We start from the raw sequence: 69,043 nt of genomic DNA, 5'->3' as shown, positions 1-69,043 counted from the left end.
GCGTCTTTCTCCCCAACTCCCGGTCTGTCCGACACTCCGGTGCTGCTGCGGCTTGTATTTACCGTAATGACCGCTATGGCCGCGCCGGCGCGTTTACGCTGCGTCGTCCTCGGGAGTTTAGAGGAATGTGTGTGTTTATATGAATTGGGAGACAATTCAAAGCGGCGCTTCATATTTATGTGGACAATCTGCGTGTAAGTTGTGTTTACCATCAGACCCGGGGTAATGATGCTGTTGTAACGATGTTATTACAGGACCATTGTGTCTGTAATAAAGATTTGATTGATTGATTAATAAGCAACAGCCGTTACGGATTCTTTGGCCAGCAGGGGGCGCCAGGAGCGCCCATATATATTACTACTACTTCAATATTACTACTAATTCTCTAATAGATTATGGAAATTATATTAGAATATTGAAGTAGTTTATAAGCCGGATAATTAAGAGTAGATGAATGAATTGAAGTGTTTTATTTTGGACATTTACTCGTTTTTCTGAACCTTTTTCACATCGTGTGGAAAAATAAAACGGCTTTCAATTGTATTCTTCATCCACTGTTGTTTTCTTGCTTAGAGCTCTGAGCTTTTTATGTTGTACATTAGCATTGTTGTTGTTTAGCATTTGCATTTATCATCTACATACGAAAGTACGCTCTAATGTAACCTACTGTATTTGACTTTTTTCTAGTCATGTGACAAGTCAGTAAATCAGCTAAGATGCTTGTCATGTGTTTGCAGGTTACTTGTTCTGTTTATGTTGACTCCGCCGACGAGCCTTTTTATTTTATTATGGCTGTGGTTATTATGACAGATTTTGTATCTTTTTGCTGTCCTTGCCTCTGAACCAGCAGATGGCAGCATCAGCTTGCTTCAATAGAGACCTGACTGAAGCAAACGCCCAGGATATTGATGCTGTTTCATTCAAGCGCTTTAATTTTCTTTTTTTATCAAACTCGTTATAAGAAGCAAGTATTTATGGGGCATCTTCATTTCAGAGCCATCCCATATGGAACACCGTGTTGTTTGTGTGGCAATAAATAGAGGGCATTTGAAATCCAGGCATTTGGCTCGTTGTTATCGGACTGGCAAAAAGGCCGCAGCTCAGCATGGTGCCGCCACAACGTTGTCCCTCGCATCTCTGGGCTGATTGTACCGCCCGCCAGCAAGAATGAACTTTGGCATGAAAACGTCACCTGCTGATTGTTTTCCACATCAACTCGTTAGATCTAGTCTCATTGTACCTATGACGTGTCCACGGCAACCGTTGTTATACACAATAAAGACGCTCGTGCAGTTGGGGTGCCATCGTACCGACCGCTAACAAAGGGCGTGATCATGGATCATGGATCATGGATCAGCAGACGTATTAGCAGAGTCAGCTGGAATTACTCAGAGGTGTGATGTCATTAATGGTGTCGCTCGTCATTGTAAATGTGCTAAATGAGCGCCGTCGGGCCTTTGAACCAAACATGTCACCGTCAAGAGCAGTTAAGCTTTTGGCGCTCACTGACCTGACGCCTTCCCATTGGCCGACTGCCCAGTGATATCCTGATTACGGGCCGCTCAACAAAAGGAGTGATGGTTACCAGTCACTTCCTTTTCGTGCACACACGCAAACATTTTAACAGAGACTACCATAAACTGCCATAACTCATCGAGTTCAGTCGTTCTGCTCCCTTTCCATCTTTAATCTCTACATTCTGAGGATAACGCTTTTGTTCCATGCTGACTTTGGAAGTCATCGTCCTTTTCCTTAATTTTTATCTTCTGTAGTGCCATCTATTTGGGTACCGCGCCAGGCACACATTAACGTCTTAGTAATAACAATGTAATAATCATTTCAACATGGAATATTTACTCTTACACTGATCCTTAATCTATAATACTGTTCTTAAGTCCAATTTAAAATGCAAGACAGTTACTTGACAGTTACGTGTGAATCTTTATGTCTTTGCATTGTTTTATAAGTCTAAGTTATATTAAGCAACATATGTAAAACAGTACAAATACAATGTAAGGTGCTGATTTACTCCTGATCTGTTTTAAACAACATATATAAAGTAAAATTACTCTGATTAACACATTAAATTTGACTTATCTTCTTACATAAGCAGACCCTTGCTTGCCCTTTTTTTCTACCCATCTTCGGGATCAGCTCTTGTTTGTCTTTTTTTTAATATATATAGTTTTTGCTGCCTGCAATAAAACCGGGGGACGGGGAGGGATGAAAAGGGAAGAAGGATGGAGAATCCGGAACATCAACAATCTCCGAGCTGAACAGCAAATCAAATGGAGCCCAGCTGCTGGCACTACCTGCTCACATTCTCCATTTTTCTAGGTAACATTCAGCGTTGTGGAGTTTAGCTCTCGAGAGGCATCATGTTGAAATCATTGCAGCTCATGTTCTGTTTTTGAATCATCATCCTCATATCGGATTCGCCCGTTCCTGCAAAGAGAAAGAGATTGTTTATTCAGAGAGGCAGGAAACGGTGCTTAAGGGCTTCGAGGGAAAACGGTCTTCACATTGAAATTTAGAGTCAGGAAACATGCAAAACAAAAAAAACGAAGCAATGTTGAAACATGGGCGTCAAATGATTATATTAAATTAGAACTTACTTGATGTCTTACTGTCGCCGGTGTAAGTCACATTAAAGAAGCTGAACCTTTTTAACCAGCAGACCTTTAAAGTTAACTTGTGATTTCCACCATATCACCGCGCAGCAATAATAAAACGTCTGCATAATTGCCATAGTCTGCAATTAAAATAATGCATGTAAGTGTTTGCCCTTGGCTTCAGGATATAAAAAAGAGGCTTACAAGGGATGGCAGGGGTTGAAAGGGGCTAAAGGTAACCCAACATAGAATTAGTTTAAAATAGATTTAAAGAAGGAAATTCAAATTAAGATCAGAGCAGCAGAAAACAAGCTTTTGATTATAAGTTCTACTTCCAGACATCTTGTTGGCTGCAGTTTATGTAGTTGGTAAAATGGAGAAAATTCTTTATTTTTCGAGATTTAAAAAAAACAACACCCATTCTTCCTGTACCCCGCCCACACACACAAACACACACACACACACACACACATAAACACACTCATGCACTCCGTAACCCCGTGCCGTGACCTGTGCAACAAGTACTCTCATCCAAAGGCTCGTAAAAATCTGCTGCTGCTGGAAACAACACAACCTGGATTTACTAGACTGCAAATAGTGTGTGCGTGTGTGCGTGTGTGTGTGTGTGTGTAGGTGTGTGTGTGTGTTTAAAACCACACAGGGTTGAAGCCAGGCCACAGAGACACAGCAAGTCTGGGAGAGCAGCTTGATTGACCACAATGTCGTGAGGAGTACGTCTCACACGCACTCAAACAGGACGCTTTAACCCTGCCTCAGATTTTATAACGTGTGCAGCTGTTCCATCCATATTTAAACCCACCAATGGGAGATTGGGGAGGTTTTGCCATCACCCATGCCTATTTGTGCATTCGTGGAGATTTTGATTAGATTATGCGTCCGGGTAGTTCTGGTTCAAGGAAATGTTGACGTATGTTGTGGCTCATTTCTAATTTGCTCAGACTCACAGGCTCGACGGAACATCCCAATCTGAGCTGCGGTTGACTGTCAGCCATAGATGCACATCTTCATCCCACTATTGATGACCTCAGCCCACAGCGCTCTCCTTTAACTCTTTGGGGAAGTGAAGAACTTTGTACGTTTTAAACTTTTCAATGCCTGCCATGTGGTGCACCCTGATTTCTGCAAGGTGTTTCTGCACTTTAAATAATATATAACTATTGGAGATAATATTAGATTTGGAAAAAGTTATCAAATTGATCTCTATCGTCATATATTACATAACCTGTCTACTACTACTGTACTTTCGGCTTGTCCCATCACCGTCCTCCTCAACACCAGCCACTCTCATGTCCTCCCTCACTACGTCCATGTATCTTCTCCTGGGTCGCCCTCTAGCTCTGTTCCCTGGCAGTTCCATCCTCAGCATCCTTCTACCGATATCGTCCCTGTCTCTCATCTGGACATGTCCGAATCATCAAAGTCTGTCCTCTCTGACCTTATCTCCAAAACGTCCAACCTTTACTGTCCCTTTTATTGCCTCATTTCTAATCCTATCCAACCTGGTCATTCTAAATCTAAAGGCATCTTCACCATCAGTACCTTTACCTCCACTTCTGGCTCCGCCTCCTGTCTAACCTGTCTATCTTTTTTAAACTGCAAGATAGATGAACAAGTATTCTGTTTAAAAATAGAAAGGAAAAAAAGCAGCAACAGATAAAGGTAAAAACAAGACAACAGTATAACAGTTTAATATAAACTACGGAAACAAGCTGTATAAAATGGCTGACGTACAGAGAGCACAGACCAGCCTCTGGTCCTGGAGTCGTAATTTTATTCCGCTTTGTGTTGAGGAAAACAGAGATCAGCTTCGATGGTTTCCAATCACTACACTCCTGTGGAATCTGGTTCCCCAGTGGGTAGCCAGCTGGTGAGTCTTGGAAAGCTGACGTGTTAAACAGGAGAATAAGCTGACTTGATGTTCACGATATGCGATGAACTGCAACAGTCAGGTTTGCCTTGCTAAAATGTCTTTATTTTACAAATGTATCTTCTTTGTTTGTATTATTTGTTGCTGGTCTGAAGCCAAAGAAGAAAGTTTTACTTCATCTTGTGGACAACAAAGGGAGGGGTTCAACTTTAACTATCTGGCACTGGAAACACCCGTGTGTGTGTGTGCGTGTGTGTGTGTGTGTGTGTGTGTGTGTGTGTGTGTAGGAACCATATATAAAGAACATTAAAAACACATGTCTGGAGCCTGATTAAAAAAGAAAAAAACTACTTTTTAAACGCACGGTAATTTGGTCTGATCTTGACGCGCAGCCAGACAGAATGACTTCCTGGATGAAGAGATTTTTGACCCTTTGAGAAACGACCTTTTAATGCATTTAATATCAGGAGCAGAAACCCTGAAGGGCTTCGATATAAAGTTCATTATTGGCGTTACTGAACTGAAACACTTTAAAATGGTTCATTTGTTGATTTAAATGAAAGAAAGTAAGTGCCATACTGCAATAAATCAAGACGTACATAACAGAGTAGAAGAACAAGAATCATTCATAAAAATAAAAAAAACCCAGCAGCTGCTTCTACAATAAGAACACATGATGATGGATGTTATTCCATCAGTACCAGTCCCATCTTGCAGTTTCTGGTGAAGGCTGATTATTATACTGTATACCCAAAATGAGCATCTCTGAGGAACTACTGAACATAAAAAAGAGGAAAAGATCAATGTCCCAGAATCTTAAACAATTCCCCAAATCCTTATATGAATCTGCACTAAAATGTAATCCCCTCTTGGATAATAGGATCAATCTTTGGCTCATGCAAATCCATCCATTAGTATTTGTGCACTCATGCTAGAAAATAGACAAACAATGCAAACCAATCACATAAAAATATGATCATCATCCCGACAAGTATTTATTGTGACTATTTATTTATTTATTATGGGTATAAATACAAACCATTTTAAGTGGAATGATTTTCCATACCTCGTCGTCAGACACAGGCTGATCTCGGCTTTCCTTCGCTGTTGGGACTAAAATGACGACAGAGTTTCATCTCTGAGCGTACAACACCCTGTGAAAGCGTGTTATTGATACGTCATTGATTTGGCATTGTTCTGCCTCGTTCACGCTACAATGCCAGGCCGGTGTTTTGAGATGGATGGACTCTGCAGAGAGTGCATTCGAAAACAAGCTGACTTTTCTCGGTGTGAAACCCTCTGGCTTAGAGCGGACATGACAGAAAAAGAGGGTCGTAAAAAAAAAAGCGACAGCGGTGACCATCTGCTTCAGGTCAAACTCCCACAGCGAGCGATGATCAGTGTGTGTGTGTGTGTGTGTGTGCATCCCCTGCAGTGAAAGGTGATGACTGCAGCTGTGTGTTTGACCTCGAGACAGCAGGAGGTCTCCCCCCATCTTGATCCCCTTCCTTTACCATTTTTCCTTTATTCCTTCCTCTTGCTCCTTTTCTTTATCTTTGTCTTCCTCCTCTCCTTTTTTTCATTCTTCCAATCAGTCCATCCATTCTCACTCAAAAACACATCTACACGTTGGGTTTTACACACGATAAGTCACACAACAAAAGCAAAACCTTAGAGGGGGAGCCATTGTTGCTCCACATCCTCCATTACTTTGCATCAATTAGCACATCACCTAGAAGACTTGTGTGTGTGTGTGTGTGTGCTTGTGTGTGGAGGAGGGGAAGTCAAGAACCATTGTGTGTAGTTGACAAAATAACAGAGATGTACCATTCTGCCTTACAAAGTATTTACAAAAATGCCAACCTAAATAGGCTTAAAAAGGTTTTTGTGGCTTCTGTTTGTATTTATTTTTGTTTGTAACAAACTGTAAACATTGAGTTATATTTAAAGACCTTGTTGTTTCGTGGAAAGTGAAGGGAACATCACATATATCATAGATGAGCTGTCAGGGTGACTTTGGTAGTTTTATGGTGAATACTACTCGTTTCCTTAGTTTTACTGCAGCAAACTAATGTTAAACGTATCGAGAGTAAAGTTGCTCATAATTTCCAGATGCACTGGGTGATGGTGAAGTCACCTGCAAAATCGAATCTATGAAATTCTCTGCTTGAGTAACATGAGGAGGACAAACAGCCTCATGTCCAACCTTGGCTCTAAAACACAAATACCATCTGTAGTATCTGATGTTGTTTGACTGAGCCAAACTGCAGTCAGTGCAGTTACTGCACTCTGTCAGTGTATTTTTGTAGCTCCTTCAAAATAAAACTTCCAATATCTCTGGAAAAATGTGGCAGTAGAATGACAAGACTTAGTAATGAAATACATTTACTCAAGTACTCAAAATGATGTACTTCTGCTCTTCTACTGCAAAAAGTTTGCAATTATTTTGTTAGTTTTAGTTGCGAGTTCATTTGTCTGTGTCGGTTCTCAGTCGTCCATGCAGGTTGACGTAAAAAAAAAGATTGTCTGTGTCGGTTCTCAGTCGTCCTTGTAGGTTGACGTAAAAAAAAAAAAGTGCAACAAATATCAAATCAAATAAATAATAATAATAATCATCATTTGGACTTGCTTAAGGATGGTTGAATATGTTTCGTTCCATTCTAACTTACTGGTAGAGAGTCCAGATACTTTATACTGCTGTTGGAGCAGAAAACAAGAAATGACAGAAACCACCAAGGCAACTTACCGAGACCTGTTTTCTTGGTGGTTTTGGTCATTTAACTCAATTGTGGGTTTAGTTTTTTTTTTTTTTTTCAGTGTTCAGTTTGCACTTTTACTTGAGTAATAGATTGGAATATTTCCTCCAGCGCAGATGCTTAGTCGCATTACAACAAGTTAAATTAATTTTAACACTTGGATTCATTTCCAGAGGGCCTTAAACTTGCGTGACCTAATGCTGACTCTGCTTTGATGCAAATCTATGAACTCTAGCTGGGGCTCTGTTGTAATATTAGCCTTGTAGATGCTCACAGCTGGAGTCAGAGCGGTCTTACGTCAATCGTTTATCATTTCAGACGTGATATTCTTCTGCCTCCCTTGAGAGTTTCATGCTGTTATTCTAACTGTAGTTTACATTCCACAACAAGCAGAAAAAAAAAAGCTGCGGCCGTGGATCGTCTCTGTGATATTATCAACAGCCTGGAGAAAGCCCAGGGTAAGACGTTTTTCATCTTTGAGGGGCCCAACGTTAAACGGATTCTGCCCAGAATCTAGCAGCATGTTCACATATACCGAGCAGCGGTGAGTGCGCTTTGGACCCCCCCACCCCCCCACCCACCCGGCCTTTTGGGAAAGCAGATCATATCTTCATTCTTCTGCTCCAAGAATACAAAGACTCCAACAGGACAAACCGGTCTGACATACTGTCCATTGACTGTCCCGCCACCGTCACTCTTCCGTTCAGTTCTGGCTTTGCTGCCTTCCTTTCTCACATTTATGTCAATGTACTTTTTGAAGCATTGTTTAGCAAATGGGTGAGACTTCTGTCCAAGGTTTCTGCCTGTTAAAGGGAAGTTTTTCCTTGCCTCCGTTGCCAAAGTGCTTGCTCTCGTGGGTCTAGTTGGGTTCTGCCTTTCCCGGCAGGTTTTTCCCTGCTAATCCTGTAAAGTGCCTTGAGATGACTTTCTGTTGTGATCTGGCGCTATATAAATAAAACTGAATTGAATTGAATTGAATTATGGGAATCTGTTGAAGACAATTACCTCCATGCTGTTTAAAAATCTCTTGCCATTGTCTGATCGGCCTCGCTATAGGTCGCTAACATCAACAACGGTGATCTGAACAAGTTGGAATGGAAAACTCTGGATATTGAACTGACGATCCTCACAGAGTAATATTAATGCTCTCATCAGAACCTCTCTGGTTTGGCTGCTATCTCTCCTGCTAGTCAGTCTCTGTTTCCCCTGCTGCCATCTGGAAGACAGGGTCAGAATGTGAACCTGTGTGCTGCAGGACATTTAAGACCCGGACTGAAATCATGACACACATCTGACAAGGAGACCTTTCAGGTTGCTGGTGCACTTTCCCCCCATGCCCCCTTTTACTACACATTGCAAATTCATGTTACTCCTATTCTACTGTGGTCAAACAATCGCTGCTCTGTGCAGTATCTGAAAGTACATTTTTAAATAATTTGTACAGTGCGAAATCCCCCCCCCCCCCCCCCCATCCCTTGACACTTTCCAAAGGAGCATGTCTGGACCATATTCCCCACAAGGGTGGGGGCCGCCCCTCTTTTGACCGGTTGAGTCATTGTCTGAATTTAAATGCCCAATTCCAGCATACAGTTCAAACAATGAAAAATACTTTCACGTGACTTTTTGACTGCTCTGTAAGCGTCCAGCAGTGAGTCTTTGAAAGCTGATCGATATCAAAAGTGTGACCACCTCAATGCTGACCTTGACCCACGCCATAGTAACTTTGGCTGCATTGAATTAAAGCTGCTCCGCCCAACGGTGCGTGATTTACTGCATGGATTTTAGACCACAGACTCTGGCGTGGTGTTTCTGTCTAAGTAGTTGAGATGTCAGTCAGTGAGCTTCCTGCTCTCTGCCTCTGGACCGAACACACACTCGGTCCAAATAAATCGTTCTTTCATCGCTCTGTGTGTGTGTGTGTGAGTGTGAGTGTGAGTGTAGGCGTGCATGTGAGTGTAGGCGTGCGTGTGCGTGTGTGTATTAGTAGTCCAGTACTGTAGGCTCTCTGTGTTGCACTGACAGACACAAACCAGCTGCCTGCATTCCTCTCTCTCTCTCTCTCTCTCCTAACTTCTTAAGGTCGACTCCCCTCCCCCTCTCAGATGACTGCCCCACACATATTTCTATAATGCTTCATATATACCAACCCTCTCACACACACACACACAGAGAGAGAAACCAGAGAGGAGTCGGCTCGCAATGACGACGGAACAGAGTTGGTCTTTTTTGGATGTGAACCTTTCACGCTCATCTGTTTGAAGCTGACGTGTTCCACGCCCGTCGCTCATCGTGTGTTGCCATGCATTTGAAATATGAGGTGACAGACATCCCATAATCCTCCTCAACCAATCAGGCGCATTTCCCCACTAGGCTAGCTTTCAGGCCGATTTCTGCTTTTCGCCGTTGTCGTTGCTATGGCAACATGACAACTTGCTCTGCGGATGCTTGTCTCACCTTGATCACAAAGGTCTTTCCATTATCCCTGACTTTTTTGTTTGTTTGTTTTTGTTGGGGAATAGTTTTTATTTTGGCACTAAATCTTTCAAATCAGATTTTTTTATTCTGGCGGGGGCGGGGGTGAACACAACTTTGATGTTCCTTCTTGATTGATGTGAGCTGATATTCTTCATCATATTAGAATTCATTTGAGGTTTGAAGGCACTTCCTTGTGACAATCCTCACCTGACAACGTATAATATAATATATATATAATATATAATAGAATGCAGACCCGACATCCTGCTGGTATCTGTGAATGTGTTCTATTCAGCTGCTAAATGATTCAACATGCTCATCAGCTAGTAGTTAACTTTGTCTGTTGTTTGGTACAAGGCCATTCGACTTCATCGGTGCATTTTTTTTAATAGTCGAAAACAAGGCAATGCAGATGTCTGATGTCTGATGCCAGTGTACCTAAAAGCAATCGTCACTTTAGAGTTTAACCTTCATAACATGCTCCTTGTCTGTGAAAACTTGCTCTGTGAGTTTTCTAATTACAAAATGGTATGATTATTCGACTTGATTGCAATTCAAGTAAGAAAAACAGGATTTTACTCACAGTGATTTTCTCCGCGATCGAGATCAAAATCCTTTCAAATTCCCCACCAAACGATTTGACTTAGGTTGCAGGTCTTTTATCATAAGCATTTGATACCTCAGAGTTACAAATGTTCAATAAATTGATGATCATTACATCTGAAACAATACTTGATATGTGGTCGCTCTTATAGGGCTAACAGCCCATGATTCCTTTTTGATTAATCTTTTTAAGCATGGGCTAGAAATATTGTTGTTGAGCCTTTTCCCGCTGTTCAGGGTTTTCCATTTGGACCCAAAAGCAGACCGAGGGACCAGGTTGCGGTTTTAAAAGTGAGTTTATTATCTTCGGTAAAAGCGTGAGAGGGTGATGATGGCTGACTGCTTGGCTTGATGGATCCTTGAACAGGGCTGGGTCTCGGCTATACGGCTTGGATTTCCAGAGAGCTGTGCGTGGCGATGCTTGGGTGGCGAGGGGTGGAGTTGACGGGCTGGTGTTGAGTTCCTGAGCGCAGTGAGACCACACGTTAGCGTACGGAGTAAGTTGGAAGGCGAAGACGAGGAACAACACCGGGTAAGCCAACGATTGCTAATGCTGAGGACGCTGAATGATCTGGCGAGGAATATTTGGGCAGCCGAAACTCTTATCCTGCAAGCTGAGGAGGAGGCTAACCACCACAATTTTCCTTTAACCATACACCATCGCTAAAATATCAAAATCCATTCATGGCGGTTCAAGCGATCCTACTAATAGTCAGACAGGTGGAGATTCAGTGCTGCCTCCTTGGCAGGCGTGCTACTACTACTACTACTACTACTACTACTACTGTACTTTTGGCTTGTCCCGTGAGGTGGTCGCCACAGCAAATCAACTTTTTCCACTTCACCCTGTCCTTTTGGCAGGGGTGCGAACCGCTCAAATCTTCCGACCTCACACCCTAGAGTTTGGTGGGACAGCCTGCAGCAGACAAATCTCATAAAACAACTCATGCCTGAGGCTCACTGTTTTTATAGCGCTGCAGAGAGGAATAGGCCCTGAGGATATTTTGTTGACTTTCCAGTGAAGTATCTGCGGCGCTCCTGCAGACTTTGCACATAAATCCACAGTCGGTACCAAGCAAGAAGAAAAAAAAACAACTTCACCTGACGTTGTGAATCATTTTCATGGTTTCATGACTTTTAGCAGAGATGCTTTTGAACATTATCAGCAGTCATTTTCTCTGTGTTATTGATGAATGAATCAATCAATGCAGTCTCTACTCTTTCCAAATACAGGCAACACAAAAATGTCTAAAAACCTTTATAATGAAGCCACACATAAATAAGGATTATGGCCTAAACATAAAATGACACGGTGCATTATTGAGTTCAGGCTTCAAAAGCACTTAAATGCTGGCAAGACCAACTCGGTCAGCCAACATGTCCTGAAAACATGTCCTCCCTCAAATCCAAAAACCTCCTCCGACCCAACAAAATGGCTTATGTTTTTCCACCTCTACTCCACATCTCAATAGTTGTTCAGCATTGGGTTTCACACGGTAGCTCAAATGCTTTGCATGGTGGTCACGCTTCTACTAAGCAAGCACGGCCTTAGCCATCAAAGTCTCCCTCTGTTTTGTTTATTTCACTTCGGTCTACTGTAAATCTATTTGCTGTTTGCCTAACACATTTTTCCTCTTCAGCAGATGTCCAGCTGCAGCAGACCACAGTCCAAACAGTGACTGACTGTCTGGAGACCCTGCTGAACTGCCCACAGCTGCTTGACCACGGCAGACACTACATATACATGCGCACGCACACAAACAAACAGCAGTTTAACGGTGGACTGCGTCCATTTGACCTGGTGCGGCTACTAACTGCTGCGTCATACGCCACAGGGACGAGGAGCATGGGAGTGTGAGTGAGAAAGATCAGAGTCCTTCCAAACCCTTTTAAATGACATCATCTTTCCACCATCCTCACCCCCCCCCCCAAATCATTTCTATATTTTCTGATTCCATGGTTACAAATTGAGTTTAGGTTGAATTTGCATGTGGGATTTGTGGTGCGATGTGGGTTGTCAAGATATTACTTGACAGTTGTTAAATATATTTTCAGAAAACCTTTTTTTTTTACCTTTCAAAATTCACTTAACTAGATGATAAATGCAATAAACAGGCAGGGGGGGCTTAATGATCCTGAATCAACAAGTCTTGATATTTAAGTGCATTTTTGACAATTTCAAAAACATCTCAGGACGAGATAAGGGTATTTCATGCATGCATTTTATGTTGACCAAATATGGAAGATGCTTTTTTTTTTCTCAGCATGATACTTCAATTCAATTCAATTCAATTTTATTTCTATAGCGCCAGATCACAACAGAAAGTCATCTCAAGGCACTTTACAGGAGTAGCAGGGAAAGACCTGCAGGGAAAGGCAGAACCCAACTAGACCCACAAGAGCAAGCACTTTGGCAACGGATGCAACGAAAAACTTCCCTGCAGAAACCTTGGACAGAACCTAACGCTCATAGTGGGTCGAGAAGAAGAGAGAGAGAGAGACATCGGTAGAAAGCCAGAGAGAGACAGCGACAGTGACAAAGACAGGTAGGAGGAGAGTCAAAGACAAAGAGATGGATCAAGAGTGACAGAGAGCAGGCGCAGACAAAAACATCATGTAACACTTGTCTCAGGATGTTTCTGGTGAAGTCTAGTTATTGCCAGAGTTACTTCCTGCAAGAACATCCGGACATGTGGGATCATCGCCATGTGTTCTTCAGTCATTATCAGTTGAGGAAGAGGCTTTTTTTTGTCCGTCATTAGTGAAATATTGAGAATCCTCAGTAAATCCTGATTGCTAACAGTAAAGTGAAACTGTTTATGTCTTTACATGTCTTCACGGGGCACATTCTGTTGGACAGCTTTAACAGATTAACTTTTTTGGACTTTTAAACATTAAACTATTTGTGCACCCCCTCCCAAACAATTTGTGCTCTGTTGGAATGCATCATTCTGCCACGATGAGGTAGTAGCTATTTCTGAGAGCAGTTAAGTACTTTCCTGTTTGTCTTTTGTTACCTCCGCTGAGAAGTTTATGTTTGTTGGTTTGTTTGTCTGTCTGCCTGCTATCAGATTTCAAAGATTTCTATGAAACTCCGTGGGAATGTTCCACATGTGGCGGGAAAGAATCCATTAAAATCTGAAGTGGATCCAGATAAATTCAGTAGAATTTCCACTCTTTTTAGAAAGTATAAATCAGATTTTGTTTTTTTACATTATTGTCAGTTATCCATGAATTATTTGAGGGATTGCCATGAAACTGGAATGTGCCAAAAATTGAACCGGTGGATTTTGGGGACGACATAGAACTACGGGATGATTCATAAAGATGAACTACTTGACGGATTTTCTACTTTTTTTAGTTGCACAGTGATATGCTTTTCTATTATTTGCTCATGCCGTTCCACATTGGCACAGCCTATTTTGACACCATAATAAATATGGAGTTTTGATACTATATACAGAATTCTTCAGAAGTTTTGGTATTTGGTAACACTGTATTTGGGGAAATAAAACATGTTCCAAAGAATAGAATGGAAAACATGTATAAATACAGTTCTGAGCAATGTCAGGAGTTGTGCATTTCTTTACTGCTCCAGTGGGATGTTCATTCATCAGAGTCCTGACAGCCACAAGACCTCACCCAACCATTTGTTTATTAGCCTTTGCTTCTATCCATCCAGTATTAAACTTGGTTCTGCAGAGATTGAGACTTGTACTATACTTTCAGTGTACTAACAACATTAATAGCTTTAAAGCCTAGATTTTTGCACAGCTAACAACTCGACTAACAAGTTGTACAGCTTCTCTGAGGATCGCTGTGACTCAGATTGATAATCTGAGAATAATGCAAGGCTCCCAGCGATAGTCCTTAGTCAATAGTCTGTGTGTGCAATTCAGATCATATTCTTGAGATAACGATCTTTTCTTTGCACACACTAAAACAGAGGGAGAAGATTTCACCCTCGTGGCAATCATCACCAGACAATGTAATGTTATTTACATGCAAAAAGGTGGATACTTTGATTGTTTCTGGTGGAAACATGCAGGAATGGTAGAACCATCCCACACACACACACACACACACACACACACACACACACACACACACGGGGGAGGATAACATGCAACAATCTTCCCTACCTGAAGATGCAAACAATGAAAGTTGTGGACATTCAAAGCAGATTTTTCTCACAGACACGTGTTAATCCATTTAATAATATCCTGTCCAGGGCTTTTCGGGAACCTAATACTTAAATACTTTTTATTGATTTGTCCCTCGAACGCTTATCCCAGAATGCACTGGGTGAGAGATGGGCAACACCCTGATCTGGAAACATTCAGACAGAGAAACAACCATTCACACTGAAATTGACATATACCAAATAAAATGACCTGATATTTTATTTTGCATTATCAGCTATGGTAGCTAAAGAGGTTTATTTTTTATTTTTCTAACAACAGAAGGCAATTCAAATGACTTAATATTATATGAAATGCATGAGACACAGTAAGGCAGAATATTATAAGCTATCTTTTGATGTGCAGGTCAAATAACTACATGTAAAATAAAGGATTATAATTACGTGACATTCAGCCAGACACAGTGGAGAACATAAAGCTTTTGAACTTAATGTGAAGGAAATGAAAGAAAGAAAGTGAATATACAGAACTGGATATGGTGAGATAAACCTTTCACTAGTTTTGTTCATTCTCACGGATCAATTTTAGTCATAGTGGGCATTTGATTGACTGAAGACCTTATAAAGACTATTGTGTCGCCAAACAGCAAACAGGAGGACTCGGTGAATAATAGCAGTAAGCAGAGTGGAGAACTTAGTAGCTTAAGAGCCAGACAATGGCAGTAAAATGTGTATTTGACATTTTCATTGCTTCATTCCATAATTACACAATTTAGTCCTTCTTTTGCTGAACCTGGAAGACATTTTAGAACGGTGAGATTTCAGGGGCGTTTTAGTCATTATGCGATCAAATGTATACATTTTAGAGCTAGAAATAAGTTTGTGTGAAAGTTTCTGAATGAGTGCTGGCCTGCCTTCATCTACTATGCCTTCTGCTTTGTAGGTTTGCTTTCAGCTGGAAACTGCTTCTGACTTTACGCTTTGGTTCAGCGTGTCTTTCTCCTTTCATTCCCTCTCTTTCTCCCCCCCCCCTGCCTTCTTCGACCTTCTTGCTTTTTCCTGTCCCTTCCCCCACCCCACCCAACCCCCACCCTACCCCCACCTTCTTTTATCCCAGCCACGGTCGGTAGAAACACACCAAATGCAGGCAGGCAAAGGCCACCAGGAACTTTCTTACACCTCCCACCCTTGGTTGCCTTTGGGCAGATTGATCATGCTGTCGCACCAAATTACTGCCGAGCTGCCTGCTGTTGCTGTTTCTTCCCACAATGACACAGATCGGGCTCGGAACTGAATTTGATTGTTTGCAGTAAAAATCCTGTCAGCAGTAAACAGCAACAGGTACTTGTGGTGATGGCTGTGGCTGAGTGGTAAGATGCTGGAACCCATTTAGGTTTTTTTTTTTTTTCATGGTTTACTCACTGTGCTGCAATGTGTTTACATGTCCCCAAACATAGTGAGTGACTGTGTAGAGATTCCATGAGGAGATGGAGAACTTTGCAGCTGCTAAAAAACCTTAAACTTGATGGTCTTGACACCTTTTTTGTTTGTTTGTTTGTTTTTTGCTGCCACTTTTACACACAAACAGGAAGAAAAAGTTAATGGAATGGCGTGCTTTATCTTGCTATTTTACAACAATACGCAGAGATAGACACAGGGATGGTAAATCTCGTCTGTGCTTACAATGCAGGTAATCAGAGTCAATTAGCATTTATTTCAACATCATTAACATAAATGAGATGGGGGGGTACGGTTTAACAATTTTACGTTTATACTTGCTTTTTTTAATGCGCTTAATACCAACATTTTAGTTGTTTAGTCATCATGAAAAAGTACCCACGATAGTTTTTTTTTTGTTTGTTTTATCTGGTGCGTGTATGAACATGAATCATTCATTAAATAATAGAAAAACAAATGAAGAGGGAATGATTAAAATAGACTGTTGGTAAGGTTTTATTTTAATTCGTCTTTACCCCCCAAGAAAATGAGCATTTTATTCTAAACTCCGCGGCGTAATTGCTGCGCACGTTTTCCTTCCTTTAAGACTAAAAGCCAATCAAGATAGAATTCTGTAGGAAAACAAATGCTCGGATTGGCTGAGACGCCGCATCGGTTTCAAGGCACCCAGTAACTCTGTCGAGGGGTGGGGGGGTGTGCTGTGAATGGAAGGGGCGCCTGGAAACCGGTGGAATCTGCACGAAGTGAGTCGCGCGAGCCTCCGGACTTCCAATCGCTCATCATGAGAACTGAAGCTCCGGATAAAGCCGAGTCGGAAAATGATGCAAACAAAAATGGTTTTTGAAAAAGTTTGAACTATTAGCTTGTTTGTGTTCTAAACACGAAGCGCGCCGGGATCGTTTTCACTCGAAGAACACGGGACTTTGAGTGCTCTTTTTTTTCCCCCCCACCGGACTGGGAGTGAGCGCGGACCGCTCGGAGTCACTTTACAAAGACCGTCGAGAAGTCATGACGCGACGAAGGGTTTTTCTTTTTTGATTTTTTTTCTCCAGAGAAAACGCAGGAAAAGACCATTTTACTGTCGTTTCAACTCGAACTCCGAAGCGAAAGTCTTTTTGCGACACTTGAACCCGTTTTTCTTCGCTTTTTTTTCCAGCCCTTTTCAAGTCGCCCTACTCGGATCAAAGTTTTTTTTTTTCCCCCTTCCCTCCCCCCACCTCCTCCTCCTCCTCCTCCTCCTCCTCCTCCTTCCTCCCAACTATGGCGGCGGCCTCGTCCCCCCCTGCCTCCGCGCCGCTGCTGCTGCTGCCGCTGCTGCTGCTGTCCGCGCTCACTTCCGGCCAGCACTACAACAGCGAAAGCGGCATTTCCGTCCCGGAGCACGGCTTCTGCCAGCCCATCTCCATCCCGCTCTGCACCGACATCGCCTACAACCAGACCATCATGCCCAACCTGCTGGGCCACACCAACCAGGAGGACGCCGGGCTGGAGGTGCACCAGTTCTACCCGCTGGTGAAGGTCCAGTGCTCGGCGGACCTGAAGTTCTTCCTGTGCTCCATGTACGCCCCGGTGTGCACGGTGCTGGAGCAGGCCATCCCGCCGTGCCGGTCGCTGTGCGAGCGCGCCCGGCAGGGCTGCGAGGCCCTGATGAACAAATTCGGCTTCCAGTGGCCCGAGCGGCTCCGCTGCGAGGCCTTCCCCGTCCACGGCGCCGGGGAGATCTGCGTGGGCCAGAACACGTCCGAGCCCGGCGGGCCGGCCTCGTCGTCCTCCCCTTACGCGCCCGACCCCGTGACCCTCCCGCCCAACGCGGGCCGGCCCGACCAGCGGCCGCCGCAGCACAACCAGTACCAGCAGTTCTCCTGCCCGCTCCAGCTGGAGGTGCCCCCCTACCTGGGCTACCGGTTCCTGGGGGTCAAAGACTGCGGGGCCCCCTGCGAGCCCGCCAAGCCCACGGGCATCATGTACTTCCGGGAGGACGAGGTGAAGTTCGGCCGCCTCTGGGTGGGGATCTGGTCCATCCTGTGCTGCGTCAGCACCTTGTTCACCGTGCTCACCTACCTGGTGGACATGCGGCGCTTCCGCTACCCCGAGAGACCCATCATCTTCCTCTCCGGCTGCTACTTCATGGTGGCGGTCGCCTACGCCGCCGGGTTCTTCCTGGAGGACAAGGTGGTGTGCGTGGACAAGTTCAAGGAGGACGGTTACCGGACGGTGGCCCAGGGGACCAAGAAGGAGGGCTGCACCATCCTCTTCATGGTCTTGTACTTCTTCGGCATGGCCAGCTCCATCTGGTGGGTGATCCTGTCCCTGACGTGGTTCCTCTCGGCCGGGATGAAGTGGGGCCACGAGGCCATCGAAGCCAACTCCCAGTACTTCCACCTGGCGGCGTGGGCCGTCCCCGCCATCAAAACCATCACCATCCTCGCCATGGGCCAGGTGGACGGCGACGTCCTGACCGGCGTGTGCTTCGTCGGCGTCTTCAACGTGGACTCCCTCCGCGGCTTCGTCCTGGCGCCTCTCTTCGTCTACCTGTTCATCGGGACGTCCTTCCTCCTGGCCGGCTTCGTGTCCCTCTTCCGGATCCGCACCATCATGAAGCACGACGGCACCAAGACGGAGAAGCTGGAGAAGCTGATGGTGCGGATCGGCGTGTTCAGCGTGCTGTACACGGTGCCGGCCACCATCGTGATCGCCTGCTACTTCTACGAGCAGGCCTTCAGGGAGCACTGGGAGCGGACCTGGCACATGCAGACCTGCAAGCGCTTCGCCGTCCCGTGTCCCGTCCATAACTTCGCCCCCATGACCCCGGACTTCACGGTGTTCATGATCAAATACCTGATGACCATGATCGTCGGGATCACTTCGGGTTTCTGGGTCTGGTCCGGGAAAACGCTTCAGTCCTGGCGGCGGTTCTACAAGCGCCTCAGCAACGGCAACCACGGGGAGACGACGGTGTGAGGCTCGGAGGGGCGCGGCGTGGTGGATGTAATAACCAAGGTCAAGGAGGTCAAATAGCTTTCATTTTTTTTGTTGTTTTCATCTTATGAATTAGGCTTACTGGGACGCAAAACCAAACGTAAATCTAAAAGTCGCTGATTTTTTTACGAATATTTTTCACGTCATCATCTAAGATTTGGATCATGAACTGGTGTAAATAGGAATACTTTTCCCCTGGACCGATGAAGTGTCTTTTGAATATAGAACGACATCCATATTATTGATTTATATCCTTTTGATATTTCAAATTGAATGTACCTTCTTGTCTTTCGCTGGAGACTTTCTCGGTGGAAAAAAAAAAAGACTGGGACGGGTCGAGCAGCGTGAAGGTCAAAGGGGCGGTTCCCTCCGAACAGCCGCCGCGCTCTGATTGAATGAAAGCCTTTTATACCTGCGTTGGCTCAGACTCAGACTCGCTCAGAGGTCCGACGTGCCGAGCGGCTTCCCAGAAATCCCAACTTTTTAATTCATTATTTTATTTTTTAAAGGAAAAAAAAAAGGATTGTTCAATATAATTTTCTGTATTGAATGTTCACTCCGAAGGTGAATGAAGGTTACGTATTGGTTTGCACAGATCTCCTAAAGCTTCTAAATGACTGATTCACCACAGGATGACCTGGATCACACGCACAGAGACCACACACACACACACACACACGCATGAATGAAGATACAGCAGCTCATTGTTTGTCTCTGTGTGTGGTCTCTCAGCTGTCCGACACCCCATCCAGAAGACTTTTTTTTAAGCTTTTAAGACATTCAAAGCACCGTTTCAAGGATCAGATATAATCCAAAATGGTGGAAATATGGTTGCTCAGAATTTTTTTTTAATGTAATGGTGTCTTGGATTAAGATGATTTTTCACATTCATGTCTGTATTGTATCCTTTTATAACTGCATCAGCCTTACTCTCATATAATTTCACTTGAAGTGCTGAAACGGCCGTCGCGAGCAGACTGAATATTTGCGAGTTTTTAAGTCTCTTACTTTAGTGTCTGTTCTACCTTACGCCAGCCTTGAAAACGCGTTTGTGTTTTTCTACCTGCAAATGAGACTATAATGTTCAAATAATCCCACTCCTGGGGACAGAGGTCAACATTAGAGTTCTGTCCGGGACCGAATCCCTCAAGATATTCCTTTTTTTTATGAGAATAAAACGTTTCACTTAACGCCCACTCTGAGACGAGGACGTTTTTAATCATGACAGACTGAGGTAGTACCGGTACATGATTTACAGACTTGTTGTTGTTGTTGTTGTCCCTTGCAGCCTGCAGCGGTGAGGGCAAGACTCGGCATCGTCATCTTTATAGACCTGGTATTCTAGCTATTTTAATGTATGAAGCTGTGTCCTGAAACCACATATACTAATACTAGAAAACACACTTATGTACCGATCTCCATTTTTATGCTGTTTTAGCAGTTTGTACGAAAGAAATGTCATATTTTTCTTGTGGAATGTACTACATACCTCGAACCCTGCTTAAAGGATTGGGATAGGAAGCGGGGCGACGCCCCCGCTACACGAGACGCGTCTCTTTAGCCTGACGATGCGTTCGTCTTGTACGTTTTCAGAAAGAACATGAGTGTGGGGTGTGTTTTTTTTTTTAATATTTTTTTATATTGGAACATATGCAACCTACCAAGTAAACGCAGACTCTTTTCAAAGGCATATTGTATTTATGGGGATACTCATTTGTGTCTTTTATCTGTTTTTTTTAATGACAAGTCTGTTCTATGTGTACAGTTTAAATAAAAGCGATTCGGTTTGTAACAGTGTCCTCCTCTCCCCCCCCCACCAGGCCCCTCCCGGTGGTTTGTCCTCATTCCTGACCTCGGAAGCAGCAGTTGACTAAACAATCTCGGGAGCTTTACTTCAGACTGTTTTGCCAACATGGTATTTACTGCAGCAGAATTCAAAGCAAAGCCCCCCCCCCCCCCCCCCCCCTGCACAGAGCGTCCCCTTTTGACAGCTTAAACCAATTTAGAATCCTATTGCTTTCACTCACTGCCCAAACCTTGTGACGACGCAAAGACGCGTGACTCCGAGCGTGAAGCGAAGCGCTGCTCAGCGAAGACATTCGGCAAACAAAAGAACGATCTTCACCCTTCAGTGTCTGTCGTGAAAAATCTTAGGTTTTTCTGCATTAGCAATATACAAACGAGTAATCCTGGGTAACTCTGCGTTTAAATTTCACCCAGCTCTTAGGTTTGGGTTCGTAGATCCATGGAGAGACTTGTTTTAAAGTCTGCTCTGAGCAACATGAAGCAGTTTCAGGTTAAAAAGACGTCCTAATCATCAGCATTGTAACTGTAGCTGAAATAAATCTTCTTTAGACAATTTAATAGAATGTGTATATTTTATATTTCCCCGTCAAACACAGTCGTGTGGTTTAAGTATAAGCAAGCCAGCTTGAATTCAGTCAATACTTCAATTCTTTTCTTGCTCGTGTAAAAGTCACCCCACCCCAAATAAAACTTTTGTCGAGCATTCCGATGAATCAGTGTGTGATACTGCAGCGCCCTCTACAGGCTGGCCGAGCAGTTGTTTTGTTTTCAACTCTAAATTTAGGAAACCTCTTCTGGATGTTTGGAGTGGGAACATCACATCAGACACAAGTAAGATTTAAGATACCCCCCCCCAGAAATGATGTGGATTACTTCCCACTGGAGTGGAACAGCGCCAGGGTATTTTAGTTAATCCTTTACCTAAATAAAATTAATCTTATTTTGTTCCAAAGTAGCATTCCATGACAGTTTTAGTGTAAAAAGTAGAGTAATCAATGTTGGATATTGACCAATTTTGATTATTACTATGAAGCTTAGATTATTTAATTGTGATTACAGTAATCAGACTAAATAAATAAAAACTAAACACTGAAATTAGATTGAAATTGTTTAAGACTCAACATGCGATTATAAAATATTTGCATTCATTTTATGTACATGAATATGGCCTTTAACTGCATCTTGTTTTTTTCGCAAATGATTTTATGACTGCTATTGATCATCATTGTTATTCTTGTGACACTTGCATACACCTCTCCACCGTTGCTGGGCTCTACCTCCCTGAACTGCCACATGCAAACCCCACCGCTGCCAGCAGAAGCCGCAGCCACAGCCTGGATATCGGATACCTGACGTAAACGAGATGATTTGCAACCCGTCTGATCATTAGCCATGCATGAACTGAAGTAAACTGAGTGGATCCTGAGGTTTCACCGTGTGAAGTGTGTGTGTGTGTGTGTGGGGGGGGGGGGGCATGTTTGGAACTGGAGAAGAGATGCATGTATATTAGCAGCCCGTTTGGCAGTAAAGTACACGGTCCATAGTTGTGAGACACAGATCCAGTAGCAGTCATTTTTTTACATTGTTTTCTACACTACAGATCAGTTTGATCGTCTGTTAGTGAACAGCATTTCAGAACAAACCTCATAATATAATATTATAGCAGCCGATCTGTGAGACTGCAGATATTTCAACAACGTGTGGTTGAGCACTAACAAAAGGGCAACACTTTATGCAGCTCTAAAAATAGAACCGAGTGCGTAATCCGAAATGAGATCATGGGACACATTCAAAAATTCTCATTTATGGAGAGGCAAGGATTCATTATGGTTTAGGTGAAATATTTATTGAGCACCACAGGCATAAAACGTCCGACATGTCAAACGGGATCTTGCTGCACAACAAAGGAACATCCCGGCTCGACAGACAGGCAAGTGGGATTTCTTAAAAGCATAAACGGGGGGGGGGGGGGGGGAACAAACCAGTTGAAATTGGTAATTAAAGTTATTAATAATTGGTTTAGTTAACAAAACAGATGAGCAAAAACTAACAGAAGAGACAGGGTGCCGCTCAAATCAAAGAAATCATCAAAGCACGAAAAGGGGACTCGCCCAAGGCAGCAACCAAAAACAATTCTTTAAATTAAACGGTAAATATGAGGAAGAGCCAGCAACTCGGCTTTTAACGCCAACACATAACTCCGGTGACAAGTCTGTCGTTTAATCAACTAATTGGCATATTTGATCTTATTGATGGGATGTTTGTATTATTCTGAATGGTTATCGATAGACTAGTGTAAAAATATATTTTACAAGTCCATTTGTATAATGAGGACACGGGACACGGTGGACTCTAGTTGGTAACGTCTTTATCAGATGACCCGGAAGTCCCCTGCGACCCCTAGGTGCAAAGCATTGTGGGACACGTAGTCCGCTATAGCTACTACTACACCATTAACATTTTCTTTGGTAGACTATTGTCATATTATATATACCGTATTGGCCCGAATATAACACGATGTTTTTTGCATTGAAATTAGGCTGAAAAAGTCGGGTCGTGTTATATTCGGGGTCTAAACATTATACCCATTCTGAACGCTAGATGGCGCCAGATATCGTTACAACGAATGGTGAACTGAACTCCCCAGGCTAAAGCAAACGCTTATCATTATTTTATTGCGATGTTTTTCCTTATTCATATGTTGTGAGATGTGTCTGTGTGTGTGTGTGTGTGTGTGTGTGTGTGTGCGCGTGTCCAGCTGGGGTGTGTCCCGCTGGAGCGAGCGAGTGTGTGAGAGAGAAAGAGAGAGAGCGCAACTAGGAGACAGAGATATGCGAGCAATAGGAGGAAACGGAGTTTTGTTTAACAGTGCAAGTAAAATAAAGCAGCTTCAGTGATTCAGCACGTCTGGCCGGCGTCCATCTTGTGTTTCTGCGCTTCAGCCTTCGTCCCCAGCCTGGAAGTTAACCCCGGAGGCGCTGGAGAACAACGATCCCCCCCAGTTAGACTTCACTTTGACGGTTAATGCAGTTATTGCAATTTTGTTGTTTTATCACAGTAGATTGGTTTATTTACATTTTAAAAACCAGAAGCCATTCATTTACAAATGTGATTGCACTTTAGTTCACATATTTAAATGTTCAGATATTAAGATGTGAGACAGTTTTTGCATGATTTGAATGTGGCAAAATAACATGCTTTTTCTCTCGAATTTATTGTTACAATCATTTGTTTCAGATGTACTGTAATTATTTTCTGTATAAAAATTGAAATTGGTGTTCAAAAAGTATTTTCTCAAACTTGAGTCTTGAAAAAGAGGGGGTCGTATTATATCCGGGGTCGTGTTATATTCGGGCCAATACGGTATTTTATATTATCATATAAAAAAAGAAATAGATTCAGCCTATCATTATTTAGAAATGTATTAAGTCATGAAATTGTTTAGTAATAATTTACTCATGCTACAAAAACGACCCCTGTGATGAAAAAATACAATTCTTTCTTACCCTGCTTGACAAGAACAGCGTCCGTATACTTTGGTTTTAATACGAGGTTGAAGTGAGCGCGGCACTTATTCTTATTTCCTCGGTTGCGTGGCGAAGACACAAAAACGCCTCCACTGAGATGTCAGAATCCCTTCCGTTTGCTCCTCAGCGACATATCGGTATCCTTGAAAAACGTGACATAGAAATCACCATGGAGATCTGTCAGCTTCCTACTTTGCCACATGAATTCTCCTCCATTGTGGTCAGTTTGTCTGCGTTCGCTCTGTCGACATGGGGGTGAGCGGGACGGGGGGTGTCAATGAAAGGTCAATTTGCATACCAAAAACTCATAGAACTATAGGGCAACACAAGGAGGTCACAGTGGGTGACCACTCCCCTTAAAACACAGGCCACACAGCGGACACGGGAGGGTCCGTAACAAGACAGACAGGCCTAAAATTCTTCCCCTTCCTCATCCTCCTCAAACGAGTCGATCCCAACCTCTTCGTAATCCTTCTCCAGGGCAGCCATGTCTTCTCTGGCCTCAGAGAACTCCCCCTCCTCCATGCCCTCCCCGACATACCAGTGCACAAAGGCTCTCTTGGCGTACATGAGGTCAAACTTGTGGTCCAGACGGGCCCAGGCCTCAGCGATGGCCGTCGTGTTGCTCAGCATGCACACGGCCCGCTGCACCTTAGCCAGGTCTCCTCCAGGAACCACAGTCGGAGGCTGGTAGTTGATGCCCACCTTGAAGCCTGTGGGGCACCAGTCCACAAACTGGATGGTGCGCTTGGTTTTGATGGCTGCGATGGCGGAGTTAACATCTTTGGGCACCACATCGCCGCGATACAGCAGGCAGCAGGCCATGTATTTGCCGTGACGAGGGTCGCACTTCACCATCTGGTTGGCCGGCTCAAAGCAAGCGTTGGTGATGTCGGCGACAGACAGCTGCTCATGGTAGGCCTTCTCAGCGGAGATGACCGGAGCGTAGGTGGCCAGAGGGAAGTGGATGCGAGGGTAAGGCACCAAGTTGGTCTGGAACTCAGTCAGGTCAACATTCAGGGCTCCATCAAAGCGAAGGGAGGCTGTGATCGAAGACACAATCTGGCTTATGAGCCGGTTCAGGTTGGTGTATGACGGACGCTCGATGTCCAGGTTTCTGCGGCAGATGTCGTAAATGGCCTCGTTGTCCACCATGAAGGCACAGTCAGAGTGCTCCAGGGTGGTGTGGGTGGTCAGGATGGCGTTGTAAGGCTCCACAACCGCTGTGGAAACCTGGGGGGCCGGGTAGATGGCAAACTCAAGCTTTGACTTTTTACCGTAATCAACAGAGAGTCTCTCCATCAGCAGGGAGGTGAACCCTGAGCCAGTGCCTCCCCCGAAGGAGTGGAAGATGAGGAAGCCCTGCAGACCCGTGCACTGATCGGCCTGCAGATGACAAATCCTTAAGTTATTTCATCTTTATATTAGAAAGCTAAAATGAAATGGAAAAACAAAATGTTTTGTATGATTTCTATGCATGCTTGTGGTCTTGAACAGATTTCTAAATAACCATGACTACGAAAGAAATCAAGGAGGTGATGAATTCAAAGATCTGTGAAAGTGACATTTTTTGGACAGGTGACCCTTGTATCATGAGAAGCCATCGGATTTTGAGGGGGGGATTCAGATCCAAGCAAAGATTCATCAGTTTCCATCAGTTTAACAACAGAGAATGGAAACAGTTTTACATTTAATTTCCACAGACATGATGTACAGTTTCCTGCTCTTTAATAATCATCATAGCGCGTCTTCATTTGTCTTCATTTTGGAGTTACTTCTACTTTCCTAATGCTGCTCTTAATTTGTCCAATTATAAACTGTATACACACACAAACAAACTTTGCTTATCTATCATCGTATAAAGATAGTCATCTTTGACAATGCAGTCTTGGCAGATGTATAATTGCGCGCCCCCCCCCCCAATTACCCTTCTAGTTCCAACTTTAATATTTTTTGCACTCATTCTTTTAGAGTTTAAATGTTAAACCAAACCGAATGGCTCATCCTAAAGTGCCTTACCAGCTTGCGCATTCTGTCTAGGACAGAGTCGATGATCTCCTTCCCGATGGTGTAGTGTCCTCGGGCGTAGTTGTTGGCGGCGTCTTCTTTCCCTGAGATCAGCTGCTCAGGGTGGAACAGCTGGCGGTAGGTTCCTGTGCGCACCTCATCTGGGAAAGACGGCAACAACGATTGAGAAATCATGATTACATACATACTGTGTAGAAGTGCAAACAGTGGATAAGAAAAAATAGATAGTAAGAGTTATACTGGCTAACCAAGCCGACTCAGTTTCAGCTGCCACATGCCGATTAAAAAGGTGACTAGAATATCCTTTTATTGGCTCATGCCTGATATCTTAATAAAAACAACACACGAGAAGGTCCATACGACAAACACTACTGACCAATCACAGTGGGTTCCAGGTCAACAAAGATGCCTCTGGGGACGTACTTCCCAGCCCCCGTCTCGCTGAAGAAAGTGGTGAAGGAGTCGTCGTGGCCTCCGACAGGCTTCCGGTTGGGCATCTGGCCGTCCGGCTGGATGCCGTGTTCCAGACAGTAGAGCTCCCAGCAGGTGTTCCCCATCTGGACCCCGGCCTGGCCCACATGGACAGAGATGCACTCACGCTGGAAACGAAGAGCAGAAGATTCGGCTTATTATTTAACCGCTCGTTCTTTTAACATAGATGAGGATGGATGTTTCTGCACAGTCATGAATGTTAAAATGTTTCACCAGAATTTACTCATTAATTAACGCTACATAAGGAACGCTGAGGCGTGATTCATAAACTCTACCACTAGGTGGACTGTCCAAACGTTGGATGGGAGAAAAGGTTCAAGCTGAAAGAAGAGGCATCGATTTCCTGCAGCTGCCGCTGGATCTCATGTGACTGAGTGTAAGGGAGGCCCGGGGGGCTGAAATGCAAGTCCAGTTCAGAATCTTTGTTCTCCAAAAGGAGGTCCACTTCAGAAGCCAGACCAATTCCTGTCTCCGTACATTTCATCAAGCAAAAGAGAAAAAAGTGGCCGTCATGTCACCTGGGGTGTGGGAGCCTCTTTATTATTACCCAGCAACAAAGTCATGTTGAGATACCTTCTCCATTGGTGCCATGTGAGCAATGCTGTAAATGATGCAAGTACTTTATGGTTTATATACACATTATATATATATATATATATATTAAATCAATGATATGAAAAACTTATTTTTCGCATGTTTCCCAACCAGAAACATCACTTTCGTGTTTATTTACCATTGTCTTCAAACAGTGTTTAATACATTTCCCAAATCCATAGCACAGCACATTTCATCCTTACACTAAAGTAAAATGTAATATATATATATATATATTATACATTTAAAAAAGAAGTCCATTACAATTTACCACCGCTACGCCACTTGATAGATCTTAAATTTGCTCTGTTGATTTTACCATTTTATTAAAAAGCACGGTAACGCTTACTTTTATGTATACAACTGTGACAACTTTTGAAATACTATATACACCCTCCATCCTTCATGGCATGCTGCTACTTTTATCCTCCCCTTGAATGACCCCCTTCTCAATGACCAGCCTGACAAAGATGTTGGTGGGTGATGAATGGGGGGGGCAGTCACTGAAGGGGTTTCAAGAATTACCTCATATTATTTCACTTTGAAAATCTCTCTAAACCCTTGTTTATCAGCAAGAATCTTTATTCCAGATCCTTCATGTGAGGCTAACGATACCGCAGGGTTTGGGTTTCATGATTAGCACAGCTCTGCTCAGCAGCTATTTTGGGTTACTCATGCTAACCTGACACCTAGCCAGAAAGTGTCTGTAAACAGTGACGGACAGTTCCCAAAATAGTGGTCATTGCAGAGCCGCGTTTTGAACCCGATCTGCCAAAGATGTCCTTCTGAAATCAAGTTTGAGTATCATAAACGTAAAGGCTACACATATTTTTAGAATCAGGATGACATTGGAATACGATTGCTGCTTCCCAAAACCTGTCGGTGTTTTTGTATATGGAAGAAAATAAAGGGAGCACCCGAGGTTCCAAAAGATGGACACGCGAATGCAGATTAGTTCGTGAATCAAATAGCAAGCAGAAATACATTTTAGATCTCGTCAGAGAGCAGAGGACAGCGCGCAACATCGCACAAACAATTTGATAAAAGCCAGTTCAGGTCAACTGAGGTGGGGACAGAGATCCCTCAACACCTCATCATCAGACAGCTTTCTGCCTCTATAATTAGAACGAGACGCAATGCGCCAGAAAGACCAGATGAGAACGAACGATCTCGTCTGGATCCTAATTGGAATGCATTTTGTTATTTTAGCTTAAGCGCTAATTCAAAAGCAGACAGGAGTCACTCCGTCTTTCCATTTGGCATGTTTGAATGCTAAAAGGTTATTTATTGTACTTGTCAAAGATTTTTCCATCTGCGACAAGAACAATGGACTTATTTGTTCTCCAAACAGAAATGTATGACGCAGGATGAAAAGATCATGTATCGGTGTTTCCTGTGGTGATTTTACAGTCGATAGAAAATATATTTTAGAGCCACGATTATGCGGTCTGATGTTGAAGCTGAAGTTAAATGACTTGAACTCCATCATATTACAAGCATTGATTGTACAGACCATAAAAGCATGATGCAAAATGAGTGCATGCAAGTACACAAGGCTATCATTCAACGTCTAGAATTTGTACTGTGCTCACATGCTGTTTACACTGCACTATGCAAACATAATGAAGGGGTTGGGTAGGGCTGGTTCAGCCCTTTCACTTCCTGACACTGGAAAAGAAGAATAAAAAACACTTTCCAAAAGTAATTAAAATTTCATTCAGAAATAACACTCCCAATTACAGAGGCGACAGGTCATCACAGTTTTATTTGACTGCAGGGCTCAACCTTTTCCCATTTGACAATCACTGGCAAGTCGCCGTTCTGTCCACTCTGTGGAAGCAATCGATCGATGAGTGATTAAATCTGAAGACATCTACTACCTGAAATCAGAAGGTCACAGTTGTGACTATTTTCACTGCTGTCTGAATCTGACCTCAGAAAAGCAGACATGAACCAAATCTGAGCAGATGTGTGTGTCCTCTCGGCATAACTTCTTTTTTCCAGCTGCTCTAAAAAAAATTTTTATTAAACATATTGTAGTTACAACAAATTCCAAAACATTAAAAAAATAAATGTCTCTCCCTTGTGCTGAAAAAGGGGCCTAATGGCCGCTCATCCGGGGCAGCTCAGCTTTACAGGTCAAAGTCTATTTCTGGCACAGAGGGAGCAGCTCACATTTGCTCCGACACAACACACGAGGAGGAAGAACTTTAACATCTGAAGAAAGAGTGACCCTTTTTTTTTTAGAGAGAGATAATCCGACTCTGGCACTTTCTCCAAGGACAAAATGCACGGCTAGTTCTCTTACCATTGTGACGCCGTCAGAGGAAGTCTTCTAAAAGAATATCGGCTTCGGAGCGGCTCCTGAGTCCAGCTTCTCACAGCCGACGGCAACGTGGTCTGAGTGAGTCGGTAAAGTCAGCTGGTCCAAGAGGCGTGAGCTACATCCAACGCAAGCCACGCCTACCAAATGACGTCAGTGCGCACGGCGAGCCAGATGATCGCATGGAGTGTCGGCCAGAGTGCGCCTGTGGGCGAGGGGCGGGGTTCAAATCGGACGCATCCGCCACACAGACACGCGCGGCGCGCGCCACGGCCCAGCCCTTTGAACATGAAACAGCTGGACCGGATATGTGCTGCAGATATCTGTCATTCAGATTATCCACAGATACATTCTTCCTAGAGGCGAATGACGTCACTTTTGTTTTTGCCATGCATGTGCGTATGGGGTTTGTCATTACAGATATCTGTGATTCCAGTTTGAGATATCCGAAAATGAACACGCAGGTATCTAGAATTGAGGTGAATTAAAGATATCCTGAACTGGAATTACGACTAGTCAGAATCTAATTGTAGATATCTCAAACTGGAATTACAGATATCGCCAATTCAGTTGCAGATATCCATAATTCTCATTGTGGATATCTGCAATGACAAACCCCCCCCCCCCCAAAAAAATCTGCTTGCGTTGTCTCGTCTGTAGTACAATCTACTCAGAATACAACATTTCTGACGTGCATCTGTATTATAATCACATGACTCCTTTGCAAAAGCAGCGTGTGTGTGTGTGTGTGCGCAGGGACACACACGTCTGTGATTACATGTCGGTCACCGCTACAACATGCGACTAGGCCAAATCCAGCAGACCAACCCCAACCAGCCAGTTCACTTCACAACATGTCATTGGAAGCATCTGACAGTAGAGGTCGTAGTTGCTCCACCACGAGTCCCCGGAAAGAAGAAAAGCGCGTGAGAGGAGTGAAATCTTGTTGCATTTCAGAGCAGTGTCTTTCAAAGTGCTTTTTTTATATCATCAACAGTCCTTCTTATTGTGATGTGATGATACATTTCAATGTTTTAATCTCATATACCATATATGGTTTACCCAATGAACTTTCTTTCTTTCTTTCTCTTTTTTTACACTGGTATTATGATGACCCATTGGTGGGAAAAAAAACAATTGTGGGGCGTTGAGGGACCAACAATGGCAGTGGGACATTTCTTTATGACTTGGGCAACACCTACTCGGGAACGACAAGGTGTTTGCTTCCCCACTCGTTTTGTGAACCTGTCCTACAGACTTTGTTGACAAGAGATCACATTTGATCCATTTTATGCCATATAGCATTTATCAAGAACATTATGTCCTTCTTTGTTTTCTCTTCCTGTATTAAATACTCGCCAGGTATACGTGGTATACAACACCAACATGAGGAATGAGTAGTGGCTCAATTAACACACGTCATCATTTGTGCTACAGATAAAATAACTATTGTCAACCATTTGGTGATGACAAAAAAATAAAATACTTATAGATGGGCACATCAAGGAAGAAGTGCACAAGCAATTTATGAATGAGGAAAGCCATTGACGCGTCACACATGATGTAAAATGAACATGCCCACATTGTTTGAACTCTGGCATTGCAGGGGAATGCTGTGGGCATTTAAAGTGGTTTCAATGGATCTGCATACTAGAGCGCTGAGCGATGGCATTATGCCTCTTTATGTTAACCCTGCCAACTGTAAATGAGCGGCTACACAACTTTGCCACGGATTCTAAATGATTTCTGTGCTGTAAACTCTTGTATTTATGTTCTGGTTCTGTGGCAGACCTTTGTGTAAAGACTGGAAATATCTGTTTCCTCTAAATTGTCAGCAGGCGCCTCATGAGACGGTTCACGTGTATTTAGTTTGTCTCCGCTCCCTATAGGGGTGGAGACAAACTGAGGTTGCGCCCAGCTCAGATATATTGTAGTTTAGTTGTTTGTGTGAGAAAGTTGTACACGTGACAAACAATGCATTCAATGTTATAGTAAACCTGAATATTCTAGTTTGATGCGGTCTCTTGAGCTTTCTGAACAGATGCTATATTTCCCCCAATGTTCAGCATGCATTTAATACGAGTACCTGCACAAATCTTTAGAGGAAAGAAAGATAGCAATTGACATGAAGATGACGGTCATCTTCACCCTCAATAAAAATGTCGATGTCATCACATGTTGTACAGAAATGAAAATTAGAACAGTTGGTTGCTGCCAGTGAGAAATGCCTTTTATACTGAGTTTATCATGGAGTTCTGAGAAACTGAGAAACTGCAATAGGTTCTTTTCCCCTCTGGAGTTTGTCCTTTCAGAAATATGATGTGTACTACACACTTAATACAAAACACTCACACAATGAGCAGGGTGGTGACCTCCTTTTGCATTGTCAAAAGGATGGGCTGATCTTGGTTCCATCAGCAGGTTCTCTAATTTCCCCTCAGATCAAATCACTGTTCACAATAAGCTGCAGGTATAAAAAGGCAGAGTTAGGCAGTTGTATCCAGAATCCTGCACCTTCTTTCCGATACCTGAACTTTGGAGTAGAGGTTGAACTATGGTAAGATATGTTAATTTGACTTTTATTTTGTAAGCGTGGCAGATGCCTTCTTTTATTATCTACTAGACCATGACAGACTGGATGAATAGAAGAGTAGAATTATAATTTAGATACAGTACTTAAATACGTGTTGTGAAAAGTAAACATGTAACTGAACTGTGCAGCTGATTCCCTACAGCGCGAGTGTATCTCCATCCATGTGGGCCAAGCTGGGGCTCAGATTGGCAATGCATGCTGGGAGCTGTACTGTCTGGAACATGGGATCCAGCCAGATGGTCAGACGATCAATGCAAAGGATATTGGAAAAGGAGACGACTCCTTCAACACCTTCTTTAGCGAAACAAGGGCCGGGAAGCACGTTCCCAGAGCCATCTATGTCGATCTGGAGCCCACTGTCATCGGTCAGTAAGGAGCAAATTGTGAATGAAACTTTTACCTTATCAAGTTCTTTTTTTTTTTTTTTACTGTTGCCACATGATCCGGCATGGAGTGATATTTGGTTTCTGTAAATTGCAGACTCGTGGGATTGAAGATAGTTTTTAATGGTTGAATAGTGATTTAACTTTAATTCCTTTTGTTTGTCATTATTAACTTCTTGCAGATGAGGTGCGTACAGGAACTTACCGGCAGCTGTTCCACCCTGAGCAGCTGATTACAGGCAAAGAGGACGCTGCCAACAACTACGCCCGAGGACACTACACCATCGGGAAGGAGGTCATTGATCTGGTTCTTGACCGGACCCGTAAACTGGTCAGACATTTTGAAAGTGCTGATGATGCATTTTGTAGTCAGTGTATTGATTTTTTTTCCCCGTCTAGATTATGAAAATGCATTTTTTTGTACGTGCTGTTATAGGCCGATCAGTGCACGGGTCTGCAGGGCTTCCTCATCTTCCACTCCTTCGGGGGAGGCACTGGCTCAGGGTTCACCTCCCTGCTGATGGAGAGACTCTCTGTTGATTACGGTAAAAAGTCAAAGCTTGAGTTTGCCGTCTACCCGGCCCCCCAGGTTTCCACAGCGGTTGTGGAGCCTTACAACTCCATCCTGACCACCCACACCACCCTGGAGCACTCTGACTGTGCCTTCATGGTGGACAACGAGGCCATTTACGACATCTGCCGCAGAAACCTGGACATCGAGCGTCCGTCGTACACCAACCTGAACCGGCTCATAAGCCAGATTGTGTCTTCAATCACAGCCTCCCTTCGCTTTGATGGAGCCCTGAATGTTGACCTGACTGAGTTCCAGACCAACTTGGTGCCTTACCCTCGCATCCACTTCCCTCTGGCCACCTACGCTCCGGTCATCTCCGCTGAGAAGGCCTACCATGAGCAGCTGTCTGTCGCCGACATCACCAACGCTTGCTTTGAGCCGGCCAACCAGATGGTGAAGTGCGACCCTCGTCACGGCAAATACATGGCCTGCTGCCTGCTGTATCGCGGCGATGTGGTGCCCAAAGATGTTAACTCCGCCATCGCAGCCATCAAAACCAAGCGCACCATCCAGTTTGTGGACTGGTGCCCCACAGGCTTCAAGGTGGGCATCAACTACCAGCCTCCGACTGTGGTTCCTGGAGGAGACCTGGCTAAGGTGCAGCGGGCCGTGTGCATGCTGAGCAACACCACGGCCATCGCTGAGGCCTGGGCCCGTCTGGACCACAAGTTTGACCTCATGTACGCCAAGAGAGCCTTTGTGCACTGGTATGTCGGGGAGGGCATGGAGGAGGGAGAGTTCTCTGAGGCCAGAGAAGACATGGCTGCCCTGGAGAAGGATTACGAAGAGGTTGGCACCGACAGCGTCGGGGAAGAAGATGAAGGAGAGGAATATTGACCGTCCTACACGTAATGAAAAGTAAACTTGTACTTTACAACAATTGATGGTTTGTTTTAAAATTGTGGCTTTAGTTTTTTTGTCATGAAGACAATCTCTTAAATAATGCTGGTGAAAGACAATACAGGTAGTCGTCAACTTACAGTCTATGCGGCGTATGAGAGTTCGGCTTTACGACTGCACTCGTCTGTTGTTGTTGTTTTTATCTGTTTACGATGTGTTTTTACGACATACCGGAACGCGTACAGGAACTTACCGGCGTTCTCACCCACGATGTCTGCCCAGGGGAAATTATCTCTCCTCCTCTTTTACTGTATCGTGACGCAGCATAATATTACTTATGGTAATGGAACGACTTATGACCAAGTCGACTAACGGCAAAACCCTCAGAACCAATTGTGGTTGTAAGTCAAAGACTGCCTGTAAATACGATTTTAATTATCAAGGATTATGTAAGGAAAAAAAAACTGTATCTGGAAATAAGTTGTCCCATGAAGAACTTGGATGTGATCTACGTTTAAACAGAAGGTAGAGATATTCTGTGTAGACTGTAACATTCAGAATCCCTAATTATAAAAATTCATTGAACAGTCTTGTCAGAAAATACGACATTTTACAGAAACTAGATGTTTTCCTGAAACTAGATGATATGTAAGATGATACGTTTCTATTCACAACGAAGAGTCTCCGGTCCAACATTGTCCCTTGTTGGGACGTCTCTTCCTGCTGAACTATATGAGAAACCTAACCCTCTCTTCCGTGACCCTCCCCCCACTGTCCCCCTCCCTTGTGGAATGCAAATTGTGAAAAGGCTCCTGTGTCCCATTCAGCTGTGACTTTGTGTGAGTGGGCGAGATTGTTGGCGCAGCTCCTACCCGCAGAGCGGCCTAAAGCAACAATAGGACCCCGGCTATTCGTTCAACAGCCCTGTGATAGGAAGGTGGTTGAAAAGTCACATCGCAGATAAGCAAAAAGCTGGCCGTGACAGTTTTCTGTAGTTTTCTTCTTCTTCCACATTTCAGTGGTGAATTCTTTGTTATCGTTCTTTACTGATTATAATGAACTCTTTCATAATTCCATGCAAGTTTCCATAATGTCGTGTAATTTTTTTTGACTTTAACAAAATCCTTAAGGGCTCACTGCTCATTATTTAAAAATCAGATGTTTCATTCATGGAATGAACTTCAATAAAGGACATTACACATGTCAATATTGTGTCATTATCAAATCGGGGTCATTTGTCCGTCCGTCCGCCCGTCCGTGAGCAAGCCAACGCATTATAATATTTATTTTATTTGGATATAATAATAATCTAAAGGTTATAATATAATATAATTTAAAGGATATAAGAAAAACACACAACATACATAAACTCACAAAACAATTATGGTAGTTCATAACCAAATAAGTGGATCAGTCTACTACAACTCTAATTTCACAAAACTGAATAGAATTCAGATTAATCTGTCCGAAAAGGAGTGGGGAGAAGTAAACACTCATTTATTCCCACTCCTTTTGAAATGTTTATATTAATAACTTTCAAATTAAGCTTCCTGACCATTGTATTTCATTTGGATCTGATCCAGGATGGAGTCAGTAAAAAATAAGATTTTTTTATATTGAAAAGCCCATTTACAGATTCAAAAATGTGTTACAAATGCACAAAAACTCAGATTCAATTTTATTTTTCATGATTGTGTACGTATATAAATACCAAGAACAATTGTTAACCTTTTGATGATGATCCGGATCACCGTGTGGACGGTGTAAATCTAATCATGAGGGGAATGAGCTGCTCGGCGGAGGTCTGCTCTCTCTGAGCGCTTTCCTAGTTAAGTATTGTTGGTTGGTTTGTGTGACAAGCACAGTTCCTCTATTTTCATACAAAACCCTTTATGCTTTGTGTATAACTCAGAAATGCTCAAAGCAAATCCTCAAATGAGCACGAAGGATAATATAGAGGGAAAGCAATTCTCGGGGAATGTTTATTTTGCATCACTATGCATATAATCTCAACCTGAAAGACAAGGCGGAAATACGCAAGGCAAGATAACATAACGGAGTTTTTCTTTGTCTGAAATAAAAAAGCGCCCCTCCCTCCCGCTAATGCGCTGTGCCGCTACTTCCGGTACTCCCGCCCCGCCCCCTCCACATCCTAGCCTATATAATCCCCGACCCGCCCCCCCCCCCTCATTTCTGACTTGTGTCTGAAGCCTCTGCGTCGATCGAAGGAAAAGCAGACAAGATGGTGAGTAACGGCTCAGCCGGTGACGCAGCACGGAAATGTGATTCTCTGTCGTCCGGCGTTTTCTTCTCTCTGCTTCTCCTCGTTACGTGGATGAAATGGCTTGATTTAAAAAGCCTCTTTTTTTTGATAATTTGAAGGTTAATTATATGAAAAGTGCTGCGTGTTCATAGTTTAAAGCTGAATGCGTGGTTAAAGCGACGTTTAAAACTGGCGGAGGTCGCATAAATTACATAAACGCGCCTGTAAAATGTCGGGCAGGAGATGGATAAAATTAGATTGGGCTCTTTCTCATTTTCATATTGTTGCGTGTTTTTACAGATGGAGATAAATCAGAAAAACGCATGAATAGCTCAGCAGTACTGGAGGCTTAGGCGCGTGTGTGTGGGAGAATAATTTTAATCTTAACAATGAGGGAGTGATTGGGTTGTGGGGGGGGGGGGGGGGGGTGAAAAGAGGAGTGGTCCGATCTGGGCAGCCATTTTGCAGTTGTTGGGATTTTTGTTGGTCTGAGGGAGATGTGGAGGGAGGGGGGGGGGGGGGCTGGCCCGTTAACCACTCTGCAGCTGCGAGGGATGGGAGCGGGGGGAGGGGAGAGAGACAGAAGGGGGGGGGGGAGCGGGGGAGTTCATTGCAGCTTCTTGCCTCTGGCCACGAGGCGCCTCGGGTAAACGCCATCAAACTGGGTCTCAGGCGGAGACGCTTGGTTTCTGGCCCGGGGGGGGGGGGGGGTCGAGCAGGCTGGATCTCCTCTCCCAGAGCTGCCTAGAATACAAGTTCTTGCTTCCTCCAAGGCCCTGAGAGCTGCCGGCACGCCTTTGTTAGCTTCTCCCTCTCCAGCCTGAGTGCAGACGCCGATCCGGAGACTGTTAAAAGATATAAAGTAAAATCTATAAAAGGAACATGGTCGCCGGGGAGCTTCAGTGAGATGCAGTCGGAACCTCCCCGGTTGATAATGTGGGTACTGATCGGTATTGATGAATGGCATTTATACACAGCTGGAGTCGCATCAGGCGTAAATGAGAATGTACTTTGATTTGCGTAAGTGGAATAGCACGCCTGTGAGTTTAGCCCGGCCGGCCCGTGCCCCGCCCCTCCGGCCCATGCCCCGCCCCTCCGGCCCATGCCCCGCCCCTCCGCACAACGGCTCAGGAATTATTTTTTTTCCCACCGAGGCTAATGTTGGAAAATTATCCCGTCGGCTCAAATGACGAAGGCGAATCCTTGATGCGCTTCCTGAAGGGGCTCAAATCGCCCGTCCAGAACCGACCGCGCCGTTTCCTGGCGCTTCTCCCGTTGCTCCGCCTCCAGTGGGTTTTGTGAAGCGTTGCTGATGTTCCATTCACCGGTGGAAACGAACGCACGGGCAAAACCGTAACGTGTCTCTCTCTCCTCTCCGTTCCACAGCGCGAGTGTATTTCTATGCATGTTGGCCAGGCCGGCGCCCAAATGGGCAATGCATGCTGGGAGCTGTACTGCCTGGAGCATGGAATCCAGCCTGATGGGCAGATGCCCAGTGGCAAGACGATTGGAGGAGGGGACGACTCCTTCAACACCTTCTTCAGCGAGACCGGGGCGGGGAAGCACGTTCCCAGAGCCATCTTTGTCGACCTGGAGCCGACTGTCATCGGTCGGTGATGAGCGGCCGCGGAATGAAACGTTCACTTTATCGCGCTTAAAGCGCCGGAAATAGAAGAACGAGGCCTAACATCTTATGTTTGTTTCATAGATGAGGTGCGTACAGGAACGTACCGGCAGCTGTTCCACCCTGAGCAGCTCATTACAGGCAAAGAGGACGCTGCCAACAACTACGCCCGAGGACACTACACCATCGGGAAGGAGATCATCGATGTGGTTCTGGACCGGACCCGTAAACTGGTGAGGGATCGGTACATTCTGAGCAGATCCGGAAGCCTGTCTAGATTATGTACCTGGAATGGGACTGGAGTAATCAAAGCAACATTTCCTTCCAGGCCGATCAGTGCACGGGTCTGCAGGGCTTCCTCATCTTCCACTCCTTCGGGGGAGGCACTGGCTCAGGGTTCACCTCCCTGCTGATGGAGAGACTCTCTGTTGATTACGGTAAAAAGTCAAAGCTTGAGTTTGCCGTCTACCCGGCCCCCCAGGTTTCCACAGCGGTTGTGGAGCCTTACAACTCCATCCTGACCACCCACACCACCCTGGAGCACTCTGACTGTGCCTTCATGGTGGACAACGAGGCCATTTACGACATCTGCCGCAGAAACCTGGACATCGAGCGTCCGTCATACACCAACCTGAACCGGCTCATCGGCCAGATTGTGTCTTCAATCACGGCCTCCCTTCGCTTTGATGGAGCCCTGAATGTTGACCTGACTGAGTTCCAGACCAACTTGGTGCCTTACCCTCGCATCCACTTCCCTCTGGCCACCTACGCTCCGGTCATCTCCGCTGAGAAGGCCTACCATGAGCAGCTGTCTGTCGCCGACATCACCAACGCTTGCTTTGAGCCGGCCAACCAGATGGTGAAGTGCGACCCTCGTCACGGCAAATACATGGCCTGCTGCCTGCTGTATCGCGGCGATGTGGTGCCCAAAGATGTTAACTCCGCCATCGCAGCCATCAAAACCAAGCGCACCATCCAGTTTGTGGACTGGTGCCCCACAGGCTTCAAGGTGGGCATCAACTACCAGCCTCCGACTGTGGTTCCTGGAGGAGACCTGGCTAAGGTGCAGCGGGCCGTGTGCATGCTGAGCAACACCACGGCCATCGCTGAGGCCTGGGCCCGTCTGGACCACAAGTTTGACCTCATGTACGCCAAGAGAGCCTTTGTGCACTGGTATGTAGGGGAGGGCATGGAGGAGGGAGAGTTCTCTGAGGCCAGAGAAGACATGGCTGCCCTGGAGAAGGATTACGAAGAGGTTGGCACCGACAGCGTCGGGGAAGAAGATGAAGGAGAGGAATATTGACCGTCCTACACGTAATGAAAAGTAAACTTGTACTTTACAACAATTGATGGTTTGTTTTAAAATTGTGCCTTTAGTTTTTTTGTCGTGAAGACAATCTCTTAAATAATGCTGGTGAAAGACAATACAGGTAGTCGTCAACTTACAGTCTATGCGGCGTATGAGAGTTCGACTTTACGACTGCACTCGTCTGTTGTTGTTGTTTTTATCCGTTTACGATGTGTTTTTACGACATACCGGAACGCGTACAGGAACTTACCGGCGTTCTCACCCACGATGTCTGCCCAGGGGAAATTGTCTCTCCTCCTCTTTTACTGTATCGTGACGCAGCATAATATTACTTATGGTAATGGAACGACTTATGACCAAGTCGACTAACGGCAAAACCCTCAGAACCAATTGTGGTTGTAAGTCAAAGACTGCCTGTAAATACGATTTTAATTATCAAGGATTATGTAAGGAAAAAAAAACTGTATCTGGAAATAAGTTGTCCCATGAAGAACTTGGATGTGATCTACGGTTAAACAGAAGGTAGAGATATTCTGTGTAGACTGTAACATTCAGAATCCCTAATTATAAAAATTCATTGAACAGTCTTGTCAGAAAATACGACATTTTACAGAAACTAGATGTTTTCCTGAAACTAGATGATATCACTCTGTAAGATGATACGTTTCTATTCAAAGCGAAGAGTCTCCGGTCCAACATTGTCCCTTGTTGGGACGTCTCTTCCTGCTGAACTATATGAGAAACCTAACCCTCTCTTCCGTGACCCTCCCCCCACTGTCCCCCTCCCTTGTGGAATGCAAATTGTGAAAAGGCTCCTGTGTCCCATTCAGCTGTGACTTTGTGTGAGTGGGCGAGATTGTTGGTGCAGCTCCTACCCGCAGAGCGGCCTAAAGCAACAATAGGACCCCGGCTATTCGTTCAACAGCCCTGTGATAGGAAGGTGGTTGAAAAGTCACATCGCAGATAAGCAAAAAGCTGGCCGTGACAGTTTTCTGTAGTTTTCTTCTTCTTCCACATTTCAGTGGTGAATTCTTTGTTATCGTTCTTTACTGATTATAATGAACTCTTTCATAATTCCATGCAAGTTTCCATAATGTCGTGTAATTTTTTTTGACTTTAACAAAATCCTTAAGGCCTCACTGCTCATTATTTAAAAATCGGATGCTTCATTCATGGAATGAACTTCAATAAAGGACATTACACATGTCAATATTGTGTCATTATCAAATCGGGGTCATTTGTCCGTCCGTCCATCCGTCCGTGAGGCAGCCAACGCATTATAATATTTATTTTATTTGGATATAATAATAATCTAAAGGTAATAATATAATATAATTCAAAGGATATAAAAAAAACACACAACATACATAAACTCACAAAACAATTATGGTAGTTCATAACCAAATAAGTGGATCAGTCTACTACAACTCTAATTTCACAAAACTGAATAGAATTCAGATTAATCTGTCCGAAAAGGAGTGGGGAGAAGTAAACACTCATTTATTCCCACTCCTTTTGAAATGTTTATATTAATAACTTTCAAATTAAGCTTCCTGACCATTGTATTTCATTTGGATCGGATCCAGGATGGAGTCAGTAAAAAATAAGATTTTTTTATATTGAAAAGCCCATTTACAGATTCAAAAATGTGTTACTAATACACAAAAACTCAGATTCAATTTTATTTTTCATGATTGTGTACGTATATAAATACCAAGAACAATTATTAACCTTTTGATGATGATCCGGATCACCGTGTGGACGGTGTAAATCTAATCATGAGGGGAATGAGCTGCTCGGCGGAGGTCTGCTCTCTCTGAGCGCTTTCCTAGTTAAGTATTGTTGGTTGGTTTGTGTAAAGCACAGTTCCTCTATTTTCATACAAAACCCTTTGTGCTTTGTGTATAACTCAGAAATGCTCAAAGCAAATCCTCAAATGAGCACAAAGGAAAATATAGAGGGAAAGCAATTCTCGGGGAATGTTTATTTTGCATCACTATGCATATAATGTCAACCTGAAAGACAAGGCGGAAATGCGCAAGGCAAGATAACATAACGGAGTTTTTCTTTGTTTGAAATAAAAAAAAAGCGCCCCTCCCTCCCGCTAATGCGCTGTGCCGCTACTTCCGGTACTCCCGCCCCGCCCCCTCCACATCCTAGCCTATATAATCCCCGACCCGCCCTCCCTCCCTCATTTCTGACTTGTGTCTGAAGCCTCTGCGTCGATCGAAGGAAAAGCAGACAAGATGGTGAGTAACGGCTCAGCCGGTGACGCAGCACGGAAATGTGATTCTCTGTCGTCCGGCATTTTCTTCTCTCTGCTTCTCCTCGTTGCGTGGATGAAATGGCTTGATTTAAAAAGCCTCTTTTTTTTGATAATTTGAAGGTTAATTATATGAAAAGTGCTGCGTGTTCATAGTTTAAAGCTGAATGCGTGGTTAAAGCGACGTTTAAAACTGGGGGAGGTCGCATAAATTACATTCGCACGCCTGTAAAATGTCGGGCAGGAGATGGATAAAATTAAATTGGGCTCTTTCTCATTTTCATGTTGTTGCGTGTTTTTACAGATGGAGATAAATCAGAAAAACGCATGAATAGCTCAGCAGTACTGGAGGCTTAGGCGCGTGTGTGTGGGAGAATAATTTTAATCTTAACAATGAGGGAGTGATTGGGTTGTGGGGGGGGGGGGGGGGGTAAAAAGAGGAGTGGTCCGATCTGTGCAGCCATTTTGCAGTTGTTGGGATTTTTGTTGGTCTGAGGGAGATGTGGGGGGGGGGGGGGGGGGCTGGCCCGTTAACCGCTCTGCAGCTGCGAGGGATGGGAGCGGGGGGAGGGGAGAGAGACAGGAGGGGGGGGGGGGGAGCGGGGGAGTTCATTGCAGCTTCTTGCCTCTGGCCACGAAGCGCCTCGGGTAAGCGCCATCAAACCGGGTCTCAGGCGGGGACGCTTGGTTTCTGGCCCGGGGGGGGGGGGGGGGGGGGGGGCCGGATCTCCTCTCCCAGAGCTGCCTAGAATACAAGTTCTTGCTTCCTCCAAGGCCCTGAGAGCTGCCGGCACGCCTTTGTTAGCTTTTCCCTCTCCGGCCTGAGTGCAGACGCCGATCCAGAGACTGTTAAAAGATATAAAGTAAAATCTATAAAAGGAACATGGTCGCCGGGGAGCTTCAGTGAGATGCAGTCGGAACCTCCCCGGTTGATAATGTGGGTACTGATCGGTATTGATGAATGGCATTTATACACAGCTGGAGTCGCATCAGGCGTAAATGAGAATGTACTTTGATTTGCGTAAGTGGGATAGCGCGCCTGTGAGTTTAGCCCGGCTGGCCCGTGCCCCGCCCCTCCGGCCCATGCCCCGCCCCTCCGCACAACGGCTCAGGAATTATTTTTTTTCCCACCGAGGCTAATGTTGGAAAATTATCCCGTCGGCTCAAATGACGAAGGCAAATCCTTAATGCGCTTCCTGAAGGGGCTCAAATCGCCCGTCCGGAACCGACCGCACCGTTTCCTGGCGCTTCTCCCGTTGCTCCGCCTCCAGTGGGTTTTGTGAAACGTTGCTGATGTTCCGTTCACCGGTGGAAACGAACGCACGGGCAAAACCGTAACGTGTCTCTCTCTCCTCTCCGTTCCGCAGCGCGAGTGTATTTCTATGCATGTTGGCCAGGCCGGCGCCCAAATGGGCAATGCATGCTGGGAGCTGTACTGCCTGGAACATGGAATCCAGCCTGATGGGCAGATGCCCAGTGGCAAGACGATTGGAGGAGGAGACGACTCCTTCAACACTTTCTTCAGCGAGACCGGGGCGGGGAAGCACGTTCCCAGAGCCATCTTTGTCGACCTGGAGCCGACTGTCATCGGTCGGTGATGAGCGGCCGCGGAATGAAACGTTCACTTTATTGCGCTTAAAGCGCCGGAAATAGAAGAACGAGGCCTAACATCTTATGTTTGTTTCATAGATGAGGTGCGTACAGGAACGTACCGGCAGCTGTTCCACCCTGAGCAGCTCATTACAGGCAAAGAGGACGCTGCCAACAACTACGCCCGAGGACACTACACCATCGGGAAGGAGATCATCGATGTGGTTCTGGACCGGACCCGTAAACTGGTGAGGGATCGGTACATTCTGAGCAGATCCAGTGCTCGATTTGAAGCCTGTCTAGATTATGTACCTGGAATGGGACTGGAGTAATCAAAGCACCGTTTCCTTCCAGGCCGATCAGTGCACGGGTCTGCAGGGCTTCCTCATCTTCCACTCCTTCGGGGGAGGCACTGGCTCAGGGTTCACCTCCCTGCTGATGGAGAGACTCTCTGTTGATTACGGTAAAAAGTCAAAGCTTGAGTTTGCCGTCTACCCGGCCCCCCAGGTTTCCACAGCGGTTGTGGAGCCTTACAACTCCATCCTGACCACCCACACCACCCTGGAGCACTCTGACTGTGCCTTCATGGTGGACAACGAGGCCATTTACGACATCTGCCGCAGAAACCTGGACATCGAGCGTCCGTCGTACACCAACCTGAACCGGCTCATCGGCCAGATTGTGTCTTCGATCACAGCCTCCCTTCGCTTTGATGGAGCCCTGAATGTTGACCTGACTGAGTTCCAGACCAACTTGGTGCCTTACCCTCGCATCCACTTCCCTCTGGCCACCTACGCTCCGGTCATCTCCGCTGAGAAGGCCTACCATGAGCAGCTGTCTGTCGCCGACATCACCAACGCTTGCTTTGAGCCGGCCAACCAGATGGTGAAGTGCGACCCTCGTCACGGCAAATACATGGCCTGCTGCCTGCTGTATCGCGGCGATGTGGTGCCCAAAGATGTTAACTCCGCCATCGCAGCCATCAAAACCAAGCGCACCATCCAGTTTGTGGACTGGTGCCCCACAGGCTTCAAGGTGGGCATCAACTACCAGCCTCCGACTGTGGTTCCTGGAGGAGACCTGGCTAAGGTGCAGCGGGCCGTGTGCATGCTGAGCAACACCACGGCCATCGCTGAGGCCTGGGCCCGTCTGGACCACAAGTTTGACCTCATGTACGCCAAGAGAGCCTTTGTGCACTGGTATGTCGGGGAGGGCATGGAGGAGGGAGAGTTCTCTGAGGCCAGAGAAGACATGGCTGCCCTGGAGAAGGATTACGAAGAGGTTGGCACCGACAGCGTCGGGGAAGAAGATGAAGAGGGAGAGGAATACTAAAGGGTCAAAGGTCACTGAAGTTCTGCCATCCCTGGCTCGTTGAGAACGTTCAACGTTCCCAACATTCTTGTAACGTTTGGTGTTCAATCTGCCTTCATTAAAAAGTCAGCATGAACCTGTTCTGTGAATTTGTGATTATTACAATCTCTCCAGGATTACTAGTAATGTTGGGTAAACCACAAAATTCATAATGACTGTGAAACAGGAGTTGTGATGTAGCATGACACGGCCGCCGGACTCTATTGTTAATGATTGATTATTTATGGGATGGCTTTAAGCTCGGTGCCTACAATCAAGCATGTGCAGCAAAGGCCTCTGAAAGCTGGTGGGGTTCACCACGGACCGACTCCAGAGCTGTGGGCCTGCAGCTCTCTGTGTCCGGCTCCTCCTGCAGCGCCATTGCTAAGTGTTGGACTGCAGCAGGTGTCCCGCTGTGAGCAGGTAGGCTCAGACGGTGAACGCTGGGAGGTGCGTTTGTGCTTAATGGCCCCGGCACCATCCCTGAATGCAAGGCCAGAAGGCTCAGAAGCACGGATGAGTATGGCTAATGTTCTTATATCAGTGTAAGCCATGACTAGTAAGGGTCACAAAAGCAAAAATGTATAATAAAATACTTATTTTGTGTCAAAATTCTTGTCAGGTGGGGATACATTTTGCAGCATGTTAATTTATGGGTCCTTGAATGACCGATATCCTGTAAGTTGTAGAAAGCCAAAGACCACGTGACCCATAATTAAACTCTTCTCCACGTGCTCATTAGAATATTTAAAGTAGCAACAGAATGGCCTCCCCAAGGATCACTGATCTATTTTGTTGGGTGAGACCACACGACAAACAGGGGTGTTCTCGACGCTCACGGTGACGTCATCTCGTTTTCCCGATGGCCAGCGTGGAGTGGAGTGGAGTGGAGCGGACCGCACTGACTGCAGACATTTTGCGAAGTTGGAAAGTACTCGAGCAGAGTGGGGAGGAGTCCGTCACGGAGAAAAAGGGGGACTGGCGTGCGTTCCGTGGGCTCATAACTAATTCATACGGGCCCGAACCTGGACGGATTTAGCCGAAACATTTACGGTAAGTCTTTAATAATGGTAACGGTAAGCTTTAATTAATGCTGGCAAATTACTGCTAACCACAGCTAGCATCCGCAGCATAAAAAAAGATGTCCGACTTGACGATATTAAGAAATATCGCGTAAAGAAAATGCCAAATAACGCTATTAAAGCTGCAGCATTGAGCGTGTTTACGTAATGTCGGCGCCGCCTTCGCGGTCACGTGATGTTTCAGCAGGCCTCTGCCATCCTGTGATCAGACGCTGTGACGACATAAATGGCAATAATACTATACTGTACACGGAAAATATATTAGTTAAAAAAAGAAAAGAAAAATAAATCCACCTCATTTAATTTGTTCGCATTAAAAGTCGGTTTCACTCCGTTTTTCGACTTAAACGTAAGCTTTCATTCGAAAAAGTTCGTTTAATGTTTAAAACATTTTTTTTTTTAATAATCACGAGTTCACAAGATCAGTGTAAGAAACTGATTTGTGTTTGCGTGAATCGGTGTGAAAACGCTCTCAGACCATATTTCCCCCACATTATGCCCATAGATGGGAGGCTTTCATCACAGCATTGATTCTCGTCTATCTAAATAGCAATCCATGACTCATCGCTTCCCTGATTTCTGCTGACTCATCGGTAAAACTATCTCTCCTGAATGAATGAAGAGAAACAAGACTTAAATCCACCAGGACTTCTTTAACGTCAGTAACAATTACTTCATACATTTATTTCAGTCGCGCTTCTCTACAAGCTAAAGTGAATTCACATGAAACAACAGGGAAAAAATAAAATAAAAAATCAGCAGGACTTTAAGCTTTAAATTAATACACCCGGGTGGGTATTAATTTAAAGATGACAGATTTTGCCAGGACAACATACGTAAATAGTCGAAGTAGGTTGAGTCACAATAGGAGTGTAAGTTGTCAATTAACTTTTATACAATTTTATTTCAATTAAATAAACCTGTGTTTATCGGCTGTTTCAATATGAGAAAACAAAGGACAAACATTTCTTTGAGTTTATTTATGATTACTTATATATAGGTAGCTAAATAAAACAATTGCAATGACTCACTTCTTATATGGCCACTGATCTGCAAATGGAATTAGTAAAGTATTAATTATTAAAATGGAAACAGACTATTTTCTTTATACGGTTTTGAAATTTAGGAAATAACACCAGGTCATATTTACTGGATATATTCTTAACAGGGGGGCACTTTGATGAGGAGTGAGGAGGAGGAGCACCATGGTGGATTACTATGACATCCTGGGAGTGCCTGGGACAGCTTCTCTGGATGACATCAAGAAGGCGTGAGTATCTTCTATCGGTGTTTGGCTTTTCACAGCGCAGTGCGCATCTTTAGCTATGCATGCTTATTTATTTTATATTGGAGTGAGTGTTTTTGTGGCATGTGGTCAGGTACAGGAAGATGGCACTGAAATGGCACCCAGACAAAAATCAAGACAACAAGGAGGAGTCGGAGAGAAAGTTCAAAGACATATCCGAGGCCTATGAGGTCCTCTCGGACAGTAAGTCCGCCTGTTGTAGACTCCTCTGTGTGATGATGTCAGCCTCCTCAGAGAGGAATTCTCTCTTGAATCAACCTTTACTACATGGACGTTTGGTGTTTCAGGCTTTTTTTTTTTTGTTCCATCTAAATAGAAGCCTGTTCTTCTGTTGCAGAGAGTAAGCGTGACGAGTATGACAGCCGTGGAAATGACAGAATGCAAGATAGAGGTAAATAAAAAACCTTCTCTCAGATATTATATTGTGCATTTTTTCTTTTGCCCCTAATATGTTTTCTTCTCGCACTTTTTCTCCACCTGGTTCTGACGATTTTAACCCCACAGGTTTCCCCAGTCCAGACCTTTCATCAGATTTCCCAGGTTTCAGCTTCCGCAGCCCGATGGATGTGTTCAACGAGTTCTTTTTCAGTCAGATTCCCATTAATAACCTCTTAGGTAAGTTATACGCAGTACATGTGTGGGCTGTACTGTGCTGGTACCCCAACAGAGGACTCTCTCTTTTTTCCTCCAGGTAACTTCACCTCCTTTGAAAGCTCACCTTCTCACACCGGACCTGGCGCTTTCTTTTCGTTTCCTTCAGGAAGAGGTAAACCGTTTAAGCAGCATTCCGGTTAAGGAGTGACGAGGAGCAACATGGCAGATCATCCTGTGTGTTTTGTGGAAGACAAAAGGGTCACTTTTCTCTCTGTGAACGGAGTTTCTGAAATAATACATTGACACTGATTCCCCTCTTTCCTTGTCCTCCTTTCAGCTGACTTTACCTCCTTCTCCTCTTCCTTCGGGGGTCTGGATGGGATGAACAGCATGAGTGGAGGTTCAAACAAATTCACATCCGTGTCTACATCCACTCGCATCGTAAATGGGAAACGCACCATTACCAAAAAGTATGTCGTTCCGACCCCAGAAATATCGATTTGATTCTCTCCCTCCCTGAATTTTGAGTGCAGCTGCAGAATCTTCGCCGCCACATCGCTCATCAGATGGTGCCATTTTCCCTCTGAGTAACTGCACAATCTCACATTACTGTATTTAAATGTTGCATGGTGGTGCAGCGAGTAGCGCTGTTGCCTCACAGCAAGAAAGGTCAGAGGTTCAAATCTAACTTGGGGCCTTTCTGTGAGGAGTTTGCATGTTCTCCCCGTGCCTGCGCGGGAGAACTCCGGGTTCTCCGGCTTCCTCCCGCCACCAAAAACATGCAAATTAGGTGAATTGTTTACGCTAAATTGTCCGTAGATGAGCGTGTGTGAATTACTCTGTCTGTGTGTGGCGCCTGTGATGAACTGGCGCCTTGTCCGGGGTGTGCCCCGCCTCTCGCCCATAGACTGCTGGGATAGGCTCCAAGTAGATCATGAGACCCGACTTTCCAACATTTTGCGTGGTAAAAATGTTATTCTATTTGCATACATTTACACTGCACATGTGTGCGTATTAACCCACAACGCCGCAGCCAGTGCATTCCGATTGTCGCAACAGCGATGACTCGTCGCAAAAACACTTACTTTAAAATTTCCGAAAGCCCGTCGTCACTCCGAGTCGTCGTTAGGTGAGGACCATCTGTATCTGAATAATTTATTCATTTGACTACGCAAACGGACAGAAACATTTAAATATTGCCACGCATCTGTCATTCCTACAGGACAAAGGAAAACGGGCAGGAAAGAACAGAGATAGAGGAGGACGGGGTGTTACAGAAAGTCCTGATTAATGGTGAGACCCACACACTGGGGACATTTTATGCGATACTTGCCTTCCCCTTCACCAGCAAACCTTGAACAGTTCATTCCACGATTGGAATTACACAAACGAGATCCGTAGCTTTACCCGAATCCTGTAAATTCACCGACATTTTCAGCACAAGCAAGATTCATGCAATAGATCCACCTAGTCTGTGCGCATGGTGCCTCATGTTGCCTCATGGTGCTTCATGGTGCTTCATGGTGCTTCATGTTGCCTCATGGTGCTTCATGATGCCTCATGTTGCCTCATGTTGCCTCATGGTGCTTCATGATGCCTCATGTTGCCTCATGTTGCCTCATGGTGCTTCATGATGCCTCATGTTGCCTCATGTTGCCTCATGGTGCTTCATGGTGCTTCATGATGCCTCATGTTGCCTCATGGTGCCTCATGGTGCCTCATGGTGCTTCATGATGCCTCATGTTGCCTCGTGGTGCCTCATGGTGCCTCATGGTGCCTCATGGTGCCTCATGGTGCTTCATGTTGCCTCATGATGCCTCATGTTGCCTCATGTTGCCTCATGGTGCCTCATGGTGCCTCATGGTGCCTAATGGTGCTTCATGATGCCTCATGTTGCCTCATGGTGCCTCATGGTGCTTCATGATGCCTCATGTTGCCTCATGTTGCCTCATGGTGCCTCGTGGTGCCTCATGTTGCCTCATGGTGCTTCATGGTGCCTCGTGGTGCCTCATATTACCTCGTGTTGCCTCATGGTGCATCGTGGTGCCTCATGTTGCCTCATGGTGCCTCATGTTGCCTCATATTGCGTCGTGTTGCCTCATGGTTCCTCGTGTCGTGTCATTTCTAGGTGTGGAGGATGATTTGGCCCTCGCGCTGGAGCTGAGCCGAAGGGAGTCACAGTTCCATCGGACCCCACTTGAGTCCGGCACATGTGGCGTGACCTCTACGGGCACAAATCAATCGTTTGCCTTCTTCAACCACGAGCCTGAGGGAAGCAGCGACGGCAGCGATGATGGAGACGATGAAGACGATGAAGATCTACAGGCGGCTTTGGCGTTTAGTCTGTCAGAGGCCCAGCAGAGAGCGGCTGTGAATAACTTCTTCTCAGGTGCTGGGGACGGGGTCGGAGCCAAGAGCGATGCAAGTGGTGGCCGTCAGGGAAGGGATGTTCAGACTACAAACATGTCTGCAGCCGATAGTGGGAAGATAGTCGCTGGGGGGGGCGATGAGGAGAGGAAGCCTAAAGGAGACTCGGGGCCTGGAGGCCGAGGGGAAGCGGAGGGGAATGAAAGCTTCTCTCCTGAGTCATCCGCAACTTCCAGCAGCACGAAAAAGAAAAACAAGTGCGGCTGCGTAGTCGGCTAATGCAGTGTGTGTGTGTGTGTGTTTTGACTGCCTTATTCTTTACCACTGACCTCAGCATTGTGCCAACAAGCCTGACTGTAATGTGATGTGACTGGCTGACTAACGGTGTCCCAGCGAATCACAAAGCTTTCCTGCAGGGTGAACACGCCCTAAAAAGAAAAGCGTTTTAAAATTCATTGATCAATACAGATCAATACATTCAACGTAGGATATTTTACATATGAACATGTTATAGAAACACCGCAGAGAATAATGACGTAACACAAAGAACCAAAGGGGAGTTTCGCTCAGTGTCGACTGCAGGATAGTTTTTTTTTTTTTTTTGTTCCAAACCGCCAGATTAGGCTTGAAGGTGCCAGAGCTCCACTGCGCCCTCTAGTGGCGGTGAAAGCAGGCTTTAGAGTGGATTTTGGAGTCCTTATAAGGGCAGTGTTACTGAGTGTGTGTGTGTGTGTGTTTGGATCAGTGGAATGTGAAGCTCACGCTTTGCAAATGTAAATACCTCGTGAATACACACAAACCAGTGCTAATACTGCCGCAGGGCTGCAATAACACGGCCATGTTTACGCTGAAAGAGTTTCACTACAAATGTTTTCACTGCTGTACTCCGATGTTACTACCATGTGCCTATGTCAGCTAAGTAAATGTACTTTAGTCACCAAGCTGAATGCGTTTTTTGGGGGATTTATCATCCTTGCCTTTCAGCACCATCTTTGCAGATCATTGTCCAGAGGAGAATTGAGCTTGAATTGACTGGGGCCGGGTGCTGCCCCCCCCCCCCCCCCCCACTACCATTTGCCTCTGCTTTGTTTCTTCGTACACATGCTATTACTACAAGGCAACTTCTTAACCCCTCCATCAACAGCACTGCTTTTTAATTCTGACCTGAAATAAAATCCCATTAAGAACTGAACTCATTATTAAATGCATCCCAAACTGAGGAACCTGCCTTGCTTATGATTTTGCATCATGACGTTTGAGCATGTTTTTGTTTGAAGTTGAATCCCAAACACTATTAAAAAAAAAAAAGAAATTGATGAACTGTTCCATGTTAAGGGGGGGATGAGAAATAAAAGGCGAATACTGCAGTTTTTTATTCAGATATTTGTAACAAATATGAATTATTTTGCTTGTCCCTGATTTTGTTTTACTCCAGCATTATACTTGCCAACACAACTAGTATTAATGATTCATTTTATTAGTAAAAGATAAGCTACAATCATTCTCCCATTTTAATGAAGTATGAATTATATTCACACATCAGTATGTTCTCCAAATCAATGCGACCCCATGGACTGCTGCTGCTTTCCCCTCTGCCTGCATGCAAGCAGTGAAATGTTCGGCTAGTCAGTCAACAAACAAATATTTGATCATCTCTTCTGCTTTAATTAGACATTAATAAACGACATAAAGATCCTATTGTGGCATCAAAAGTGAAGAAATTGTTTCGTAAAATCTCAAGTTCATTGTAGTGTTATTGGGAGTTATTTTGTCCCACTCCGCTTCCTGTTGCAGACTCGGACATCGATGCCTTCACAAGCTAACCTGATTGGTTCTTGCTGCTGTGGCCCAACCTGCCCCAGGTAAAGAACCGGTGTGACCCCTGTAGCCCCCCCTGTCAGCCAACCCCTCTCTGACCCAAAAACCCAATCAGTTGAGATCATATGATAATGTCCCGCTGTTTTAAAACACGTGATGCTACAGTGTTTAGTTAAAGAGTGACATCCTTGTAAATCTGCTGTTTCAGGTCAAAGGTCATTTCCCCATGATGCACTTGTGTCTGCCTGGCTCCTACCTGTTGAGTGACACTTAAAAACGCGCCATTGCATTTAAGCATAAACCAAAACACAAAGGTTTTTTTTTTGTTTTGCTGCATCACATCACAATTTTATTCAGTTCACAAGTCAAAAATACATTTTTATAGGTATTTTCTATCTGTTTGCTACATGAAATAATCAATAATCAGGGTGAACTATTTACACAAATCACAAGACCGCACACTTAAAGATGATCAAACAACCCAGACAATGTACTTTGTGTGCAGGGACAGCGAGGGAGGGACTGCAGTGTGTACTTTGTACATCATCCGTTACCAAAGCACCGGCCCTGAAAGCAAACAATCATGTCAAGATAAAGCCGCGGCAGAAATCTACACACACTAGACGGTAGCGTACAACATACACAGAAACGCCACACAACCACTCAGTGGTAATGTCCGTGGAGGTTCTCAGTCGTCTCGTTCAAGGTCGATCGAAGACGTTTCAAGGCGTTCCGCTCCAACGAGTATCTAAAGTCTCGGCCCGTCTCTCAGGACTGAAGAAGCCTCTTGGATGGGAGGTGAAATGCCTTTGATGGAACTGGAACACTCAGTAGTAAATTACCTTGATCAATATCTGTGGGTGTTTGAATATTTTGGGTCACCATGTCCAGTAAAAAAAAAAAAGGTGGATGAAGAAAACATGGAGTCACGTAAACCCCAAAATAATGGCTCACTTAAAGTCTTTATTTTCCAGGAATCCAAAGTTAACCTGGACATTTCATTTGCGTTCACACGAGCGCAGGATAAGTTCCCGCTCTTTGGGGCTTCCATTTGTTGGCCTTGTTTAAATCGGCAGAAACCAGCGTTCAATTTCTACCATGATGTTGCAAAATGGAGCTTCTGCTCATATTTACACTGCAAAAAATGTTGAATGAACTTTAAATAAAACGAAGTTCCAAAATGCTTTAAAACTGCGTAGAATTGTGAAACACTGCATGCTGCAAACAAGAGCAGGCACTGCTCCGAGTGTATTTACAGCGATGGTTAGACGTACGCTAAACGACTGCATCATAAGGGAGGATTCATTTCTGTATGGCGCCGTAGGTCTTCGCTCACTGCGGCAGGGCTTTCAAGATGGCGTTCACCTCCTCTGCTACTGCCGTTAGCGCAAACTCAAACTGGTCCTAATCACAGAGAGAGAGAGAGGAAGATGAGTAAATGGTGTGAGAGGGAGAGATGGAGGTGGGACAGAAGGAAGAGGTGGACACTGACGGGCTTCCACCTCTAGACTGACGGTACCTTGGTGCGGACCAAGCCGGGCCGCTGGTCTCTGATGTGCTCCAGGGAGGCGGCGATGTCGATCTCCTTCACGCCTGACAACAAAGCAAACAGGATTACTGACGGCGGACTCACTGCTGTGTGTGTGTGTGTGTGTGTGTGTGTGTGTGAGAGGTTCTGATCCAGTTCTGACCTTAAAAAAAGTCTCAACTTTCAAATGGACAGCGAAAGAAAACATGAATTTATTGAAATGCTCTTTTCTTTAACCCATAAAGTGTTATTAATTCAGCAACTGAACCAAATAGAAAAAAAAATCCTTATTTATAAGGAAAGATTCACTTCATGCCTCTTAATTTAATTTATCTGTGTGTAATGTTAAACAAATACAACGACCCCTGCTTCCTCCTTCTGTCAATTCATTTATGATAGCTTCAAATGGCAAAATAAAATTATGGGGGAAAAAAAAGTTAGATATGATTTGATTGTGGATATGGACAGTTCACCTGTCAAAGGTAAACTGGTATCCTATGTGTGTGTGTGTGTGTGTGTCACCTTTGGCCATGCGGTTCAGCACCATGTCAATGAGGATGTACGTTCCAGTCCTGCTTGTGCCGTCACTATTAAAGAGGGACAACAGACTCTAAACGTTTTACCTGACTCTGCTACGAAAACACAAAACTGGTCACCATCTGGGTTCACTCATGGTGTTTGACAGAAATAGTTTTTTTGTTTTTTTTTACCTGCAGTGAACAATGATCGGACAGGAACGACCTCTGTAGCATTTATTCACCTTCCTGAAAAGCAGGAAAAGGGGGAAGCAGAGAAAGGAAGGAACACAGAACAGAAGACAGGCCCCCATTATAAATGATTCATCACAGATTGTGACTAAGCTCATCTGCAGAGTCTCTGACATAACCACAGGTCGTCATCGCTTTACAGTTCCATTTGTTTGTATTTCTATAGCGCCGGATCACAACAGAAAGTTATCTCAAGGCACTTCACAGGTGTAGCAGGGAAAGACAGAGCCCAACCAATCACAGCTGGCCCTCCGAGGGATCGGTCATAAGTCGGCCCATGTTCAAATACCGGAAGTATATCACGCTGTAAATGATACTATCAATGAGAGAGGTAATTTCCCCTCGGTAGAGTTCGCGAGTGAGACCGCAGAAGCTGTCGAACACTCGCTTTCCGGTATGTCGTTAAAAAACACGTCGTAAGTCGACTACTACCTGTAATGAGAAAATAAAGGCGTGCGACACAACTACTAGCGTGTCTCCAGATCAGGCTCGGCGTCTTATCGGTTGTGCGTTCATTAAAAGCAGTGAGAGGAAAGCAGAACGCGATGGAAAAAGAATGAAGACTGGAAAGACACATTTGACGGACGGTGAGAATGTCGTGACGGGAGGAGACAGAATCAGCGCAGCGCGGTGGGAAGACAGCGAGAGGGTGACGAGGACGACACAGAGTCGCTGTCCCTCCTGCAGTAGCCAGTCACACCTGCCAATGCTCATTTTTGTGACTATGCAACTGGAGCCAGAGTACTAGCTGCAAACCACAAAAATGACACTGGGAGATGTTAAAAATACAAACCTATGAAGCTGCACACTGGGAGAGAGAGAGAGAGAGAGAGAGAGAGAGAGAGAGAGAGAGAGCTAAGATGATGGAAGAGGTATGAAATGCACAGCATTGAGGTTTTATCTGATTTCACACCATGCATAATAACAGGGAAGCTCGGACAAAGCGAAAACAAAAATGTTGACGATTTAAGGCTTTTGATTGGTTGGTGTAGCAGTGAGTCATCACAACTCTGCCCACGCTGCACCACGTCTGCTCCTATTTGTGTTCCATGATGGACATGGTTCTTTTTGCCCCTCTTTAAACCAATGCCACACATGTGGAATACGTGTGAGGGCACATACGTGTGTTTTTTTTTTTACCTGCGGAAGTCGAGCAGCGGACGGGTGGAGGTGGGGATGCCGTCGGCCGGCCAGCTCAGCAGGTGAAACTGGGTCAAGGTTCTGGTTTCCTGCGTCTGGACGTTCTTCAGGTAGAAGCTACGCACCAGGAAGTCCTTGCACCAGATGTGCTCCGAAACCAGGTTCACCTGGGGGGGGGAGGAGACAGAGCGTTGACTGATGTGGACAAGAAAGGACGAACTGGAAGAAAACCTTTTATAAAAGCCAAAAAACAGACAATTCAACTTCGATTTAGGAGCTGCAAGAGAGCCCATATTTTACTTTGCACATATCCTGTACATGGACTGTTCAGCATATACAACACAGGTACTATATCTGTGTTCTGTGATAAATGTGAGGTAATGTGCAGTGACCTTGTTTGGACACTAGGGGAAGACAGATCCGTGGATCGTCATACAAAATGGAAAAATAATTTTAAATGGAATAATCAAGCTTTGGCATCTGTTTCAAGTCGGCTGTAAATGGTGATGCATTCACTGCCGGTCCGTGCAATGTTCACCGATGCTAGTGCACAATGGCTTTGTCGTTTCACACCAGCTCACAGTCAAAACAGAAAACTGGCGTTCAATGTGACGTAGCAGGAAGAGAAGTGGACCAAAGTTTTATTTTTACGTGGCTTTGAATTTACTTTCTAGTTTTTTTTTTTTTCTTTTGCATTCAATACATTTATATACTGTATTTAGAATTCTAAATGAATTAGCAATTTGAATTCATTAATATTTCATATATTCTGCATTTTTGCTGCAGGGCAGAAAGAGAGTGGCGTGAGTGATTGAGGTGGAAACGAACCTCATAGATGTGGTAGAGCGATGAACCCTCATCAGGCCAGTATCTCTCACTCTGCTTCTCTCCATCTTCCACCAGAGCTGTCATCATCACGATCACCGTGCAGCCGTTCTCCCACACCATCTGTGGATGAGAGAGAGAGACGCACGCCTGGTTGTTAGATCTTACATAAATTAGTCACATCAATTAAGCAGCAAGGCAGATATTATGCACTAATTAATGGTCAAATGACTTCCAGTCTTTTAATTTGCTGCTGAGAAGAAACGGGGGGAGAAGACAGAAACATCTGACCTGCCAGAAATCGGCGACAGTGTGAGCAAGAGGTCCTTGTGTGGCGATGTAAGCCGGTTGGCGAGGGTCGTGATCGACCTATGGGCGAGAATAAAAGGGACTCACGGATCAGAGCGAACCGCTAACAAGAGCAATCATTACTCTGCAAATGTTCTGAACTATCTGGGGGGGTACTTACAATGATGCTGGCATTGATGTAGTCTTGTTTGCATGCATTTGCTTCAGACTTCAGCTTCACCAGAGCATGATCGTCTGTAAAAGGAAAACGTCACACAATAGATGAAAGAAATCACCGTAGTCGCTACTTTCACCAGCAGCATAGCAAAATGCTCGATTAACCTCTGCTGTGTATGCGTTGACTAAAGTTTTCATGTTCCCGGTTCTCGTGGCGCCTCTGATTTTAAGATGCTTTAAGACAACGCAAATCATCTGAAGGCCAACCGAGGTTGAATACTTTCTTTACTTTGAACTTTCCCCTATATGTCTTTCTCTAGATTCCCATCTGTGCGATCCTTCAGTACAGTCGCTGCCCGAGTAAATGTACTTAGTTACATTCACCCACTGTCTATACAGGAGAGGAGAGCGGCGATCAAACAGGGCGATGCCCTGATCAACTAACAGGGGAGGGATCCAGCGTGCCGGTTCTTGTCCACGTTGCTCGGGCTCTGAGCCACGGCGATTGAACTGGGATCCGCCTGGTAGGAACACAAGGCCTCCCACTCCTTCTGGAGTCTGTCCTTATTGCGCAGGTGATCCTCCATGTACGCCTGGCGGAGGGATGAAAGGAGCACAAGCAGAGCGCAGGACGTCGCACATCATCATCATCATCACTCTGCTCAGACACCAAGAGGACTGCGCCCTCACCAGGATCATGTGGCCAGTCGAGATGTCCATGTTCGACTGGGCGGGCTCTTCGCTCCAGGATGGGGTGGAGCTGTGGGTGGAGGAGGGGCTGTGCTGGGGGCCGTCACTGAACTGGGAGGAGACGCTGCTGACGCGGGATGTGTCGGTGCCCCTTCGACCGCCGGCGCCGGGGGCCGCGGCGGACCCCGCCACGCTCCCGCCCCCGACGCAGTCCTGACGGCACAGCGAGGATTTGGACGCCATGTGCTGCCGACACAGCTCCTGGGTTGTAGAGAGGGAGTGATAGCAACAAGAGGACTTTTCATAATGGCAGATCCAGATTGATTCTTCTTCTGCATAGAATGTCTTTCTTCTTCGATAAATATTTTGAATGAATGTATTCTGTATTATTGTGTCAGTGATGTAATGGCGCCAAGTCTCCAACTGTAAAATGCCTTTTTTTGACCGTACACAATTGGGTTTCTTAAAAAATCACACTCCCTTATGAAATGGAGATAAACCTCAGGTGGATTTCTCACGCCACAGACCTGAATCTCCTCACCTGGTAGTCAAAATGTGTCTCTGCCCCTCCCTCTGGTGCCAGGCCAAGCTTGCCATTGGCTACTTGCTGGGTGTGGTGCCTGAGACAAGCTACGGCCATGGCGAATACCAGCACGCCACCTACGACCGCCATGGAAACGAGAGTGACGACTGTCTCGCTGGAGCCCTCAGAAACCCTGGTCGCCTGAGGGAGACCCCGGGCATCCGTCCTCTGGAAGACAGAGAGCATCTTTTAAACGTACGTATTAGTTCTAGCACAGTTTTTATAACCAGTGCTTCATAGCTGTTGTTGCTATTAATCGTTGTTGTTTGTTTATTTGGCTCCGCCCTGTTTTATAATCCTTTTTAGAATCGATGGGGTTAAGAAAGAAGTTAATACAGAATTAGTGATGAGAATAAAAGATAGGTAGATAAAAAATAAATAACAGACAAGCAAAAAACATATAAGGAGCAAAATAAAGTAGAAAATTACGAGATACAACATTTAAGTAATGTTATTATTCAAAATGAATAATAGATGGGTTTTTAGTCTACGTTTTAATCGGACCAACCAGAATCAAAGTTAATCATTACATGCAGTCAGGGACTCTCTCGCTGTTAGCGTAAAAGACGAAATAATGAGGTCGGTGACAACTGGCGCTGTTGCCATAGCGTCTGGCTTCAAGGAGCCACACACTGATGTGGGATGGAGGGTGAAGGAGATGAAACACCATGGCAACAAGTAGTGAAATAGTGATTGTCATGAGACGTCGCCTTTCTGAGTCACGCCGGCCAGTTTCATCCCAGGTCGTGCACGGCGCCGCACATTTAGCACAGCAACGCCGCTAAACAGCTTGTCTTCATGGCATCTGATAAATAAATACAACCTGATTATGATCCCAAAGATTAAAAAAAAAACATCTGGACAAAGAATCCAACATATGTTACGTTATTTTTTGCACTACGTTGGAAGCAATTTCCGAATAGAGAATTATTTCATTTTGTTCAAGGTCATTTATTAATTTTGTCAACGCTACATTTCCAGCCAATCAGAGAAGAGCACGTGAGGTGCAAAATACAAAATGCACAACCTCTTGTTTAGGACTCCACATCTGTACGCTTACGCACGGAACTGTTTTATAGCTACTAAAGTGAGCAGCTTGTGACGTAATCCTGCCCGAAGCGAGACGCCGCGAGAATAAGACGGATCGTCAAAGCTACTGATCCAGGAAACGCATCTGAAATAAGAACACAGTGATCGATACCTCTCCCACGCCGGTCTGTATGATCTTCAGGCCCGTCTCAGACTCCAGGAAGTTCTTCTCAGATACTGTCGTGGTGAAAACACACAACAAAAGCATTTTGTTGCCGGACGGCAAGGAGAATCTCGGTGACATCATATTTGTGCGTCTGTCCTTGAGCCTCACCGGCTCGAGCGGCGACCGCCGCAGCCGTCGTGTTGTGTTCGTTCTGACGGATGCGGAACGTCAACGCGGGACCCACCGCACTGGCAGCACGAAGCCGCAGACACACACACACACACACACACACACACATGGTTCAGAGTGAAACAGAAAAAGGTGCGAGTCTGCCACACACACACACACACACACACAGGTAAGGGCGTGTTACCTGACGTTGATGAAGCTGCTGGTCGTCAGGTGGATCTTATCCGCCAGCAGCTCCAACAGCTTCACGCCATCGTACAAACTCAGAGGACTAGAGGACGGGGAGACAAATGTCACCTTTAACATTCTTTGTGGCAATTAGCGAAAACTTTGAAAGCGATGCACTTAAAATCGAGCGCTCCACCTCTGGTTGGTGACGATGTACCCGTACTCCTCCTTGGCCCCCGCGGCTTCAGCCAGCGGCGGCCCCCGCTCCTTCAGGCCCTGTCCAGCTTCGGCGGGGGCCGCCTGCGGGGGGCTGAGGCTGGCGCTCGAGGCTGGAGGTGTTGCTGCTGCCGGCGCTGAGGCGGAGGCCGGGGCGGGAGCGGCGTCAGGGGGCTGCGGAGGAGCGACGGGCTTCTCGGGTTTACGAGAGACGCTGTCCGTTTTAAACAGCTGCATCTGCGAGAGAGAAGACGCTGCCGGTGAAAAGAACGGCGAGGGATTCTCGGGATGGATGCCGACAACGGATGCTGACGCACCTCTTTGAGGGTCACGAGGTCTTTCTCCGGATCTGTGTGAAGAGGGATAATTGATTGAGAAAGGTCAGGCTTTATTTAGCTTTATGGTATTTATAAAGGTTTTTATTGATAAATCGTGTACTTTTAAAATACATTTGCTACATTCTACTAACATGACAAAAATGAAATGAAAATAAAAGAATCATTTAAAGAGGTGAGAAATAAAGGCAGGCAGCAGCTTTCATCCTTAAAACCCCCACATAAATAAAACGCTCAATATTATTGCTTTATAATCTTCCCTTATACCTAAAAAATAAAATCAGACATTCTGACAGAGAGAGAGAGCGAGAGAGCGAGAGAGCGAGAGAGGTGATGGCTGCACCTGCTTTGTCTTGGGCCTGCAGCAGCTGCAGGATGAGGGCCAGCTTGTAGACCTGCTCTTGACTCAGCTCTCTGGGGTCGACCCCGTACCTCCGCAGGGCGCCGGACATCCTCTGGAGCAAACCGCCTAACAAAGGGTGTCATTGTCTCATCGCCATCCCCAGAGAGATGAGATGGATCTGCCCGCATGATGTGTGTGTGACTTGTATCACGTAAATCCACTTTAAATAATTCTATACACTCACTATTTCCATTTCCAGATAGAGTGCCAAAATCCTGATGAACGTTTATATTCTGCGCCCGCGGTCGCTGCTGCCCGGCTGCAGTACCAAGTCTCTCCTCTAGGTTGTAGTCTTCCACATAGTTGAGCGGCATCTCCAGCTCTAGGTCCTCATAATAGGGTTGACCTGTTCATAGTTCAGCAAAGCAAAGTCTGGCTATCACGTGTCTGATAGTATAAAACGAGCCTCAAGTCTACATGTTTGTTTTGCACCTGCAGGCGCGACGGGAGCCGCCGCTCGGTGGCGATGTGACGGCTGTGCAGACGACAGGTAGAGAGAAAGGGCTTCCTGTAGCAGCTGCCTGTCACGCTCGCGCTCCCTCTGATTGGCCTGGGACCTTGAGGAGGGGCGGGCATATCCTCCTCCTCCTGCACCGCTCATTGGTGCAGGAGGAGGATGCTGAAATGAGAAGAGATTGCATCGATTCATGTCTATATTCCATACAAATTCAGAATGAATTAAAGAATTAGAGCATTGTAGCTCGTCTCAGTAGCCACGCCTCCTTTTGGAGGGTAGCGATGCGTGCGTTTCTGTACCTGGTGGAATGTGTACGGGTCGATGGAAGCTGTCTGCATGTGCAGTTGGGACTGAGGAGGCTCAACAATCATGTAGTCCACATAGTTCCTGCTGGGAGGGGCGGAGCCTGACTTGTGGTGCTGAGTTGTGCGCTGTTTGGACCTGGCAACCGCGAGAAAAACAAACAAAAAGCAACAACAACAAAGGTTGGGGTGGATACAGAAAGTTATTCCACATGGAAATAAATAGAGATCTGATGATTATCATGAAAGGATGGATGTGACTCCTTGCTTGAACACATTTTATAAAATCTGTTTTTACATTACGGTCACTGGAGAGGACTCACTGGGACGAGTGCGAGGAAGAGGAGTTGGGCTTAAAGGGTTGGGTGGTATGGGGAACTCTCTTCAGCTCCTTTGACAAAATATACTGTGTGATGTCATCTTGCCAGGAAAGACCTGCACCAGCACAAAGAGAGCCATTAATGAAAGCCACAGGAGACAGAGGCCCGTCTGAGGCAGAGAGACACACTCTGTAATGGAGCTCCGCTCGCCACGGTTTTCTGTTCGGTACGTGACCAAACGCAAACTTCAGAATGACTATACAAGGAGCTGGAGGCCGTACCGGCTGGCAGGGTGCCAGTTCGTCCTACAGCCAGCCTGAAGCATGCCGTATAAACACGCTAACATTGTTCTTTTGCGCATGAGAACGTAGATTTAGAATTCTATTTAACTGAAAACTATTGAAATATCTCCTCTAGAAGTTTCAGCAATCAATAGCAATGACTGATATTATTCCATTACCCTGTAACATGAGCTGCTTGAGGACTTCTTGCATCCTCTTCAGAACAGGAATGGACACCTGGTACTGGACCTTGTCCTGCCTGGAGCCGAGACACTGGCCAAACAGCCCGTCTGGAGGGGACGCACACGGAGAGACACAATGTCAACACTCCTAACTTGACCTTGCTTTATCAGGACAGGCACATGAGACCGCTGACCCAAAGTCAAGCAACATTTGCTCATTCTACCATAGCATGCAAGATGCTGCATTAAAATGAACTCCATTAAACTACTGGCTCATTTGGACATTTGGACGCTGGCTTAAATGGATACTTCGATAGAGTTGAAAGATTTTTTTTATGCCATGAGAAAAAAACAATCTAAAAATCCTCATAGGAAGTATAGTGTGTGAGAGGACAAGGCCGCAATAGAGGGTTTAAAATGTTTCTTTATGTGCAGTGCAATTGTTCTTAAGAAATATATTTCAGGGTCCGACGGCAGTGAGAATTATTAAAGCACATTCCACACTCAAAGTTTTCTTTAGCTTTGCTGCTCACTTCCAAGAAGAGAATAAAAAATAACCAATAATATTAGTACTTGCTTCTTTTGTCTGAGCTGTTTTCAATCGCTCTTCTTCCAAACTAATACATTTTCCATTTGCAATGCATTAAAGTAATGCAGCTTATCAGGCCGAAATAAAGTCACGCCTCTTTAAAAAATGAACTCGGGGCCTCAACCTCGGCGTGCATGTGCTCATCCCTCCAGCATCAGACAGAAAGGAGTCGGAGGGAGGAGGGAGGGGGGAGGCGGGGGGGAGGCGGGGGGGGCAGCCGTCGACCACAAACACTGGCTTAAATGTGTTTCAGGGGCTGATGGAGAATCTGAAACTTTATTATGGAGCCATCGTGGTGCGAATGTCAAATCACTTCAATCAGGCCTGGCCCCGTTTTTCTGATGGCGAAATCCGAGCAAAAATGACATTTGAAAAGAAAATGATCGTCAGCCTGCGATGTGCTGGGAATAACGATGAAGTAGAGCACACTGATAAGGAGCACCGATGAGTCACCACACAGGCTAAATCTCACACGGCCCCAACCCTCCACACTGAAACGCAGACAGAACCAACGCATTAAAAAGCCACAGTTCCACATCGCCCAGGCGATTAGAGTTTCTTGTTAATGTGTTTTATGACTGATATGTTTTCGAGAGTTTTGGATCAGCTCTTCTATCGGGTATATTTTAGCAGATGGCATTAGATATCAGATATGCACAGAAGCTGCCTCGAGACATGTTTCCTCCTCATCGAATTACCGTCGCTGAGGATGTGGCATGATGGAGGAGGATATTGTGTTCTGGCAGTAAATGAGAGCGGTGACTGATAGAATCAGTGGCTTTTATTTCTGGTAGTGAAATGATGGAGAGATGCAGGAACACAAGGAGGAGGAATGGAGGATGGGGTTGAGATGTCTGCTGCTGGGTTATTTTTGACGTAAAGTAGTATCAAAGCTGGAGAGTATGTCAGAATAGCCGCACCCTTTTGTTCAAATATGGTTATTGGTGGCTCTGATTGATGGTGACGCTGGCCTTGATGCTGCAAAACGCTAATGAATCAACCAGTGGGTGTCGTCATGGCGCCCCCATCCCAACGTACCGCCACAAACAGGTCCGGGAACATAAACGCCACATATGACAGAGGAGGAAAATGAACCGGGTAGGATTCCTGCTCCAAATGGACAGACTGTGGAAAACTGCTGCATTGCTTTGGCTTGCATTAGGTAGAACAGGGGAAGCGAAAAGTGAATAAAGTATGGGCTGTGTCACAGTGTATATACTGGAGATATAAATAGTGGAATAAAGTAATAAACGTCATTATTACATGTAACAGTGTAAATTATGGCGTGCAAAATCAACCTTTAATTATACAGCAGCGGATAAATTATTGCAGCAACTGAAGCTGATCAATTTTTGTGCCAAAATAAGTAAATTACATATTACTTAAAGGGATATCAACTATTTTATTCAGTTTATCTCTGAATCCAAGCTGTGAGGAGCATTCCCTCTCCTTCCTGTAAAGGATCGTCTCCTCATCGCTCATTGAAAATATTACTGATAGTATTCTATTCAAAGTCCCGGTGCATCAACAAACAGATGGCTGCTGCTGCAAAAACAACAACATAAAAGTAATGAAGCTATGGAATGAATATTTGCTTTATAATTACATTAGAATTATTGGAGTGTCTGGAGATTTCCTATTGATTGTCTTTGTTTTGTGAAATCAAACAGCTTGTGTCTTAATCTCAACTCATCTATGTGACCTGGACGTAACCATGGAGATAAGAGGCGATGACGCTCTATGTGGACTGCATATTAAACATCCACAATCTGAAATAAAAAAATAAAATGCAGAGCTCTCGTTTCAGCGGCTCAGACTGGAAACCTTTGAGTGTGTCCGTCTCCCGTGGCGACCTCTCGGCCCCACAGATGTGCATAAATTAAACCCTGCGTCTGCTCCTGCTGCAAGTACATTCCATCATTCAGTATTCTGTGGTTAGTATTCTGTGTGTGTGTGTGTGTGTGTGTGTGTGTGTGTGTGCGTAAGGCCAATTTCCACAGAGAAGTGCGTAAATGAGTGTCTGACTCATCGCTTGTGTTAGCACAACAACTGTGGGGGTGTTTGACTTTGCCGTGATGTCAGTGTTGCCATGGAAACAACAAGGCAGAGGAGGGGCTCGGATGAAAACGAGGGATAAGACAGAAGGGCAGGTGAGGGAGAGATGGATGGAAAAAAGAAGGGAAATGTGTTACGCTGCAGCTGATCAGGGATTTAATATCAGGTAGAGGTGCACAAAGGGTTAAGTAGTCTGGACCAAAAGTTTGTTTCAGGAGAGAGGATTGTGTATGCTTGTGTGTTTGTGTGTATACATGCATTCTGGACACGTGTGTGTGTGTGTGTGTGCGTGTGTGCGTGTGCTTGTACTCACCATCTGAGCAGAACTGTTCCCTTGTGCACAGTTTCACCTCAAACAGGCAACCTGAGGTGGAAAGACAAGAAGCGGGCTGAAAGGCAGTCACAGTAAAAGCTGTAAGAGGGAAGGGAGCGTCACCTCAGCGCACACACACACACGCACACACACACACACACGCACACACACACGCACACACACACACGCACACACACACACACACACACACACACACACACACACACACACACACGGCCTTTATATTTACACGCTACCACCGTCAGAACCAACCTACGCTGCACTCATCATTTATAAAAACTCATAGAATGTGTGACTAACCACATCCCCGCGTTGCCGTTAGTACTTTCAGCCATTCCGTTTCCACTTCGTACTTTGTGGTGGCGAATAAAGAGCGAATCGCGACGTGGGAGGGAGCTGGGAGAATAGAATATAACACAATGTGCCCGAGCTTGTCCGTCTTTCTAGTTCATCTCTGCTTTTTTTTTTTTTGCTTGCAAAGGCAAACATGAAAACGTTTGTGTGTTTTTCTGTGCCGACCAGCAGGCGTGAAAATGGAGGCGCTGAGCGGATGGAGTGATGCAGCACTTTGAGCGAGTCTCATTTTCTTTCCTGTACGTCTTTGATGACTTTGAAATCCGAACTTTATTTTTTTATGAATGATGGGATTGCGTAATGATTTCTTTTTTTCTGTTAGCCCTAGAAACAGGTGCATCATCCCAGAGATCTGCTTCCCACTTTGCGGCAGGTTAAGTGAATTATTTTAAAACAGGCTCCAGACGAAACAGTCATGGATATGCCTGCTTGGTGCACAAATCCCACTCTGAGCCATCAAACCCTGATTGGCTGTCTCAAAGAAGGATGCGGGAGATGTTAAGCTTGTCGGGCTGGGAGCCGAATCAAAGAGCGGAACATGAAAGAAGCGAGGCGGGGACAAAGGGAAACGTTCGTCTGTCTGTCACGCTTCTTTTCTGGATTTCCGTCATTCAAATCTGAAAATGTATCCACCAAACATTGTACACACAATAATCAAGTACCAAGTAGTACTTTTTTGGTTATTGAGGGACTTTCATCTTTTGAATTATTGTTTCTGTTTCCATGGTTACAACTTAGGCTCACTCTCTAATGAAAGGTTTTTCAGGCAAAACTCACAACTACATTTTTCAAAGCTATGCATGCAAAAAGGGTGCCTTTTGATATTTTGGGGATTTGATTCAACTTGATTTTACAAATTGAATGTTCTTCTCTTTTCTTCTCTTCATTTCATCCGGAGTTAAAATTCTCAGGGATTCCTTCTCCACTTCTTTCTAGTGAAAGACACCGTTTTATCCACAGTGCGGGTCACTGGCGTTGCGGGAACATATCCCAACCGACTACGGGTGAGAGGCATGGATACACCCCGGAGGCGTCGCCAGAGCATCACGGGGTTGAATGAAATTGAAGTGAAAGAAGCCTCACGGTCGTTCACTCGGCCAATAATAAATATAACACGGGGTTTATTAGCTTAGCAGCATCTGCTAATGGACAAAATGCTTGTTGCACAGACAGGAAGCTTTTATAGCGTTCATGTGAAGACAGACTGACTCACATAAGGACTGATGAATAATCAAAGTATTAACAGACGGATCGATGCACGTGAAAAGAACACGTGAATGGATGAATGGATGAATGGATGCACACTGGCTTCTCTCCGCGCTGCTGAAATGTCACAGCTTCCAGAGTGGAATGATGTTTCATGGCAACCGATACAGAAACAGCAACATTGTAATAAGACTTTGCTTATTGGTAAGTATACACACTTTGCTTTGACTGTTAGCATTGATTTATGGATACATTTCAAGGTTTGTATACAAAGTAATAATATGGCAGCACAACATGGAGGCTGCGGAAACACCAATGAGCTTCTTGACATTTTATTTTATTTAACCTTTATTTAAGCCGATAATTCTGCTTGTCAATAACGACCTGGACCTAAGCTGCATGTTTTTGGTGTTGGGAGGAAGTCGGAGAACCCGGAGAGAACCCAGAGAGAACCCACGCAGACACGGGGAGAACATGCAAACTCCTCACAGAAAGACCACAAGCCGGATTCGAACCCGCGACCTTCTTGCTGTGAGGCATGTCCACTATATATACGATCCATAATCAACTCTATCTAGAGTAGACTGTCTAATTCCACGTACACGGCAAATCTGAAGTGACGTGAAATAAATAAAACTAAAATGACTATGAGTATATACAGCCTGCATGGGGGGGGGGGGGGGGGGGTCACCTCCTGTTGTGAGGCAGAAATTACTCACTGAATTCATTTCCTGCTTCACAAATCTCCAACGGCACATGTCAGAGAGTTTTTATGGATGTTTATCAAGCAGCCTTTGGGGAGACGTCACCTGTTGTACTGATTTATGATCACCCACTGAAGCCGTTCAGTAAATGAATCCATCCGTACTCATAATCATTAAGAATCACTCCAGTCGAATCGACTGCTGCTGCCATCAGTATCAATAATTTGAGCTCAATACCAGACGACTTGTCGTGTCGTCCTTCCTGCTGCCGGGTGGAATGCGATGGTTTTAAAATGCAGGGATTTCTTTACGTAGCTTGTTTTCTTTCAAAAAAAAAAAAAACAAATACATAAAATCTGAGGCATCCAACCTCCTGTATGTTTCTACTTCCCTTTTATTTATGCTATTTCATGTGTGAAACAAAATTATTTTTTCTCCGCTCCTTTCCAAAGGGGCATAAATAACGTCACGATGCCAACGTTGAAATAAGGTTGCATGCATGGATCTCAATGTTTGCATTTGACCTCGAGAAGACGAGAATAATCCCTGTGGAGTAGACTAAGATGTAATCTCTGTGAAGTCCCTGAACAGACCTTGCTTTCATCTCCAGAGGAGCCATCCTCTAATTTAAGATGAATGAAAGAGCTCCCCGAGGCAATCGAGACATGCGTAACTGTAATATTTAGGATTAATATATAAAGTCAATTACAGATGGAAGATATTCCAGGAGCATAAACACGATTCCCGGTTGAGACCTTGCTCTCATCACCAACTTCATCTCACCGTATTTTTCCGATCGTCCCGGCTGGCACAGGACGCTCAGGAGGAGCGCAGCTCGCCATGGATGGAGGAGGTGTTGCATGGTCCTCTGTTGCTCCGCAGCGGCGGAGGAGACGCTCAGAGACGGACGCGGAGCAGTTTGCTGCGGCCCAGGTTTAAATCCCCATCATGCTCAGAACGCGCGTCCCGGAGCCTCCATCGCGTCCCGAGGAAAAACATCAATTATTATGGGCTGGTAGAAACTCAGTCTCCTCGGTGAAAGGGCGGGGCGGGGATGATGGAGACGATGGGCGTGGTTTCATCCAAACCCTGGTCGGAGATCGATAGAAGCAGGACGCGCAACGTGGATTCTATTCTACCATGTGCGTAAATAACGTCCAGTGTGAAGAGGTCGCCTTTGCCGACCTGAGCTACGTCACCGGGGGGGGGGGGCCTCTATAAACGCCCTGCTTTAGGTATTTATAAAGGAGCTGCGACGCAGCCGCGCCATCATGTCGAACGCTGCAGCTATGAACAGTTATAACGCGTATTATAACGCGTCATCCCGAGCGACATTTGTTCTTCTCCGTCTGTCCGCTTGTTTTGTGAGATATGTGGGAAAAAAAAGTTTGATCAAATTGATCCAATGTGCACCGAAATAGTTTATTCCCTTAAATGAAATATTTTTTCGAATATTATTTTGTGATAATTATAAGCAAAACATAGTCGTGGAGAATTTATATGTCACCAATTTGTCTGGATTCAGATTAAATGTTTATGGCGGGGGGTGGGGTCCAGATCAGGGAAAGAGAGAGAGGGCAGATTATTCAGATTTAAATGATGTCTCGGATTATCATAGCAACCTTGTTTTTTGTGCGCTACGCATTGCTGCAATTAATGCAATAATTGATAACTATTTTTTGTACGTGGAATTAAAGACACGATGATTGGAGGGAACGTGCCTCGCTCCGACAGCAGCGCTCGTCCTGTCCTCTTGCGCCCTCTTGTGGCTTTGACAAAGTCTACTGCTGTAAATAGACACTACAATACAATATGTATAATATGTATATATTGTACTTTTTTCACATCTTGGTTTGGTGCTACTAAACATATTCTCTATTCATTCATAAAAAACGGATTAATAAAAATGTAGAAAAGGTAAAGATATTCATTTTAAAGCTTCTTCTTCTTCTTCTTCTATACTTCATGGTAGCTCCTTTTGGTCTCTTTTCACTAACACGGGGTCAGTGGCGAGTTTTCAAAGTCACGGGTCACGTGATTTGATCACGTGGTTTGATCTGATGTCCTGCTGTTTGTCTATTTTAGGCTCATTGTGTGTTCGCGTCAGCTTTTCGTAT

General features: G+C 45.1%; 7 protein-coding genes across 8 annotated transcripts; 5 read left to right on the top strand and 2 right to left on the bottom strand.

Moving 5' to 3' along the window:
- The first annotated feature begins 17,193 nt into the window (after positions 1-17,193).
- On the top strand, positions 17,194-18,894 carry LOC137901982 (frizzled-7-A-like). The gene has a single exon (XM_068746018.1). It carries the CDS (start codon positions 17,194-17,196, stop codon positions 18,892-18,894), a length of 1,701 nt encoding a protein of 566 aa, XP_068602119.1.
- A 3,654-nt stretch (positions 18,895-22,548) lies between these two features.
- Positions 22,549-29,816, bottom strand: LOC137902610 (tubulin alpha chain-like). Its single transcript, XM_068746703.1, has 4 exons — positions 29,668-29,816; positions 26,650-26,872; positions 26,265-26,413; positions 22,549-25,631 (listed from the first exon to the last, which is right to left on the bottom strand). The coding sequence occupies exons 1-4, from the start codon at positions 29,668-29,670 to the stop codon at positions 24,657-24,659; spliced, it is 1,350 nt and encodes a 449-aa protein (XP_068602804.1). The 5' UTR covers positions 29,671-29,816; the 3' UTR covers positions 22,549-24,656.
- Positions 29,817-31,807: 1,991 nt separating this feature from the next.
- On the top strand, positions 31,808-34,084 carry LOC137902453 (tubulin alpha chain-like). Its single transcript, XM_068746543.1, has 4 exons — positions 31,808-31,862; positions 32,404-32,640; positions 32,841-32,989; positions 33,095-34,084. Exons 1-4 carry the CDS (start codon positions 31,808-31,810, stop codon positions 34,067-34,069), a joined length of 1,416 nt encoding a protein of 471 aa, XP_068602644.1. The 3' UTR covers positions 34,070-34,084.
- Positions 34,085-36,280: 2,196 nt separating this feature from the next.
- LOC137902014 (tubulin alpha chain-like) lies at positions 36,281-39,543 on the top strand. The gene is made up of 4 exons (XM_068746056.1): positions 36,281-36,317; positions 37,722-37,944; positions 38,044-38,192; positions 38,288-39,543. Exons 1-4 carry the CDS (start codon positions 36,315-36,317, stop codon positions 39,260-39,262), a joined length of 1,350 nt encoding a protein of 449 aa, XP_068602157.1. The 5' UTR covers positions 36,281-36,314; the 3' UTR covers positions 39,263-39,543.
- Positions 39,544-41,475: 1,932 nt separating this feature from the next.
- Positions 41,476-44,568, top strand: LOC137902176 (tubulin alpha chain). Its single transcript, XM_068746242.1, has 4 exons — positions 41,476-41,517; positions 42,899-43,121; positions 43,221-43,369; positions 43,476-44,568. The coding sequence occupies exons 1-4, from the start codon at positions 41,515-41,517 to the stop codon at positions 44,451-44,453; spliced, it is 1,353 nt and encodes a 450-aa protein (XP_068602343.1). The 5' UTR covers positions 41,476-41,514; the 3' UTR covers positions 44,454-44,568.
- A 790-nt stretch (positions 44,569-45,358) lies between these two features.
- On the top strand, positions 45,359-52,829 carry dnajb2 (DnaJ heat shock protein family (Hsp40) member B2). Of its 2 annotated transcripts, none has more exons than XM_068746244.1 (11): positions 45,359-45,524; positions 46,722-46,823; positions 46,933-47,042; positions 47,197-47,250; positions 47,364-47,474; positions 47,551-47,625; positions 47,791-47,923; positions 48,676-48,746; positions 49,582-49,842; positions 51,615-51,682; positions 51,847-52,829. In XM_068746244.1, the coding sequence occupies exons 2-10, from the start codon at positions 46,759-46,761 to the stop codon at positions 51,641-51,643; spliced, it is 909 nt and encodes a 302-aa protein (XP_068602345.1). In that variant the 5' UTR covers positions 45,359-45,524; positions 46,722-46,758; the 3' UTR covers positions 51,644-51,682; positions 51,847-52,829. The 2 variants fall into 2 exon arrangements, with proteins under 2 accessions (XP_068602345.1, XP_068602344.1); XM_068746243.1 differs by having other exon boundaries at positions 49,582-50,077.
- Positions 52,830-52,934: 105 nt separating this feature from the next.
- Positions 52,935-67,788, bottom strand: ptprna (protein tyrosine phosphatase receptor type Na). Its single transcript, XM_068746241.1, has 23 exons — positions 67,710-67,788; positions 64,642-64,692; positions 61,682-61,792; positions 61,225-61,336; positions 60,899-61,040; positions 60,575-60,761; positions 60,327-60,488; positions 60,083-60,208; positions 59,722-59,753; positions 59,385-59,641; positions 59,205-59,291; positions 59,000-59,079; positions 58,838-58,902; positions 57,595-57,804; positions 57,054-57,314; positions 56,809-56,956; positions 56,368-56,441; positions 56,190-56,267; positions 55,902-56,021; positions 55,074-55,240; positions 53,877-53,930; positions 53,689-53,753; positions 52,935-53,231 (listed from the first exon to the last, which is right to left on the bottom strand). Exons 1-23 carry the CDS (start codon positions 67,786-67,788, stop codon positions 53,143-53,145), a joined length of 2,757 nt encoding a protein of 918 aa, XP_068602342.1. The 3' UTR covers positions 52,935-53,142.
- Positions 67,789-69,043: the final 1,255 nt, after the last annotated feature.

This window comes from Brachionichthys hirsutus, chromosome 12 (assembly GCF_040956055.1).
Source record: "Brachionichthys hirsutus isolate HB-005 chromosome 12, CSIRO-AGI_Bhir_v1, whole genome shotgun sequence".
Taxonomy (NCBI): domain Eukaryota; kingdom Metazoa; phylum Chordata; class Actinopteri; order Lophiiformes; family Brachionichthyidae; genus Brachionichthys; species Brachionichthys hirsutus.
The sequence above is the reverse complement of the archived record's forward strand: the minus strand, read 5'-3'. Positions and strand labels throughout refer to the sequence as shown.

What these genes read in the sequence shown, in the direction of transcription:
- LOC137901982 (XM_068746018.1), top strand. Translation starts at nt 17,194, where the DNA reads ATGGCGGCGGCCTCGTCCCCCCCTGCCTCCGCGCCGCTGCTGCTGCTG.
- LOC137902610 (XM_068746703.1), bottom strand. An exon ending in CCTGGAACCCACTGTGATTG is followed by an intron (nt 26,414 to 26,649) that starts GTCAGTAGTGTT and finishes CGTCTTTCCCAG; the next exon opens with ATGAGGTGCGCACAGGAACC. An exon ending in TAGACAGAATGCGCAAGCTG is followed by an intron (nt 25,632 to 26,264) that starts GTAAGGCACTTT and finishes TGTCATCTGCAG; the next exon opens with GCCGATCAGTGCACGGGTCT.
- LOC137902453 (XM_068746543.1), top strand. Translation starts at nt 31,808, where the DNA reads ATGAAGATGACGGTCATCTTCACCCTCAATAAAAATGTCGATGTCATC. An exon ending in TGTCGATGTCATCACATGTT is followed by an intron (nt 31,863 to 32,403) that starts GTACAGAAATGA and finishes TGAACTGTGCAG; the next exon opens with CTGATTCCCTACAGCGCGAG. An exon ending in TCTGGAGCCCACTGTCATCG is followed by an intron (nt 32,641 to 32,840) that starts GTCAGTAAGGAG and finishes AACTTCTTGCAG; the next exon opens with ATGAGGTGCGTACAGGAACT.
- LOC137902014 (XM_068746056.1), top strand. An exon ending in CCTGGAGCCGACTGTCATCG is followed by an intron (nt 37,945 to 38,043) that starts GTCGGTGATGAG and finishes TTTGTTTCATAG; the next exon opens with ATGAGGTGCGTACAGGAACG. An exon ending in TGGACCGGACCCGTAAACTG is followed by an intron (nt 38,193 to 38,287) that starts GTGAGGGATCGG and finishes ATTTCCTTCCAG; the next exon opens with GCCGATCAGTGCACGGGTCT.
- LOC137902176 (XM_068746242.1), top strand. An exon ending in CCTGGAGCCGACTGTCATCG is followed by an intron (nt 43,122 to 43,220) that starts GTCGGTGATGAG and finishes TTTGTTTCATAG; the next exon opens with ATGAGGTGCGTACAGGAACG. An exon ending in TGGACCGGACCCGTAAACTG is followed by an intron (nt 43,370 to 43,475) that starts GTGAGGGATCGG and finishes GTTTCCTTCCAG; the next exon opens with GCCGATCAGTGCACGGGTCT.
- dnajb2 (XM_068746243.1), top strand. Translation starts at nt 46,759, where the DNA reads ATGGTGGATTACTATGACATCCTGGGAGTGCCTGGGACAGCTTCTCTG. An exon ending in AAACGCACCATTACCAAAAA is followed by an intron (nt 47,924 to 48,675) that starts GTATGTCGTTCC and finishes TCATTCCTACAG; the next exon opens with GACAAAGGAAAACGGGCAGG. An exon ending in ACAGAAAGTCCTGATTAATG is followed by an intron (nt 48,747 to 49,581) that starts GTGAGACCCACA and finishes TGTCATTTCTAG; the next exon opens with GTGTGGAGGATGATTTGGCC.
- ptprna (XM_068746241.1), bottom strand. Translation starts at nt 67,788, where the DNA reads ATGCAACACCTCCTCCATCCATGGCGAGCTGCGCTCCTCCTGAGCGTC. An exon ending in ACCTCGTGACCCTCAAAGAG is followed by an intron (nt 59,642 to 59,721) that starts GTGCGTCAGCAT and finishes TCTCTCTCGCAG; the next exon opens with ATGCAGCTGTTTAAAACGGA. An exon ending in ACATCAATGCCAGCATCATT is followed by an intron (nt 56,268 to 56,367) that starts GTAAGTACCCCC and finishes TCTCGCCCATAG; the next exon opens with GTCGATCACGACCCTCGCCA.